Source organism: Bufo gargarizans, chromosome 1 (genome assembly GCF_014858855.1).
Source record: "Bufo gargarizans isolate SCDJY-AF-19 chromosome 1, ASM1485885v1, whole genome shotgun sequence".
NCBI lineage: Eukaryota > Metazoa > Chordata > Amphibia > Anura > Bufonidae > Bufo > Bufo gargarizans.
In genome coordinates this window covers 18,027,717-18,099,805 of record NC_058080.1, presented here as the reverse complement: position 1 = coordinate 18,099,805, position 72,089 = coordinate 18,027,717, and the positions used below count along the sequence as shown (strand labels likewise).

The window sequence follows — 72,089 nt, the reverse complement described above, 5'->3', positions numbered from 1 at the left end:
AAGTTGTATGACCGAGCAATAAACCGTGAAAGTAGTGTAGTGCAGAATTGTAAAAAGTGGTCTGGTCATTAAGGGGGTTTAAGCTAGGGGAGCTGAGGTGGTTAAAGGGGTGGTCACTGTGAAAGTCACTGTTAAAGGGGCGGCCACTTTGAAAGTCACTGTTAAAGGGGCGGTCACTGTTAAAGGGGGGGCCACTGTGAAAGTCAATGTTAAGAGGGCAATCACTGTGAAAGTCACTGTTAAAGGGGCAGTCAGCGTAAAAGTCATTGTTAAAGGGGCGGTCACTGTGAAAGTCACTGTTAAAGGGGCGGTCACTGTGGAAGTCACAGTTAAAGGGACGGTCACTGTGAAAGTCATTGCTAAAGGGGCGGGCACTGTGGAGGTCAATGTTAATGGGGCGGCCACTGTTGAGGTCAATGTTAAAGCTGTGTTCACTGTGGGGAACATTTTTAAGGGGCTGTTACTGTTATGGGATAAACTGTTGATATATTTTTACGCCACATGGATGAAATATACCCGTGTGAAGCCGGGGTCTTTCTGATAGTCTCTTATATATATAAAAATGAGTTTTTGTCTGTCTGTCTGTCTAGACTTTCTTTATGCGCCACCAAACGACTGGACTGATCTTCACCAAATTTGGCACACAGGTACATCAGGTGTCCGGGAAGGTAGGACGTATATAAACAGAGTGAGAGTGGTGATTCTTGTTAAAACTTAACTTTTAATTTATTCAATAGAATAGGGTCCCTAAATATTCGTATTTGATACCAAAAAAGAGTGCATGATAACACAAGGGATAGAAAATAAAGCGGAGCACGGTGGCCCCTTAAATAACCGGTAGCCCTATCGTTTAGCCGGGGTCCTCCGGTTTCCGTGGATATTCAGTTGATGTAATATTACTGTGAAAAAGAGCACTTAAGGCTGGACAGGGGTATTGATTGGTTAAAGGTACCTAGACAGTCCTAGATTTAGGTGCTATCTCAGCCCTAGTGTCCTATTCACGGAGCACCTGTTCTAATAAGAACAACCCCATCCGGAACCTTTTGCTACTTGGCCCTATTGTGCCCTAGTGTAGCTAATCCCTACACACACGTTTCGTATAAGAACTCATCAGGGGAATATTGAGCACACACACAAAGGGGCAATACAGTATAGTAACATATGGTGTTGGTATTCGTATTCAGTGAACAACACACATAGCTATAACAAAAAAGGAATAACACATTGATACCTTGCAGGTGGTAGCCTCTGTTCCAGGCTCCACACATGTATCAGGGCGCGGTACGTGCCTGGCGGTAATCAGGCAGTGTTGAAAGGGCAGCCTAATGATGATGGGATCCCTCTCTGTGAGTGCAGCGGTGTCTCCTGAGGCCATGATATAGCCTGCTTAAAGAGAGTCGCCCGCTCATATTTAAACAAATTTTAGCCTCAGAGGGAGGCTTGAAGCGCATGCGCTGTCCATGCTGAAGGTAAACAGCACTGGTTAGATGCATGATGACGCGGTCAGTTAGGAGCGCGTCATTGCAGATGGCCGAAGATTATGTCATCAGCCCGGGACACATTATATCCAGCGGCCGTTGTTTAATGTGTTGCCAAGTTACCGGGACGTTTTATGGCAACCTTCATTACAGCACCGTCTATAGCAAAAGTGGTGCATAATATAATGGCATTTTTTGCCGTAAAGTAAAAGTAACAGTATTCTGATCGGTTTGGTCCCTACATGGATACATAGGAAGTGACACATGATAGGTGAAATTCTCATATCAGTGTGGATGAGCCTGTCAGATATCAGAGACGGGGTTAACATCCATTATTGTCCTTTGTTATGGTTGTCAGGGGGGGCAACCAAGGCAGATTTGTTTATATGGATCCTAGGATCCTTATCTTATGCTATGGCAGTCAGATGAAACAACCAAAGCAGAGTTGTTCATTTAGACCCCGGGGAGCTGCAGTGCGCAAAGTGTGGATCCAGCGGGCTTCATGTTGTAAAAGTATGCGGTCCCAGTCACCTCCCCACAAAGGGGGGGGGGGGGCGACTGCCTCAATACCCATGACTTTGATACTCTGCGGGTCTCCATGATGGTGCTCCTGTACATTACGAGATACATCTGTATCTCTTCTATTAGTAATGTTCCCCAGGTGTTCGCCGATGCGTCTGTGCAATTCTCTCTTTGTTTTGCCTATATATTCCATAGGGTATTTGCAGGTAATTCTGTAGATAACACCCTTAGTACGGAAATTTACAAAGTCTTTAATTGTGAAAGATCTTTGAAGGTTGACACTGATAAATGATTTTCCTGTTTGGATAGTGCTACATGCAATGCATCCGCTGCACCTAAAACAGCCTAAAGGCCTTTGATCCAACCTTTAGCAGTTGGATTGTGGTGACTGTGCACCAACAAATGCTTGAGGCTGTTTCCCCTCCTAAAGGTGATCTGTGGGTAGTCCAAGATCCTATCCTTAATATCTGGATCCATCAGTAGGATGGACCAGTGCTTTTGTAGGATGTTTCTTACATCACTGGCAGCTTCATCGCAGGTACGGATTACCCGGATTTTCTGTTTAGTATCTGGGGGTTTGGTTCTGGGTACCAGTAATTCAGTTTGTATCGATGATAAAGCTAATTGGTATGCTGACCTTAATGTTGAGTCAGGGTATCCTCTGGAGAGAAATCTTTTCCTCAGGATTCCGGCCTGTTTCTCGAATTCAGATTTGTTGGAGCAATTGCGTCTTAAACGCAAATACTGGCCACGTGGTATTCCTCTCTTTAGAGGTAAAGGGTGGCTACTGCTCCAATGTAAGACGGAATTTGTTGATGTTGGTTTGCGGCATATTGTGGTGGCCAGTTCATTCGAACCATTTCACCACAATCCAACTGCTAAAGGCACCTGGTTGGATCAAAGGCCTTTAGGCTGTTTTAGGTGCAGCGGATGCATTGCATGTAGCACTATCCAAACAGGAAAATCATTTATCAGTGTCAACCTTCAAGGATCTTTCACAATTAAAGATTTTGTAAATTGCCGTTCTAAGAGTGTTATCTACAGAATTATCTGCAAATGCCCTATGGAAGATATAGGCAAAACGAAGAGAGAATTGCACAGACGCATCGGGGAACACCTGGGGAACATTACTAATAGAAGAGATACAGCTGTATCTCGTCATGTACAGGAGCACCGTCATGGAGACCCGCGGAGTATCAAGGTCATGGGTATTAAGGCAGTCGCCCCCCCTTTGCGGGGAGGTGACTGGGACCGCATACTTTTACAACATGAAGCCCGCTGGATCCACACTTTGCGCACTGCAGCTCCCCGGGGTCTAAATGAACAACTCTGCTTTGGTTGTTTCATCTGACTGCCATAGCGTAAGATAAGGATCCTAGGATCCATATAAACAAATCTGCCTTGGTTGCCCCCTGACAACCATAACAAAGGACAATAATGGATGTTAACCCCGTCTCTGATATCTGACAGGCTCATCCACACTGATATGAGAATTTCACCTATCACGTGTCACTTCCTATGTATCCATGTAGGGACCAAACCGACCAGAATACTGTTACTTTACTGCAAAAAATGCCATTATATTATGCACCGCTTTTGCTATAGACGGTGCCGTAATGAAGGTTGCCATAAAACGTCCCGGTTACTAGGCAACACATTAAACAACGGCCGCTGGATATAATGTGTCCCGGGCTGATGACATAATCCTTGGCCATCTGCAATGACGCTCTCCTAACTGACCGCGTCATCATGCATCTAACCAGTGCTGTTTATCTTCAGCATGGACAGCGCATGCGCGGTGACGCCGTCCGCCCCGATTACGTCACCGCGCTGCGCTTCAAGCCTCACTCTGAGGCTAAACTTTGTTTAAATATGAGCGTGCGACTCTCTTTAAGCAGGCTACATCACGGCCTGAGGAGACACCGCTGCGCTCACAGAGAGGGATCCCATCATCATTAGGCTGCCCTTTCAACACTGCCTGTTTACCGCCAGGCACGTACTGCGCCCTGATACATGTGTGGAGCCTGGAACAGAGGCTACCACCTGCAAGGTATCAATGTGTCATTCCTTTTTTTGTTATAACTATGTGTGTTGTTCACTGAATACTAATACCAACACCATATGTTACTATACTGTATTGCCCCTTTGTGTGTGCTCAATATTCCCATGATGAGTTCTTATACGAAACATGCGTGTAGGGATTAGCTACATTATGGCACAATAGGGCCAAGTAGCAAAAGGGCAAGGTTCCGGACGGGGTCGTTCTTATTAAAACAGGTGCTCCGTGAATAGGACACTAGGGCTGAGATAGCACCTATATCTAGGGCTGTCTAGGTACCTTAAACCTATCAATACCCCTGTCCAGCCTTAAGTGCTCTTTTTCACAGTAATATTTCATCAACTGAATATCCACGGAAACCGGAGGACCCCGGCTAAACGGTAGGACTACCGGTTATTTAAGGTGCCGCCGTGCACCAATTTATTTTCTATCCCTTGTGTTATCATGCACTCTTTTTTGTTATCAAATACAAATATTTAGGGACCTTATTCTATCGAATAAATTAAAAGTTAAGTTTTAATAAGAATCACCACTCTCACTCTGTTTATATAATTAAAAAATACAGGTGAATAAGTCATCAATTAACATATAGCTTCCCCTTAGTTGAAGGTAGGACGTACCGTTCCTGAGATATTCCAAAAAAATAACCCACATTAGCCAATACAAGCCTGCAAGTCTTCTCTTACTCGTTGGAAGAACGAGTGAAACGTTTTCAAGAAATCTACAGTACGTCCAGTTGCCTTGATTTATTCTTTACAGATATATACCGTGACCTGGATAAATGAGAACCTTCACAGACATTTCTCTTACTCTTTTATAAAAAAAAAATACCAAACTGTACAATTTGCAGAAATAAAACAATACATAAAACAATACATATAAAACAATACCCTCACTTGCCCGGCCACATACATACTCGCATTCATACCACACTAACATACTAAACTTAATCACTAATTTAAACTTATATGCCTATATACACCATGGGAAAAAAACTAAACCTTACCTGGCCGCCCGGCTTTAAAAACCCCAAACAAAAAGACTAACTTACAAACCGGATTCCCAAAAAGTTGGGACACTAAACAAATTGTGAATAAAAACTGAATGCAATGATGTGGAGATGGCAAATGTCAATATTTTATTTGTAATAGAACGTAGATGACAGATCAAATGTTTAATCCGAGTAAATGTATAATTTTAAAGGAAAAATACGTTGATAAAAATTTTCACAGTATCAGCAAATCCCCAAAAAGTTGGGACAAGTAGCAATAAGAGGCTGGAAAAAGTAAATTTGAGCATAACGAAGAGCTGGAAGACCAATTAACACTAATTAGGTCAATTGGCAACATGATTGGGTATAAAATGAGCTTCTCAGAGTGGCAGTGTCTCTCAGAAGCCAAGATGGGTAGAGGATCACCAATTCCCACAATGTTGCGCAGAAAGATAGTGGAGCAATATCAGAAAGGTGTTACCCAGCGAAAAATTGCAAAGACTTTGCATCTTTCATCATCAACTGTGCATAACATCATCCGAAGATTCAGAGAATCTGGAACAATCTCTGTGCGTAAGGGTCAAGGCCGTAAAACCATACTGGATGCCCGTGATCTCCGGGCCCTTAAACGACACTGCACCACAAACAGGAATGCTACTGTAAAGGAAATCACAGAATGGGCTCAGGAATACTTCCAGAAACCATTGTCAGTGAACACAATCCACCGTGCCATCCGCGGTTGCCAGCTGAAACTCGTGCAAAGAAGAAGCCATTTCTAAGCAAGATCCACAAGCTCAGGCGTTTTCACTGGGCCAGGGATCATTTAAAATGAAGTGTGGCAAAATGGAAGACTGTTCTGTGGTCAGACGAGTCACGATTCAAAGTTCTTTTTGGAAATCTGGGACGCCATGTCATCCGGACCAAAGAGGACAAGGACAACCCAAGTTGTTATCAACGCTCAGTTCAGAAGCCTGTATCTCTGATGGTATGGGGTTGAATGAGTGCGTGTGGCATGGGCAGCTGGCATGTCTGGAAAGGCACCATCAATGCAGAAAAATATATTCACGTTCTAGAACAACATATGCTCCCATCCAGACGTCATCTCTTTCAGGGAAGACCCTGCATTTTTCAACAAGATAATGCCAGACCACATTCTGCATCAATCACAACATCATGGCTGCGTAGGAGAAGGATCCGGGTACTGACATGGCCAGTCTGCAGTCCAGATCTTTCACCTATAGAGAACATTTGGCGCATCATAAAGAGGAACGTGCAACAAAGAAGGCCCAAGACGATTGAACAGTTAGAGGCCTGTATTAGACAAGAATGGGAGAGCATTCCTATTTCTAAACTTGAGAAACTAGTCTCCTCGGTCCCCAGACGTCTGTTGAGTGTTGTAAGAAGAAGGGGAGATACCACACAGTGGTGAAAATGGCCTTGTCCCAACTTTTTGGGGATTTGTTGACACCATGAAATTTTGATTTAACATATTTTTCATTTAAAATGGTACATTTTCTCAGTTTAAACTTTTGTTCCGTGATTTATGTTCTATTCTGAATAAAATATTAGAAGTTGGCACCTCCACATCATTGCATTCAGTTTTTATTAACGATTTGTATAGTGTCCCAACTTTTTTGGAATCTGGTTTGTATTATAAATGGAAAATAACAGAACATAAAAGAACATAAAATAATATAAACAAATAAACTAATATGAACAAAGAATAAAGTAAATAAAATAAATAAAAGGCGACCACTGTCAAGCAAAGCAAACAAATAGGAGACCTTGCCACTTTTATATTTATATATATATATATATATATATATATATATATATATTTATTTTTTCCGTCACCTTTTTATAGAATAAAAAACAAACACCAAAAGCTTAACCTATTCTAACTGTATACCACGCTACCTTACCCATCACCCAGGGCTGACCACCGCCTCATGTCTCTATCATGTCCGCATAGTCCAAGGCTAGCCCTTCCACCACCACCCACATCTAGCCCTTCGCCTCATTTCCTCCCATGTCTGCATAGTTCAGGGCTAGATGCAGGCCTCTCCACTCAAAGAACACATAAACACATAAACCCCCCTCACCCACCCAACCTAACTAATCCCAACTATCTCTCTTCTAACAATACATAACAACCTACATGACTACATAACTTTACACCCTCCCAAAGGCCCAAGTTCGGTCTTTGCAAGCCTTTTTCAAAACCACAACTTACTACAAAACAAAAATCTAGTGTGAAAGCAATTTTCAGCCCACCACCAGGTATAGTATGACTAGACTATGGTACGTCAAAAGCAAAGCCTCTCCAGAGGAGAGAGGCCCTACTGGTACCCAGTGGCTCATACTCAAGAGAACGCACCTTCACCAGGCCACTAAAGATGTTCCTACAAACCTCGTCCACCTTGAGGACTTTCTGCTGCGTAGAAACGAAACACCATGCATTCCATATGTAGAACCTAACCACTATGCTAACTAAAAAAACTTGTGCACGGGTCCCTCCTTCCCAGATCTCTGAACACTCCATAGGCCCACTCCGCATAGGAGAGGCTGGCTAGCCTGGGCCAGCCAATGGAAGCTCCTACCCGTTCATACACCTCTGTATTAAAAGGACAATGAATCAGGAAGTGCTCCATACTTTCCAGTATGGAGCCGCACTCCTCCCGGGGACAACCCCTTTCATCAGAGTTCCTGTACTTCAGGTGGACCCTTACACACAGCCTCCAGTGAAATCAGTGCCAAGTCCCAAAACTTCAAGGGGATCCTTGCAGAATTTAGCAACTGTAATCCCTTGTCTAGATCCCGGCTTGGGCAATCCTTGAGGGCCAGGGGCTTCTGAAAGTGGGTCAACAAGACCCTCTTGTCAAGGGATTTCCTTGACAGAGTCATACTCCCTCACCTCCAAACCCCACCAGCAAATCACCTTCAGAATCGGGGTGACATAAGCCGGAAGATAGCCGTGAGGCGTATGCCAGTCCTTCACTTGCCATCCTGTCTCCCATTCCTGGAGGAAAGGCCGAAACCACTTCCTACAGGAGACTATTCACGGAGTAGGCCTCTCCATCAAGAGGTTTGCCAAATTTATCTTGACAAAGGTGTTCAAAAGAAACACCACAGGGTTGACCATAGATAACCCCCCTAGTCTCCTCATGCGATAAGTCATCTCTCTATTGATCAGGTTCAGCCTATTCCTCCATAAAATCTGGAAGAACAGGCTATAAACCCGAGTCCAGAGAGGCACTAGAAAGATATACACACTACCCAAATAGATAAGCAAAGTGAGAAGGTAAGTAAAGAAGGTAAGTAGAGAGGTAAGCAAAGGGAGAAGGTTAAAGGGGTGGACATTGTTAAAGGTGTGGGCACTGTGAAGGTCACTGTTAAAAGGGTGGCCACTATGAAGGTCACTGTTAAAGGGGTTTTCAATGTTAAAGGGGCGGGCACTGTTGAGGTCACTGTTAAAGGGCGGGCACTGTTAAAGGGGTGGGCACTGAGGAGGTCACTGTTAAAGAAGCGGGCACTGTGGAGTTCACTGTAAAAGAAGTGGACACTGTGGGGGTCACTATTAAAGAAGCGGTCACTGTTAAAGAGGTGGGCACTGTGGAGGTCACTGTTAAAGGGGCAGGCACTGTGCAGATAATTGTTAAAGACGTGGTCCGTGGTCACTAGTAAAGGGTTGGGCACTGTGGTAGTTATTATCAAAGTAGCGGCCACTGTGGAGGTCACTGTTAAAGGGGAAGGCACTGTGGAGGTCAATGTTAAAGGAGCGGGTACTGTAGAGGTCACTGTTATGGAAGATACTTTTGATATCTTTTTACAACACACAGAGACATGAAACAAAATAGATTAAATATACCTGTGCGAAGCCGGGTCCTTCTGCTAGTACATATATAAAAATGAGCTTCAGTCTGTCTGTCTAGATGCTCTTTATGCGCGACCAAACGACTGGACTGATTGTCACCAAATTTGGCACACAGGTACATCAGGTGTCCGGGAAGGTTTTAGAGCAGGTCTCAGCTCTCTAGGACGTACTGTTCCTGAGATATACCCAAAAAATGACCTGCATTAGTCAATAGAAGCCAGCAAGCCTTTCACTTAAATCCAAACTGAAATTAACACGGTCACATGTCGCTTATTCGTCAATAAAACTCGCAGGTCCTACTCCAGGTTGCCATAACAACTGATTACAGGTTATAGCAGTTCACAGGTCCTTAAATATTCAGTCATATTATGTATGAGGGCACAACTACACTGCTACATGCATGGGGTAGGGGCCACTAATTGAGTTGAGCGGACACCGGGATGTTCGGGTTCGGCGGGTTCGGCCGAACTTCGGAAAAAAGTTCGAGTTCGGGACCTGAACTTGACATAAACTTGACCCCGAACCCCATTGAAGTCAATGGGGACCCGAACATTTGAGCACTAAAATGGCTGTAAAAATGTCATGGAACGAGCTAGAGGGCTGCAAATGTAGTCAAAATGTGGTTAAGAGCATGGCAAGTGCTCTGCAAACAAATGTGGATAGGGAAATGACTTTAAATAGCATAAAATATGTAAAAAAAAATATATATATAATCTTGATCTAGGAGGACCAGGTTCATATGGAGTAGGAGGTTGAGGAAGCGGTGGATGTAGCGGTGTAGGTGGAAGTGGTGGTGAAGGAGGAGGAGGTAGCCTACACTGCTTTTTGCTTTAAATTTTTTTTTTTTTAAATAAGGGTACACCCCAAAACATTGGGAAATATAACCCTCCAGTCGTGCTAAACACACATTCAGACAATACACCAGCTGCAGGGCAGGCCAGCACCTCCAAGGCGTAAAGGGCAAGCTCAAGCCGGGTGCCCAATTTGGAGACCCAGAAGTTGCAGGGGCTGACCCCTGTCAGTTAGTTTGTGTAGGCGTATGCATACTTACTGCCCCACCATGTTGCATGTCCCCGTGATGTTCACGATCAAATTTGATATCTGCTCTATCAACTTTCGTTGTTCTTTTATCAGGGTTCCAGGCCGGAGAGGGAGCGTGAGAAAAAGAGACCAAATTTAAGGGAGATAAATTTATTTTAAAATATTGGGATCGAGAAGAAATGTGGGAAAAGCTATTGAGGCACAAATGTTGTCCAAAAGAGTATAAAGGAAATGTAGGACAAAGTATTGAAGCTTAAATGTGGTACAACTTGTTTATGTTTAAGCATTGAATCAAAGGAGGTGGCACGCATCAATTAAAGAGGCATTTCAGAAAAATTATTCCCTGTCACCTATGCAGAGCCGGGGTTTATTCACGTCTAAAATTCTATAATGTCAACCCAAGAATGTAACAGAAAAATTATTGAAATTTATTAAGCTGTCAACTAGGTAGAGGAGGGTTATATTACACCCAAAAATTGGTGAATTTGACCCTAAAATGTAACTAACAATTTATTTATTTTTGTTAACCAGCCTACTGGGTATAGCAGTGGTATATTACACCCAAAAATGAGTGAATTTCACAATGAAATGTAACAGACAATTTTTTTTATTGTTTAACCTGTCTACTAGGTATAGCAGTGGTACATCACACCCAAAAATTGTTGAATTTCAACAAAAAAATGTAACTGACAAATATAATTTTTTTTTTGTTAACCGGCCTACTAGGTATAGCAGTGGTACTATACGCTTAAAAATTGATTCATTTCACCAGAAACTGTAAATGACAATTTTATTTTATTTTTTAACCGGCATACTAGGTATAGCAGTGGTACTATACACCCAAAAATTGGTGAATATCACCCAAAAATGTTAATTACAAATTTTTTATATATTTTTTTAACCGGCATACTAGGTATAGCAGTGGTACTATACACCCAAAGATTGGTTAATTTCACCAGAAAATGTTAATGACAATTTATTTTTATTGTTTTAACTGGCCTACTAGGTATAGCAGTGGCACTATACGCCCAAAAATTGGTGAATTTCACCCGAAAACGTGAATGACAAAGTAGTGAAATGATATAAAATAAAACACTTATAATAAAATAAAAGGATTTATGAGGTGGAGTTCCATATGGAGTAGGAGTTTGAGGAGCCGGTGGACGTAGCGGAGTAAGTGGAAGCGGCGGTGGAGGAGGACGAGATAGCCAACACTGGTTTTTGGTTTTAAGTTAATTTAGTAAAATTAAGGTACACTCCAAAAGAGTGTAAAATATCCAAAATACAAACATGGCTGCTTAGTGCAGGTGTACATGTCTATTCTGCACAAGGTACGGACAATTCCTGTGGGATCCATGCTTGGTTCATTTTAATGAACGTGAGCTTGTCCACATTGGTTGTGTACAGGCGTTCAGATAATACACTGGCTGCAAGGCAGGCCAGCACCTCCAAGACGTAAAGGGCAAGCTCCGGCCATGTGCCCAATTTGGAGACCCAGAAGTTGAAGGGGGCAGACCCGTCATTCAGTACGTGTAGGCTTGTGCACACATACTGCTCCACCATGTTGCTGAATTGCTGCCTCCTGCTAAGACGTTCCATATCAGCCGGTGGTGCTGGTTGTTGTGGCGTGCTGACAAAGCTTTTCCACATTTTGGCCATGCTAACCCTGCCTTCTGAGGTGCTGGCGGTGCCCCAGCTGCATTGGTGACCTCTTCCTCTGCCTTCACCTTGTGCTTCCACTGTGCCCCCGCTGTCAGGTGGGAATGCCACCAGCAGTGCGTCTACCAGCGTGTTCTTGTACTCGCGCAACTTACGATCACGCTCCAGTGACAGAATTAAGGACGGTACGTTGTCCTTGTAATGGGAAACCAGCAGCGTTGCCGCCCAGTAATCAGCACAAGTTATAATGTGGGCAACTCGGCGGTCGTTGCGGAGACACTGCAGCAAGTAATCGCTCATGTGTGCCAGGCTGCCCAGAGGCAACGAAAAGCTGTCCTCTGTGGGAGGTGTATCGACTGTGTCCTCTGTATCCCCCCATCCACACACCAGTGATGGCCATGAGCTGGTCTGGGTGCCACCCTTCTGTGAACATGGTTCCTCCATCTCCTCCTCCTCATCCTCCACCTCCTCATTCTCCAGAACTGTGCCATGGCTGGACAATTGTGTACCTTGGGTTTGTGGGTGCAGGAACCCACCCTCGGAACCGCTTGGTAATGACTGGCCTGAAACCCTACAAAATGATTCCTCTTCCTCCTCCTCCTGTGCCACATCCTCCTCCATCATCGCCAGGAGCGTTTTTTCAAGGAGGCATAGAAGTGGGATAGTTACGCTGAGAATGGCGTTATCGGCACTGGCCATGTTGGTGGAGTACTCAAAACAGCGCAAGAAGGAACACAGGTCTCACATGGAGGCCCAGTCATTGGTGGTGAAGTGGTGCTGTTCCGCCGAGCGACTCACCCGTGCGTGCTGCAGCTAAAACTCCACTACCACCTGCTGCTGCTCGCACAGTCTGACCAGCATGTGCAAGGTAGAGTTCCACCTTCTGGGCACGTGGCATATAAGGCGGTGAGCTGGAAGGCCGAAGTTACGCTGCAGCGCTGACAGGCGAGCAGCAGCAGGGTGAGAATGCCAAAAGTGCGCACAGACCCGCACTTTATGCAACAGCTCTTACATATCGGGGTAAGTTTTAAGAAACCTCTGCACCACCAAATTCAGCACATGCGCCAGTCAAGGGATGTGCGTCAAATCGGTTAGTCCGGAGCTGCCATGAGATTTCGCCCATTATCGCACACCACCAGGCTGGGCTTGAGGCTGACTGGCACAAACCACTCATCGGACTGTTGTTCAAGGCCTGTCCACAGCTCCTGCGCGGTGTGGGGTTTGTCCCCCAAAACAGATACATTTTAAAACTGCCTGCTGTCGTTTACCCCTGGCTGTGCTGTTGTTGGTGGTGAAGGTGTTACGCTGACCGGATGAGAAGCTGGTAAAGGATGAGGAAGCAGAGGAGGAAGCAACAGGAGGCAAATTGAAGCGCCCTACAATCCTCGGTGGTGGAAGGACATGCGCCAAACTGCTATCCGACTCAGGCCCAGCCGCTACTGCATTTACCCAGTGTGCTGTTATGGAGAAATAACAGACCTGACCGTGCTTACTGGTCCACTTATCCGTAGTCAGGTGCACCTTGCCACAGATGGTATTGCGCAGTCCACATCTGATTTTGTCCCCTACTTGGTTGTGAAGGGAAGGGATGGAGTGCCTTGAAAAGTAGTTAGGGATGGGCACGACATACGGTGGGACAGCCACCGCCATAAGGCCTTTAAAACTTGCCGTCTCCACCAGACGGAGTGACAGCATTTCTCGCAGCACCACGACCTAGGCCACGTCCCTTATTTGACGCTCTCCTCATATTTTTCAAATTTAGGATCTTGCCCTAAATGGGTGTTTAATTAATAGTAGAATAGAACGACAGTATGTAAAGGGTGTATCTCTGAACCAGACTAGGCCTTAATTAAATATTTCTTTGCACAAAATGGCTGTATTTCAAATGCCTGGTTCAAACCCCTGTATGTAGAGGGGGTATCTCACAGGACCTGAACCAGTGTAGGCCTGAAGCAAATATTTCTTTGCCCAAAATGGCTGTATTTCAAATGGCTGTATTTCAAATCCCTGAATCCAACCCCTGTATGTAGAGGGGGTATCTCACATGGTCTGAACCAGTGTAGGCCTAAATCAAATATTTATTTGCACAAAATGGCTGTATTTCAAATGGCTGTATTTCAGATGCCTGCAATAACTCCCTGTATGTAAAGGGGTTATCTCACAGGGCCTGAACCAGTGTAGGCCTGAAGTAAATATTTCTTTGCCCAAAATGGCTGTATTTCAAATGGCTGTATTTCAAATCCCTGAATAAAACCCCTGTATGTAGAGGGAGTATCTTACACGGTCTGAACCAGTGTAGGCCTGAACTTAATATTTATTTGCCCAAAATGGTTGTATTTCAAATCCCTGAATCAAGCACTTAGGGGGTTATGGAGGCACATGGGGGCTTATGGAGGCATATGGGGGCTTATGGACGCATATGGGGCTGATGGAGGCACATGGGGGCTGATGGAGGCACTTGGGGTCTCATGGAGGCATTTGGGGGGCTGATGGAGGCACTTGGGGGCCTATTTGAGGCACTTAAGGGGTTATGGAGGCACTTGGGGGCTATTTGAATGGAGGCTGATGGAGGCACTTGGGGGCTTATGGATGCACAGGGGGGCTTATGGAGGCACATGGGGACTTATGGAGGCATATGAGGGCTTATGGAGGCAAATGTAGCTTATGGAGGCATATGGGGGCTGATGGAGGCACTTGGGGGGCTATTTGAGGCACTTGGGGGGATATTGAGGCACTTGGGGGCTATTTGAATGGGGGCTTATGGAGGCACTTGGGGGCTATTTGAATGGGGGCTTATGGAGGCACTTGGGGGTCTATTTGAATGGGAGCTTATGGAGGCACTTGGGAAGCTATTTGAATGGGGGCTTATGGAGGCACTTGGGGCTGTTTAAGCCACATAGGGCTGTTTGAGGCAAATGGGTGCTGTGTTGTGAGGCACATGGGGGGCTGTTTGAGGCTGATGGGGGCTATTTGAGGCATATGGAGGCTGATGGTAGCTGGTGGAGGCATATAGGGGGGCTGTTTGAGGCATATGGGGGCTGATGGATGTAGCAGAGCTGAATATGCTTCTGTTCAGCCATAGTTCTAGTGGGGAAGGGAATAGACAGATGTAGCAGAGCTGTATATGTGTCAGGTCAGCATCAATGCTGGTGGAATAGAGAAACGGATGTAGTAGAGCTGTATATGTTGCGGGTCAGCATCAATGCTGGTGGAATAGAAAAACTGATGTAGCAGAGCTGTATATGTTGCGGGTCAGAATCAATGCTGGTGGAAGAGAGAAACTGATGTAGCAGAGCTGTATATGTGGCGGGTCAGTATCAATGTTGGTGGAAGAGAGAAACAGATGTAGCAGAGCTGAATATGTGGCTGTTCTGACACAGTGCTGGTTGAAGAGATAAACAGACAGATGTAGCAGAGCTGTATATGAAGCTTTTCAGACACAGTGCTAGTGGGGGAGTAGAATAAAAAGTTTACTGTTAAAGTGGCGGGCACTGTAGAGGTCAATATTAAATGGGCGGCCACTAAGAAGTTCACTGTTAAAGGGGTGGTCAATGTTATGGGGCATGTACTATGGAGGTCATTGGTAAAGAAGAAAGCACTGTGGAGATCACTGTTAACCCCTTAGGGACTGGGCTCATTTTCACCTTAAGGACAAAGAAATTTTTAGCAAATCTGACCAGTGTCACTTTAAGCGGTGATAACTTTAAAACACTTTGACTTATCCAGGCTATTCTGAGTTTGTTTTTTCGTCACATATTGTACTTCATGACACTGGTAAAATGAAGTCAACATTTTTTTTTTTATTTATAAAAAAATACCAAATTTACGATTTTTTTTTTTTTAAAATGCAAATTTCCAAGTTTCAATTTCTCTACTTCTATAATACATAGTAATACCTCCAAAATTAGTTATTACTTTGCATTTCCCATGTGTCTACTTCATGTTTGGATCATTTTGGGAAAGCTAGTTTATTTTTTAGGGATGTTACAAGGCTTTAGAAGTTTAGAATCAAATCTTGTAATGTTTCAGAAATTTTCAATTTTCCAATTTTTAGGGACCAGTTCAGGTCTGAAGTCACTTTGTGAGGCTTACATAATAGAAACCACCCAAAATGCTATAAACTACACCCCTCAAGGTATTCAAAACTGATTTTACAAACTTTGTTAACCCTTTAGGTGTTCCACAAGAATTAACGGAAAATAGAGAAACAATTTCAAAATTTCTCTTTTTATGGCAGATTTTCCATTTTAATAATTTTTTTCCAGTTCCAAAGCAAGGTTTAACAGCCAAACCAAACTCAATAATTATGGCCCTGATTCTGTAGTTTACAGAAACACCCCATATGCGGTCAAAAACTGCTGTACGGGCACACGGCAGAGCTTACGGGCACACGGCAGGGCGCAGAAGGAAAGTAATGCAATACGGTTTTTGGAAGGCAGATTTAGCTGGACTGTTTGTTTTTACACCATGTCCCATTTGAAGCCCTCCTGATGCAACCCTAGAGTAGAAACTCTATAAAAGTGACCCCATCTAAAAAACTACACCGCTCAAGGTATTCAAAACAGATTTTACAAACATCATTAACCCTTTAGGTGTCCCACAAGAGTTATTGGCAAATGGAGATGAAATTTCAGAATTTAAATTTTTTGGCAAATTTTCCATTTTAATTCATTTTTCCCAGTAACAAAGCAAGGGTTAACAGCCAAACAAAGCTCAATATTTATGGCCCTGATTCTGCAGTTTACAGAAACACCCAATATGTGGTTGTAAACTGCTGTACGGGCACAAGGCAGGGCGCAGAAGGAAAGGAATGCCATACGGTTTTTGGAAGGCAGATTTTGCTGGACAAATTTTTTTGACACCATGTCCCATTTGAAGAACCCCTAGAGTAGAAACTCCCAAAAAGTTACCCCATTTTAGAAACTACGGGATAGGGTGGCAGTATTGTTGGTACTAGTTTAGGGTACATATGATTTTTGGTTTCTCTATATTACACTTTTTGTGAGGCAAGGAAACAAGAAATAGCTGTTTTGGCACCGTTTTTATTTTTGTTCTTTACAACATTCCTCTGACAGGTTAGATCATGTGATATCTTTATAGACCAGGTTGTCACGGATGCGGCGATACCTAATATGTATACTTTTTTTTTATTTATGTAAGTTTTACACAATCATTTCTTTTTTTAAACAAAAAAAACATGTTTTAGTATTTCCATAGTCTGAGAGCCATCATTTTTTTCAGTTTTTGGGCGATTACCTTGGGTAGGGTATGATTTTTGCGGGATGAGATGATGGTTTTATTGGCACTATTTTGAGGTGCGTGTGACTTTTTGATCGCTTGCTATCAACCTAATGGCCTGAATATTAATTACAGGTATGGAGGCGTAATGTGAGATGAGACGTTTGCCCTCTCATATGTTGCTTGTGATGTGTTAAGTATTTCCTCCTCCTGAGGACATGTTCATTGACAAAAACATTTTATATATAAAAAATGCAAACCATATAAAAATAATAACAAAAAATAATAGAAACAAGTAAAACAAGGCTATTGCATTATAAAATTTTCTTTGGGTGTCACTTGCATCACTAATTTTGTGTATCATTACAGATTCACTGCAATTCCGGGGGAAGATACGAAAGAAAAATGATGAGCCTGGATGGTGGATGAGGAGCCCACTAAGTATTTATTTCCTTTTGTGTAAACTTTTGTTTTTTTTTCTCTCTCTGGGGTATGGTGTTATTGTCCCGATGGCATATCAAGAGGGTTAATTTGGATAACAGAAGTACAGTGCTGACCGCCTACAAAAACTTTTTTGTTCTGGTACATGTAACTGAGGAGAACCCTCTAGGTCACGAGCCGCAGCAAGAACGTAACCCGCGGTGCTGATGGCATTAGCGTGCTGTCAGCATCGGGGTGACACATTGAGTATGGTTTTCCATCTTGGAAAAGTGGGGACCCTCCTCTTGAATGTGACTAAATGGAATTTATCCACTGTGACCTGTTACTGAACTTATTAGGCTCTCAGCACGTTACACAGTATTAACATATATACTGGCTGGACTCCCTGTTACATTATGGTGACTTCGGGCATTAATGATCGGAGTTGGCATGTGCTTCCTCCCTCCACCATCGGTGCACATGACGTGGCAGGAGTAATGGATATGCGCCTGTTACGTCATTCAGGAGTGACATCACCAACCAGCGTGGTGCTGCTCGGACGCTGTCTGATGAAGTATATGCGACCGGGACATGCGCACTTACACCACTGAGACACGCTGAACAGCGCGATAGTATGTGTGGGCTGCATCACTTTCCCAGGTATTAATTCATCATTATACCCCCGTCACATATGTGCACAATTAATGTATTATGAATAATTATGGATGTATAATGAACAGCTGACAAGGTTTATGGACTTTATGTAATAATATAAGACAGTCAGCCTGATTATGCACTTGTTGTACTGTTAGCACTAGGCACATTACTAATGATCACTATGGTGACCTCTTAGAGATTGTATGTATATTTTTTATACTGTTTTTTATTAAGTATCAATCATGTTGATGTATTAATGATTTAATTGATTAACTGATATAATGTTTGCTCTGCACTTTTGTCAATGCTTGAGAAAGGCTCATGTAGAGCCGAAACGTCGCTTTTTTGCTGCCACCACATGGGTGATTAAATACTACCTGTTTTACTGAAGAAACCAATTGGAGTGCTGTCCGATTTTTTCTATTGTCTACAAGTGGGTAAGCTCCAGTTACCGTACTTGGACTTTGCACCCGCTTTAGTTTTTTTCAAAAGTGGTGCTGCCGGTAGTTTTATATATATATATATATATATATATATATATATATTAGCTAAAGGACCCGCCTTCGCTGGGGTATATTTTATCTATATCATTTAATGTTTGTGTGTGTCATTAAAAGATATCGACAGTATCCACTATAGCACTACAGCACACCACCCCCTTGACAGTGACCTCCACAGGGGCCCGCCCCTTAACAGTGGCCTTTACAGCACTCTGCCCCTTAACACTGACCTCCATAGCGGACCATCACCTTAACTGTGACCTCCACAGCAGCCTGCCCCTAGGGTGGCCAGAGGTCCAGTTTTAGGCCGGATAGTTTGTCTTTCAGACTCCCTGTCCTCCATCTGACATAGGGCCTGGAAGGACACAAGGATGTCCTTTTGAACAGCTCACTCTTATAAAGCAGCACTGTGCTGTCTGAGTGTGAGCTGCAGAGAGAAAGTCACCCTCCCGTCTCTGCAGCTGACTGAAGTTGATTTTCAACCTCATTTTCTCAATCCCTGTCGGTTGAGGAGTGGGAGGGGCGTGGCCTAACCAGATCGGCGCGTGGCTAAGCTAGACCTAGAAGTTGATTTTTAACTTCATTTTTTCAATTCCTGTTGCTAAGGAGTGGGGGGGGGCGTGGCCTAACTGGATCAGGGGCGTGTCCTTTTGAACAGCTCAGTCTAAGACAATCTGTTTGAATGTGAGCTGCAGGGAGAAAGTAACTGTCCCTCCCACCCCTGCAGCTGACAGAAGTTGATTTTTAACTTTATTTTTTCAATCCCTGTTGGCTAATAAGTGGGAGAGGGCGTGGCCTAGCCAGCTCAGGGGCGTGGCTTAGCGGGACCTGGGGGTGAGGGTTTAAGTTCGTCTTTTGAGGGTGGACACATTGTGGCAGGGGGTGTGTTTGGGCTCCTTCCTAAAAGAGTGACGCCCCTCTCAGCACCTTACTGTCTTATTTGCATACCAAATAAACTGGATTTTCAGAGGATAAAAACATCTATTGCTGGAACAAAGGCACATCTGGAAATAAGGTACTAAGTGCTATTAGGCCGTGGCTTTACTTCAATAGCAATTATCCTGGTGACAGATTTCCTTTAAAGTTCTCCTACAGCAGTGAAAATAAATGGCTGGGTTGTTATGGAAACCTGGAGTAAAACTGTATGTGGAGGTTGGAGGACCTGCGAGCTTCTATTGGCTGATAAGGGTCATGTGACCAAGCTTCTATTGGCTAATGCATTTTTATGGAATATCTCAGGAACGGTACGTCCTAGAGAGCTGAGACCTGGTCTAAAACCTTCCCGGATGGCTGATGTACCTGTGTGCCAAATTTTGTGATGGTAAATGCGACGGTTCAGATTCCTTTAGAAAAATAGTAAATAGTAAAATAGTAGATAGAAAAATGGCATAAAATGGCATGACATATACAAAAGTTTGAAGTGTCCCCTTTTAGCACATAGTGGGACACTGCAGATGGTCTTCTATGGAGGTCACTGTTAAGTGGTGGGGTGCTGTAGAGGTCACTGTTAAGGGGGTGGGGTGTTGTGGAGGTCACATTTTAAGGGAACAGAGCTCTGTGGAGGTCACTGTTAAGGGGACGGGTTATTGTGGAAATCACTGTTAAGGAGACGAGATACTGTGGAGGTCACTAATAAAGGGTTGGCTGCTGTGGAGGTCCCTGTTAAGGGGTTGGTGTAATGTGAAGGTGACTGTTAAAGAGGCGGTGCTGTGGAGGTCACTTTTAAGGGGGTAGTGCACTGTGGAGGTCACTGTTAAAGGGGTGGGGTGCTGTGGAGGACACTGTTAAAGGGGTGGTGGTGTGAGGGGTCATTGTTAAGGGGGTAGGCCACTGTGGAGGCCAGAGTTAAGAGGATGAGATGCTGTGGAGGTCACTGTTAAGGGGTAGATTGCTGTGGAGGTCACTGTTAAGGCAGCGGGCTGCTGTGAAGTTCAAAGTTAAGGGGGTGAGCTGCTGTGAAGTTCACACTTTAAGGAGACAGGGTGCTGTAGAGGTCACTTTTTATGGGGGATACTGTCAATATATTTTATCCCCACAGACAAACATTAAAGGGAGTTTGTCACCTCCATATGGCCATATCCAGTGCTTACATGGCTCTGTAGCACACCTATATAGGATTGTAACGGTGCCTTTGTCTTTAGACTTGCACCAGCAGGAAAAACTGAGTTTAATTCATATGCAAATGAGCACTCGCAAGTGCCCAGGGCGGCGTTCAGTGTGTAGGTGCCCAGGCTGCCCTGTCTTCTTTTCACTTTACTCCTCCCCAGCCTTTGCCTTTGCTCGCCCTCCAAGTCTCTTGCCTTATCGATAGGTCAGGACATGGAGGGGGGCAAAGGAAGAGGCTGGGGAGGAGTAAAGTGAAAAAAAGGCCGGCACCTACACACTCAACGCCGCCCCTGGGCACTTGCGAGTGCTCATTTGCATATTAATTAAACTTTGTTTTTCCTGCTTGGGCAAGTCAAAAGAAAAGAACACAGGTTCCGTTACAATCCTGTATAGGTGTTCTGCAGAGCCATGTAAGCGCTGTATATGGCCATATGGAGGTGACAGACTCCCTTTAAATGAAATAGATTAAATATACTTATGTGAAGCCGGGTCCTTCTGCTAGTCTCTTATATATAAAAATGTATTTCTGTCTGTCTGTCTGTTCTTTATACACTGCCAACTCGACAGCTGCAAGCAGCGTTTCAGTGTCCGCCTCAAAAGCGGAACGGAGACCAAACGCAGCCAAACTGATGCATTCTGAACGGATCCTTATCCATTCAGAATGCACTGGGGCCAAACTGATCCGTTTTGGGCCGCTTGTGAGAGCCCTGAAACGGATCTCACAAGCGGACCCCTAAACGCTAGTGTGAAAGTAGCCTAACTTTATTGCATACTATAACCATGGGCGTCCGCAGGGGGGGCAAGGGGGGGAAAATGCCCCCCCCTGGAATCTGTGAACTGAGTTTTGCCTCTGCTCTGCAGCATTGGCGGATCCAGGGGGGGCAATGGGGCAATTGACCCCCCCCGTGCTGCTCAGAAGTGCGTGGGGCGGCGGTGGGGCACAGGGAGATGAATGCTTCCATTGTGGAAGCGTTCATCTCCATAGTCATCTGTATCGCCGTCATCAGGACAGCGATACAGATGACTGTGCTGAGGCAGGGGAGGGAGAGGTGTGTCCCTTTCCCTTCCTTTGATAGGCTGCAGGCACTAGGCCAGCAGCCTATCAGAGGCCGGCGCAGGCGGCGCAATGACATTATCGCGCCGCCTGAGCCGTATAGCGCGTGACACAGGCCGGAAGAGGCCTGCATTGCTGCCAAGGAGGTAAGTATAAGTGTTTATTTTTTTTTTGTGTACAATACTGGTGGCTACTGTCACATAATGGTGGTCTCTGGCTACTGGCAAATAATGGGGGTCTCTGGCTACTGCCCCCCCCCCCCCCTTTTCCCAGGAAAAATTTCTGCGGACCCCATGACTATAACACTGCATCCATGTTGAATCTGTGTTACTGGACATAGTTAATGAGAAGGTCCTAATAGACAAAGGGATTTAGCCAAGTCATTGAGAAGCAACTAAATCCTAACACAGTTCAGTAACCAGATCAACGAGGCAGAAGGGGTCCCTACAAAAATAAAAATGGGAAATAGACAGCTCCTTTAGAGTCAGCTATTTCCTATCACTGGTAAGGACCAGGTCCTGATGGAGTATAGGATTTAACCAACTCCCTGTGAACCTGCTATACACTATGTCAGTTCAGGACCTGACCACTAGGGGCCAAAAAGGTATTTACCGGTGATAGGAAATAGACAGCTCACACTGAGTAGTCAATTTCCTATCACTGGTAAGGACCAGGTCCTTACAGAGTATAGTATTTAGTCACAACCCAATTGAATCTAAAGGCCTGCAAGAGCTTGTTGCTACTGAAGTCCCCCTTTAGTATGACCCTTATGATTACAAGCTTCAGAACCTGATGCTATAAAACTACAATTAAAGGTGTCCATGTTGTTTTTAGAAATATTATTATCATTATCACAAGTGTTTTTTTTTTTGTTTTTTTTGTTTGTTTTTTTTAGCTAACCCAGTACATCAAAAGACTCCATTCTGAAAATGAACTGGACCTGCATATACCTATCAATGAGAAAGGAGAATTGTTACCACCTCTGTTTATTAAAAACTGGATAAGCCTGGATGGTTCAGAAGATAGTTCATACAGACTTGTCGGAATATTTGATCCTTTATCTCCAGATCAGCTGAATATCACAGAGCAGATAACATGGAAACAGAATTCGGTAGGTAGGATATGAAATGAATGAAAAATGTATAAATTTATGTGTTAAAATCAAGTATCATCATATTGAATATCACTGGACATAAGGTGTCAGGATGTCCGATCTCCAGGAGATGATTGGTTTTGCATGCAGGCGAGACCTAAACAAGACCAAATGTGAATGTTTTCCAGTTTACAGAGGTGTTAATGAGGTGAATGTCCCGATGGCCTTTCTCCAGCCCAACCAACTTCTCTCTATGTCTGAAGGTCCCTATTAGGGTCTGTTTGTCACACAGTCATTTTCAGAACCATGGAGTCTATGGGGTTATTCAAGGCTGTATTTTTCATGGGTTTATTCATGACTATATTTTTTAACAGCCAGTTAATATAGGAAATCCAAAAATATGACACATCCTATTTTATCTGTAAAGAATAAATCAAGGCAACTGGACGTACTGTAGATTTCTTGAAAACGTTTCACTCGTTTTTCCAACGAGCTTCTCAATTCTGAGTGACTGTACAAGAATTCTCTGGGAATAAATATGTAACTGAATTATACCCAGCATGGGGTCAGAGGTCATTATACCCAGCATGGGGTCAGAGGTCATTATACCCAACATGGGGTCAAAGGTGTTGATTCCATTATCCTAATTGGAGTCAGTAGGTGATAATGACCTCCCAGAAAAAGGTGTCAAGACAGCATTGGTGTCAAAAAATTTGATTCTGAACGAATGTGAATCTCCTCACGCTTCGTGGTATTGAATCACAATTTTTCCTAACATGGCGGCCGGTGACAATGGCGGCTAAAATGGCGGCTACATGAATGAGGACATGGGGCAAGGAACACTGGGAAGGCGGAATGACTCATAATGCCACGCATGCAGCCAATCAGCAGCCAGCTAGCCTGGTGATGTCATAGTCCTATAAATACAGCAGCCATCTTAGGTTCTGCCATTCACAATCGTACTTTGTTCAGGGACAGACGTTTATGCTGCCGCTAGGGAGAGTGATTGAAAAACGGGAAAAATGGGAAAAAGCCATTTACTATTTCAGGGAAACAATAGTGCAGAATAATTTCATAGGCAGGGAGAGATGTGTGCAGATGCTAGGGAGAGTCATAGGAAAAACCTCATTGTGAAAAAGAGCGATATTACTGTACAAGCTCGCAACAGTGTCAGCTGTGAAAATTGTTACATTGTTTTGTGAAAGTTACCGTGGAGGAACCATTTTAAGCACGGACTGTTAACGTTGGTCTGCAACAACGTGTACGCATTGTGGACTGTCTTGTTGAAAATTGCTCTATTTGAAAATCAGTGAAAGTTGGAATAATACATGGAAATCGTTATTTGAGGGGAATACCATTCAGGGTGGCAGAAACGGGCGGCACCATTGTCTATTGAACATAACAGCTAGGACCATACAGGTCCAGAGATGTCTGGTGCCATCAGTTCCTGCACCATACTTTTTGATGTTTTAAGATTTTAACATATGATTTATTGCATTTATATTGTATTTTATTGAAAATTTATGTGACAGGTGACAATACCTTTAGTTTAATTATATCCAATAAACCATGTTTATATCCCATATATGAGTGCCAGTTCAATCCAATTTTCCAAGATCTTTTAAGGCCCAATAAACCTAGGACCCAACTTCCAGGAGGGAACATTCAGTTTAATATTCTTTGTAGACAACCACACCAGATCCCCCACATTCAGGTGCGAACCTGGCACACGCTTATATCTCTCACTCATCCACTTCAGATTACCCTGAATCTTTTGCCAAATAAATGACAAAGACTAAGAAAATCTCTCCTCATCAGGTAAACCAAAAGATCCCTCTCCAGACAATGTCTCAAACTGCGGATAAAACCCATAAGCACTAAAAAATTGTGACTTATCAGAGGATTCCTGGCGACGGTAATTTAAAGCAAACTCAGCAAGGGACAAAAAAGAACACCAATCCTCCTGATTCTCCACCACAAAACAGTGCAGATATGTCTCCAGATTCTGATTGACGTGTTTGGTCTGACCATTCGACTGTGGGTGAAAAGCAGAAGAGAACAACAACTGAACCCCCAAGCGAGAACAGAAGGCCTTCCAGAATCTGTAAACAAATTGCGTGCCCCTATCAGAAATGATGTCTGAAGGAATGCCATGCAATTTAACAATGTGATCAACAAACGCTTGTGCCAGCGTCTTAGCATTAGGTAACCCAGGAAAGGGAATGAAATGCGCCATTTTGCTGAAACGGTCCACTAATACTAGATTCACAGTCTTCCCCGAGGAACGAGGCAGGTATGTAATGAAGTCCATGAACAGATGCGTCCAAGGACGGGAAGGAATGGGTAACGGGAGGAGAGAACCCGATGGCCGTGAATGAGGGACCTTGGCACGAGCACAGGTCTCGCAGGCTGTCACAAAACCCTCAACCGTCTTATGAAGAGCCGGCCACCAGAATCTCCGAGCAATAAAATCCACTGTGGCTCTGCTCCCGGGTGCCCAGCAAGGACAGTATTGTGGTGCTCCTTAAAAACCTTGTGTCGTAAAGCAAGAGGCACAAACAACCTCCCAGGGGGACAAAGATCAGGAGCCTCTGACTATGCTGCCTGAACCTCTGCCTCCAAATCAGGATAAAGAGCAAAGACGACCACCCCTTCAGCCAAAATGGGACCCGGGTCTTCAAATTTCCCCCCTCCCGGAAAACAATGTGACAGGGCATCTGCCTTCATATTTTTAACCCCAGGGCGGAACGTAACAACAAAATTAAACCTAGAAAAGAACAAAGACCATATGACCTGTTTTGGATTCAGACACTTGGCCGTTTCCAAGTAGACCAGATTCTTATGGTCTGTTAACACGGTAATAGTGTGTCTGGCTCCCTCTAACCAATGGCGCCATTCCTAAAAAGCTAATTTGATGGCCAACAACTCCCTATCTCCCACATCGTAATTTCTCTCTGCGGAGGAGAGTTTTCTTGAGAAAAAGGCACACGGTCGCCATTTGGCAGGAGAGGAACGCTGAGATATGACCGCACCCACACCCACCTCAGAAGCGTCCACTCCAACAATAAAAGGTAGAGAGACATCAGATTGTACCAAAATGGGAGTGGAAGCAAAACTCTATTTGATACTAGAAAAAGCTTTAAGCGCATCTACCGACCACGAAGAAAAATCTACCCCCTTTTTAGTCATAACAGTGAGTGGCTTAACAACAGAGGAATAATTCAAAATGAACTTTCTGTAATAATTGGCAAAACCCCAAAACCGCATCAGCGCCTTATGATTCTCAGGAAGCTCCCAATCAAGCACAGCGCAGACCTTCTCAGGGTCCATGCGAAAACCAGAAGCGTTGAGAAGAAAACCAAGAAATTGAATCTCCGGAGCCGCAAACACACATTTTTCCAGTTAAACCTACAATTTATTATCCCACAGAATCAGCAAGACCTGAAGTATGTGGTCCCGATGAGTATTGAAATCAGGAGAAAAAATCTAAATGTCATCCAGATACACCAATACAAATTTCCCCATTAATTGATGAAAAATTATGTTCACAAAATGTTGGAAGACGGCCGGAGCATTAATCAAACCAAAGGGCATAACCAAATTCTCGAAATGACCCTCAGGGGTATTGAAGGCCGTCTTCCATTCGCCCCCTTCTCTGACCCTGACTAGGTTGTATGCCCCTATTAAATCCAACTTAGAAAAAACCTTAGACCCAACAATCTGGTTAAACAGGTCTGGCATCAGAGGAAGCGGATATGGGTGAGCCCTATAAAGAAGAAAAGGATGGTACAGAAGAAGAGGATGGTACAGAAGAACAGGATGCTACTAAAGAACAGGACATTACAGAAGAACAATACGTTACAGGAGAACAGGATGTTATACACAAACAGGATGTTACAGATGAACAGGACTTTACAAAAGAACAGGATGGTACAGAAGTACAGGATGTGACAGGAGAAAAAGATGTAGCAGAGGATGTTATAGGATATTAAAGAAGAAAATAATGGTACAGAAGAAGAGGATGGTACAGAAGAACAGGACATTACGTAAGAATAGGATGTTAAAGAAGGACAGGACGTTACAGAAGAACAGGATGTTACAGAAGAACAGGATGTTACAGAGAAACAGGACTTTACAGAAGAACAGGATGGTACAGAAGAACAGATAGTAAAGAAGAACAAGATGTTATAGAAGAACAGGATGTTAGAGAAGAACAGGATGTTACAGAGAACAGGATGTTACAGGAGAACAGAATGTTAATGAAGAACATAATGTTATAGAAGAACAGGATGGTAAAGAAGAACGGAATGATACAGAAGAACAAGGTGTTACAGAAGATCAGTACGTTACAGGAGAACAGAATGTTATAGGAGAAGAGGAATTTACGGACGAACAGGACTTTACAGATGAGCAGAATGGTTCAGAAGAACAGGATGGTACAGAAGTACAGGACGTTACAGAAGAACAGGATGTTACAGAAGAAAAGGACGTTGCAGAAGAACAGGATGTTACAGGAGAACAGGATGTTATAGGATAACAGGATGTTACAGAATAACAGGATGGTACAGAAGAACAGGACGGTACAGAAGAAAAGGATGTTACAGAGGAACAAGACATTAGAGGAGAACAGGACGTTACAAAAGAACAGGACGTTATAGGAGAACAGGATGTTATAGGATAACAGGATCTTACAAAGGAACATGATGTTACAGGGGATGTTACAAAAGAACAGGATGGTAAAGAAAAACGGGATGGTATAGAAGAAAAGGACGTTACAGAAGAACAGGATGTTACAGAGAAACAGGACTTTACAGAAGAACAGGAGGTACAGAAGAACAGGATGTTACAGAGGAACAGGATGGTAAAGAAAAACAGGATGGTAAAGAAAAACAGGATGGTACAGAAGAACAGGAAGTTACAGAAGTATCAGACTTTAAAGGAGAACAGCATATTACAGGATAACAGGGTGTTACAGAGAAACAGGATGTTACAGAAGAACATGATGTTACAGAAGAAAAGGATGATAAAGAAGAACAGGATGGTACAGAAGAACAGGAGGTAACATAAAAACCGGACTTTACAGGAGAACAGGATGTTACAGGATAACAGGATGTTATAGGAGAACATAACGTTACAGAAGAACAGGATAGTAAAGAAGAACAGGATGGTACAGAAGAACAGGATGTTATAGAAGATCAGGACATTACAGGAGAACAGGATGTTACAGGAGAACAGGATGTTACAGAGGAACAGGACTTTACAGAAGAACAGGATAGTACAGAGGAATAGATGGTGCAGAAGAACAGGATGTTACAGAAGAACAGGATGTTACAGGAGTGCAGGATTTTACAGAGGAACACGATGTTACAGGAGAACATGACGTTACACAAGAACAGGATGGTAAAGAAGAACAGGATGGTACAGAAAAACAGGATGTCACAGAAGAACAGGACGTTACACTAGAACAGGATGTTACAGGAGAACAGGATGTTACAGAGGAACAGAACGTTACAGAAGAAAATGATGGTACAGAAGAACAGGATGGCACAGAAGAACAGGACGTCATAGAAGAACAGGATGTTACAGAAAAACAGAATGGTATAGAAGAACAGGATGTTACAGAAGAAAGGATGGTAAGAATAACAGCATGGTACAGAAGACCAGGACGTTACAGAAGAACAGGACATTAAAAATGAACACGATGTTACAGAAGAACAGAATGCTACAGAAGTACAGGATGTTACAGAGGAACAGGACTTTACAGAAGAACAGGATGGTACAGAAGAACAGATAGTACAAAAGAACATGATGTTACAGAAGAACAGGATGTTATAGGAGAACAGGATGTTACCGAGGAACAGGATGTTACAGAAGAACATGACGCTACAGAAGAACAGGATGTTATAGGAGAACAGGATGTTACAGAGGAATAGGACTTTACAGAAGAACATGATGTTACAGAAGAACAGGATGTTACAGAGGAACAGGATGTTACAGGAGAACATGACGTTACAGAAAAACTGTATGTTACAGGAGAACAGGATGTTAAAGAGGAATAGGACTTTACAGAAGAACAGGATGGTACAGAAGAACAGGATGTTACAGGAGAATAGAATGTTACAGGAGAACAGGATGTTATAGGATAACAGGATGTTACAGGAGAACAGAATGTTAAAGAGGATAAGGACGTTACAGAAGAAAAGGATGGTACAGAAAAACTGGATGTTAAAGAAGAACAAGATGTTATAGGAGAACAGGATGTTACAGAAGAACATTTATTTATAGGATAACAGTATGGTACAGAATAACAGGATGTTACAGAAGAAGAGGATGTTACAAAAGAAGAGGATGTTACAGTGGAACAAGATGTTACAGGAGAGGCGTTACAATAACAGGACGTTACAAAAGAACAGGATGGTAAAGAAGAACAGGATGGTATAGAAGAACAGGATATTACAGAAGAATAGGACATTACGGGAGAACATGATGCTATTGGAGAACAGGACATTACGGGAGAACAGGATGTTATAGGAGAACAGGATTTTACAGAGTAACGGGACTTTACAGAAAAACAGGATGGTACAGAGGAACAGAAGGTACAGAAGAAAAGGATGTTATAGAAGAACAGGATGTTATAGGAGTACAGGATTTATACAGAGGAACAGGATGTTATAGGAGAACATGACGTTACAGAAGAACAGGATGGTACAGAAAAACAGGATGTTACAGAAGAACAGGACATTACAGGATAATAGTATGTTACAGGAGAACAGTATGTTACAGAGGAACAAGACTTTACAAAAGAACAGAATGGTACAGAAGAACAGGATGGTACAGAAGAACTGGATGTTAACTCCTTAGTGACCACCCATACGTGTTTTTACGGCAGTCACTAAGGGGCCTTAGGCTGGGCCGCCCCGTTTGTGCGGCGGCCTAGTCTAAGCGCTGAACGGCTCCCCCTTGCAACAGGGAGTGCGGACCCGGCTCTCACATGAGAGCCGGGGCCCTGCTCTAACAGCCTGACCGGCAGAAGTGCCGATCCGGGCTGTTTAATCCTTTTCATGCCGGGCGCAATGGTGCCCACTGCATGTAAAGTGTTTACAGAGGGAGCGGACTACCTCTGTCTCCCATCAGCACCCCGAAAATGCGATTGCGGGGTGCTGATGCTTTTGGAAGCTTACCTCGCTTCCGATCAGGGCCCCGAGCTTGTCTTCAGTTCTCTCCAGCAGGCTGTGCCTCTCTGGCGCAGCCTGCAGGTCAATCTTTGAATAGCATTTCTATTGAACTGTAATGTCTTATAACAGGCATCTCAAACTATGGCCCTCCAGCTGTTGCAAAACTAAAACTCCCACAATGCCCTGCTGTAGGCTGATACCTGTAGGCTGTCCGGGCATGCTGGGAGTTGTAGTTTTGCAACAGCTGGAGGGCCGCAGTTTGAGATGCCTGCCTTATAGAGATAATGCATAATATTTTAAAAGAAATCAAAATACTGTATATTATAGTCCCCTTGTGGGACTTTTAAGCAGTAAAAAATTGAAAAAAAGACACAATAATTAAATAAAAAAATTCCATAATATAAAGAATATGCTTTTTTTTCCCATTGAAAATGCGCTTTTCAATGAGAAAAATTGCAAAAAGAAAAAATCGACCATATGTTTGATATTGCCGCGTCCGTAACGACCTGGACTACATAAATATTACATAAATTATCCCCTATGGTGAACGCCGTAAAAAAAAAAAAAAAAAGAAAAAAAAAATATAAGTATTTAGAATCACTATAATCGTACTGACCCAGAGAAATAAGATATTATGCTATTTGTACCAAAAATGAATGCCGTCAATTTTATAATGTTAAAACGCAGTGGCAGAATTGCTATTGTTCCCCATCTCCCTCCCATAAAGAGTTAATAAAAGTTAATCAGAAAGTTATGTGTACCCCAAAATGGTGACATTACAAACTACAACTTGTCCCATAAAAAACAAGCCCACATAAACCTATATAGATGAAAAAATTCAAAAGTTATAAATCTTGGAACGAGACCATGAAAAAAGGAAGAATAATGCTTGGTCATAAAGGCCCAAACAGGCATGGTCACTAAGGGGTTAAAGAGGAACAGAACATTACAGAAGAAAATGATGGTACAGAAGAACAGGATGGTACAGAAGAACAGGACGTTACATAAAAACAGGATGTTAAAGAAGAACAGGATGTTACAGAGGAACAGGACTTTACAGAACAACAGGATGGTACATAAGAACAGAAAGGTACATAAGAACAGGACTTTACAGAAGAACAGGATGCTATCAGAGAACAGGATGTTACAGAGACACAGGACGTTACAGAAGAATAGGATGGCACAGAAAAACTGGATGGTACAGAAGAACTGGGCGTTACAGAAAAATAGGATGTTACAGAAGAACAGGATGTTACAAAAGAACAGGATGTTACAGAAGAATAGGACGTTACAGGAGAACATGATGTTACAGAAGAACATCATGTTATAGGAGAAACAGGATGTTAAAGAAGATCAGGTATTTATAGGATAACAGTATGTTACAGAATAATAGGATGTTACAGAAAATCAGGATGGTACAGAAGAAGAGGATGTTACAGAGGAACAAGACGTTATAGGAGAACAGGACGCTACAGAAGAACAGGATATTACAGAAGAATAGGATGTTATAAAAGAACAGGTTGTTACAGAAGAACAGGATGCTACAGGAGAACAGGATGCTAAAGAGGAACAGGATGTTATAGGAGAACATGATGTTACAGAAACACAGGATGAAAAAGAAGAATAGGATGGTACAGAAGAACAGGATGTTACAGAAGAACAGGATGTTAAAGGAGAACCTTATGTTATAGAAAAACAGGATGTTACAGAAGAACGGGATGTTATAGGATAACAGTATGCAACAAAAGAACAGGATGTTACAGAGTAAAAAGATGTTACAGTAGAACAGGCCGTTATAAAAGAACAGGACTTTGCAGAAGAACAGGACATTACAGGAAAACAGGATGTTACAGAGGAACAAAACTTTACAGAAGAACGGTATGGTACACAAGAACAGGATGTTATAGGAGAACAGGACATTACAGAGAAATAGGACGTTACAGATGAAAAGGATGGTACAGAAGAATATGACGTTACAGAAGAACATGACATTATAGAAGAACAGGAGGTAACAGAAGAACAGGATGTTATAGAAGAACAGCATGTTATAGGAGAATATGATGTTACAGAAGTACAGAATGTTATAGGATAACAAGATGTTACAGGAGAACAGTATGTTACAGAGGAACAGGACGTTACAGAAGAAAAGGATGTTACAAATTAACCGAATGGTACAGAATAACAGGACGTTGCAGAAGAACAGGATGTTACAGAAGAACAGGATGTTACAAAAGAACAGGACGTTATAGAAGAACAGGACCTTACAGAAGAACAGGATGTTATAGAAGAACAGCATGGTACAGAAGAAGAGGATGGTACAGAGGAACAAGACGTTAATGAAGAACAGGATGTTATAGGATAACAGGATGTTACAGGAAAACAGGTTGTTAGAGAGGAACAGGATGTTACAGTAGAACATGATGTTACAAAAGAATAGGATGTTACAAGAGAACAGGATGTTACAGAAGAACAGGATGTTAAAGGAGAACCGTATATTACAGAAGAACAGGATATTACAGAAGAACGTGATGTTATAGGATAACAGGATGTTACAGAAGAACAGGCTATTACAAAGGAAAAGGATGTTACAGGAGAACAGAATGTTATACAAGAACAGGATGTTATAGGAGAACAGGATGTTACAGGAAAACAGTGTGTTACAGAGTAACAGGATGTTATAGGAGAACGTGAGTTTACAGAAGAACAGAATGGTAAAGAAGAACAGAATAGTACAGAGGAACAGGATATTACAGAAGAACAGAACGTTACAGGAGAACAGGATGTTCCAGGAGACAAGGATGTTACACGAGAACAGGATGATACAGAGGAACAGGATGTTATAGAGTAAAAGGATGTTAAAGAGGAACAGGATGGTATAGAAGAACAGGAAGGTACATGAGAACAGGATGTTATAGGAGAACAGGATGTTACAGAGGAACATGAAATTATAGAAGAACAGGATGGTACAGGAGAATATTATGTTACAGAGGACCAGGATGTTACAGGAGAACAGGATGTTACAGAAGAAGAGTTGAGCGGACACCTGGATGTTCGGGTTCGAGAAGTTCGGCCGAACTTCCCGAAAATGTTCGGGTTCGGGATCCGAACCCGATCCGAACTTCGTCCCGAACCCGAACCCCATTGAAGTCAATGGGGACCCGAACTTTTCGGCACTAAAAAGGCTGTAAAACAGCCCAGGAAAGGGCTAGAGGGCTGCAAAAGGCAGCACCATGTAGGTAAATCCCCTGCAAACAAATGTGGATAGGGAAATGAATTAAAATAAAAATTAAATAAATACAAATTAACCAAAATCAATTGGAGAGAGGTCCCATAGCAGAGAATCTGGCTTCACGTCACCCACCACTGGAACAGTCCATTCTCAGATATTTAGGCCCCGGCACCCAGGCAGAGGAGAGAGGTCCCGTAACAGAGAATCTGGCTTCATGTCAGCGGAGAATCAGTCTTCATGTCATAGCAGAGAATCAGGCTTCACGTCACCCACCACTTTAAGAGTCCATTTTCATAAATTTAGGCCCAGCACCCAGGCAGAGGAGAGAGGTCCCGTAACAGACAATCTGGCTTCATGTCAGCAGAGAATCAGTCTTCATGTCATAGCAGAGAATCAGGCTTCACGTCACCCACCACTGCAACAGTCCATTTTCATAAATTTAGGCCCAGCACCCAGGCAGAGGAGAGAGGTCCCGTAACAGACAATCTGGCTTCATGTCAGCAGAGAATCAGTCTTCATATCATAGCAGAGAATCAGGCTTCACGTCAGCCACCAATGCAACAGTCCATTGTCAGATATTTAGGCCCAGCACTCAGGCAGAGGAGAGAGGTCCCGTAACAGACAATCTGGCTTCATGTCAGCAGAGAATCAGTCTTCATATCATAGCAGAGAATCAGGCTTCACGTCAGCCACCAATGCAACAGTCCATTTTCATAAATTTAGGCCCAGCACCCAGGCAGAGGAGAGAGGTCCCGTAACAGAGGATCTGGCTTCATGTCAGCAGAGAATTAGTCTGCATGTCATAGCAGAAAATCAGGCTTCACGTCAGCCACCACTGCAACAGTCCATTGTCAGATATTTAGGCCCAGCACCCAGGCAGAGGAGAGAGGTCCCGTAACAGAGGATCTGGCTTCATGTCAGCAGAGAATTAGTCTGCATGTCATAGCAGAGAATCAGGCTTCACGTCACCCAACATTGGAACAGTCCATTGGCATATATTTAGGCCCCGGCACCCAGACAGAGGAGAGGTTCATTCAACTTTGGGTAGCCTCGCAATATAATGGTAAAATGAAAATAAAAATAGGATTGAATGAGGAAGTGCCCTGGAGTACAATAATATATGGTTAAGGGGAGGTAGTTAATGTCTAATCTGGACAAGGGACGGACAGGTCATGTGGGATCCATGCCTGGTTCATTTTTATGAACGTCAGCTTGTCCACATTGGCTGTAGACAGGCGGCTGCGTTTGTCTGTAATGACGCCCACTGCCGTGCTGAATACACGTTCAGACAAAACGCTGGCCGCCGGGCAGGCCAGCACCTCCAAGGCATAAAAGGCTAGCTCTGGCCACGTGGACAATTTAGAGACCCAGAAGTTGAATGGGGCCGAACCATCAGTCAGTACGTGGAGGGGTGTGCACACGTACTGTTCCACCATGTTAGTGAAATGTTGCCTCCTGCTAACACGTTGCGTATCAGGTGGTGGTGCAGTTAGCTGTGGCGTGTTGACAAAACTTTTCCACATCTCTGCCATGCTAACCCTGCCCTCAGAGGAGCTGGCCGTGACACAGCTGCCTTGGCGACCTCTTGCTCCTCCTCTGCCTTGGCCTTGGGCTTCCACTTGTTCCCCTGTGACATTTGGGAATGCTCTCAGTAGCGCGTCTACCAACGTGCGCTTGTACTCGCGCATCTTCCTATCACGCTCCAGTGCAGGAAGTAAGGTGGGCACATTGTCTTTGTAGCGTGGATCCAGCAGGGTGGCAACCCAGTAGTCCGCACACGTTAAAATGTGGGCAACTCTGCTGTCGTTGCGCAGGCACTGCAGCATGTAGTCGCTCATGTGTGCCAGGCTGCCCAGGGGTAAGGACAAGCTGTCCTCTGTGGGAGGCGTATCGTCATCGTCCTGCCTTTCCCCCCAGCCACGCACCAGTGATGGGCCCGAGCTGCGTTGGGTGCCACCCCGCTGTGACCATGCTTCATCCTCATCCTCCTCCACCTCCTCCTCATCCTCGTCCTCCTCGTCCTCCAGTAGTGGGCCCTGGCTGGCCACATTTGTACCTGGCCTCTGCTGTTGCAAAAAACCTCCCTCTGAGTCACTTCGAAGAGACTGGCCTGAAAGTGCTAAAAATGACCCCTCTTCCTCCTCCTCCTCCTCCTGGGCCACCTCCTCTTCCATCATCGCCCTAAGTGTTTTCTCAAGGAGACATAGAAGTGGTATTGTAACGCTGATAACGGCATCATCGCCACTGGCCATGTTGGTGGAGTACTCGAAACAGCGCAACAGGGCACACAGGTCTCGCATGGAGGCCCAGTCATTGGTGGTGAAGTGGTGCTGTTCCGTAGTGCGACTGAACCGTGCGTGCTGCAGCTGAAACTCCACTATGGCCTGCTGCTGCTCGCACAGTCTGTCCAGCATGTGCAAGGTGGAGTTCCACCTGGTGGGCACGTCGCATATGAGGCGGCGAGCGGAAGGCCGAAGTTACGATGTAGAGCAGACAGGTGAGCAGCGGCAGGATGTGAACGCCGGAAGCGCGAACAGACGGCCCGCACTTTATGCAGCAGCTCTGACATGTCGGGGTACTTGTGAATGAACTTCTGCACCACCAAATTCAGCACATGCGCCAAGCAAGGGATGTGCGTCAAACCGGCTAGTCCCAGAGCTGCAACGAGATTTCGCCCATTATCACACACCACCAGGCCGGGCTTGAGGCTCACCGGCAGCAACCACTCGTCGGTCTGTTGTTCTATACCCCGCCACAACTCCTGTGCGGTGTGGGGCCTGTCCCCCAAACATATGAGTTTCAGAATGGCCTGCTGACGTTTACCCCGGGCTGTGCTGAAGTTGGTGGTGAAGGTGTGTGGCTGACTGGATGAGCAGGTGGAAGAAGAGGAGGAGGAAGCCGAGAAGGAGGAGGTGGCAACAGGAGGCAAAGAATGTTGCCCTGCGATCCTTGGTGGCGGAAGGACGTGCGCCAAACAGCTCTCCGCCTGGGGCCCAGCTGCCACTACATTTACCCAGTGTGCAGTTAGGGAGATATAGTGTCCCTGGCCGTGCTTACTGGTCCACGTATCTGTGGTTAGGTGGACCTTGCCACAGATGGCGTTGCGCAGTGCACACTTGATTTTATCGGATACTTGGTTGTGCAGGGAAGGCACGGCTATCTTGGAGAAGTAGTGGCGGCTGGGAACAACATACTGTGGGACAGCAAGCGACATGAGCAGTTTGAAGCTGTCTGTGTCCACCAGCCTAAATGACAGCATTTCATAGGCCAGTAGTTTAGAAATGCTGGCATTCAGGGCCAGGGATCGAGGGTGGCTAGGTGGGAATTTACGCTTTCTCTCAAATGTTTGTGAGATGGAGAGCTGAACGCTGCCGTGTGACATGGTTGAGACGCTTGGTGACGGAGGTGGTGGTGGTGGTGTTGGTGGTACATCCCCTGTTTGCTGGGCGGCAGGTGCCAACGTTCCTCCAGAGGCGGAGGAAGAGGCTGAGGCGGCAGCAGCAGAAGAGGCCGAGGCGGCAGCAGCAGAAGAGGGAGCAGGGGGAGCCTGAGTGACTTCCTTGGTTTTAAGGTGTTTACTCCACTGCAGTTCATGCTTTGCATGCAGGTGCCTGGACATGCAGGTTGTGCTCAGGTTCAGAACGTTAATGCCTCGCTTCAGGCTCTGATGGCACAGCGTGCAAACCACTCGGGTCTTGTCGTCAGCACATTGTTTGAAGAAGTGCCATGCCAGGGAACTCCTTGAAGCTGCCTTTGGGGTGCTCGGTCCCAGATGGCGGCGGTCAGTAGCAGGCGGAGTCTCTTGGCGGCGGGTGTTCTGCTTTTGCCCACTGCTCCCTCTTTTGCTACGCTGTTGGCTCGGTCTGACCACTGTCTCTTCCTCCGAACTGTGAAAGTCAGTGGCACGACCTTCATTCCATGTGGGGTCTAGGACCTCATCGTCCCCTGCATCGTCTTCCACCCAGTCTTGATCCCTGACCTCCTGTTCTGTCTGCACACTGCAGAAAGACGCAGCCGTTGGCACCTGTGTTTCGTCATCATCAGAGACATGCTTAGGTGGTATTCCCATGTCCTCATCATCAGGAAACATAAGTGGTTGTGCGTCAGTGCATTCTATGTCTTTCACCGCTGGGGAAGGGCTAGGTGGATGCCCTTGGGAAACCCTGCCAGCGGAGTCTTCAAACAGCATAAGAGACTGCTGCATAACTTGAGGCTGAGACAGTTTCCCTAGTATGCATGGGGGTGATGTGACAGACTGATGGGGTTGGTTTTCAGGCGCCATCTGTGCGCTTTCTGCAGAAGACTGGGTGGGAGATAATGTGAACGTGCTGGATCCACTGTCGGCCACCCAATAGACTAATGCCTGTACCTGCTCAGGCCTTATCATCCTTAGAACGGCATTGGGCCCCACCATATATCGCTGTAAATTCTGGCGGCTACTGGGACCTGAGGTAGTTGGTACACTAGGACGTGTGGATGTGGCAGAACGGCCACGTCCTCTCCCAGCACCAGAGGGTCCACTAACACAACCACGACCATGTCCACGTCCGCGTCCCTTACTAGATGTTTTCCTCATTGTTATCGTTCACCACAACAACAAAAATATTATTTGGTCCAATGTATTGTATTCAAATTCAGCTGAAAATAAATTTGAGGCCTAGTATTTAGGCGCTGGGTGACAGGTATAGATTTACTGACAGAATTAGACTTGGAAATGCACAGTAGCATGTGTGTGAAGTTATTCTGAATGACCCTATGTGCACCTTGAATATTATATACCCTTTTAGGGATAGATTTCAAATAGCTCTGATACAGCAGAAACCACTAAATTAGGAAATTGCTAAATTGGGAATTGTATTTCTACCCAGAACAAAAAATGTACTTTGACGGACACTAAATAACTTGCCCAGCCACAACAGTACAGCAGTAACGACAGATTTAGCGGGATATAAATTTGAGGCCTAGTATTTAGGCGCTGGGTGACAGGTATAGATTTACTGACGGAATTAGACTTGGAAATGCACAGTAGCGTGTGTGTGAAGTTATTCTGAATGACCCTATGTGCACCTTGAATATTATATACCCTTTTAGGGATAGATTTCAAATAGCTCTAAAACAGCAGAAACCACTAAATTAGGAAATTGCTAAATTGGGAATTGTATTTCAACCCAGAACAAAAAATGTGCTTTGACGGACACTAAATAACTTGCCTAGCCCCAACAGTACAGCAGTAACGACAGATTTAGCGGAATATAAATTTGAGGCCTAGTATTTAGGCGCTGGGTGACAGGTATAGATTTACTGACGGAATTAGACTTGGAAATGCACAGTAGCGTGTGTGTGAAGTTATTCTGAATGACCCTATGTGCACCTTGAATATTATATACCCTTTTAGGGATAGATTTCAAATAGCTCTGATACAGCAGAAACCACTAAATTAGGAAATTGCTAAATTGGGAATTGTATTTCAACCCAGAACAAAAAATGTGCTTTGACGGACAATAAATAACTTGCCCAGCCACAACAGTACAGCAGTAACGACAGATTTAGCGGGATATAAATTTGAGGCCTAGTATTTAGGCGCTGGGTGACAGGTATAGATTTACTGACGAAATTAGACTTGGAAATGCACAGTAGCGTGTGTGTGAAGTTATTCTGAATGACCCTATGTGCACCTTGAATATTATATACCCTTTTAGGGATAGATTTCAAATAGCTCTGATACAGCAGAAACCACTAAATTAGGAAATTGCTAAATTGGGAATTGTATTTCAACCCAGAACAAAAAATGTGCTTTGACGGACACTAAATAACTTGCCCAGCCACAACAGTACAGCAGTAACGACAGATTTAGCGGGATATAAATTTGAGGCCTAGTATTTAGGCGCTGGGTGACAGGTATAGATTTACTGACGAAATTAGACTTGGAAATGCACAGTAGCGTGTGTGTGAAGTTATTCTGAATGACCCTATGTGCACCTTGAATATTATATACCCTTTTAGGGATAGATTTCAAATAGCTCTGATACAGCAGAAACCACTAAATTAGGAAATTGCTAAATTGGGAATTGTATTATAACCCAGAACAAAAAATGTGCTTTGACGGACACTAAATAACTTGCCCAGCCACAACAGTACAGCAGTAACGACAGATTTAGGGGGATATAAATTTGAGGCCTAGTATTTAGGCGCTGGGTGACAGGTATAGATTTACTGACGGAATTAGACTTGGAAATGCACAGTAGCGTGTGTGTGAAGTTATTCTGAATGACCCTATGTGCACCTTGAATATTATATACCCTTTTAGGGATAGATTTCAAATAGCTCTGATACAGCAGAAACCACTAAATTAGGAAATTGCTAAATTGGGAATTGTATTTCAACCCAGAACAAAAAATGTGCTTTGACGGATACTAAAAAAAAATTGCCCAGCCACAACAGTACAGCAGTAACGACAGATTTAGCGGGATATAAATTTGAGGCCTAGTATTTAGGCGCTGGGTGACAGGTATAGATTTACTGACAGAATTAGACTTGGAAATGCACAGTAGCGTGTGTGTGAAGTTATTCTGAATGACCCAATGTGCACCTTGAATATTATATACCCTTTTAGGGATAGATTTCAAATAGCTCTGATACAGCAGAAACCACTAAATTAGGAAATTGCTAAATTGGGAATTGTATTTCAACCCAGAACAAAAAATGTGCTTTGACGGACAATAAATAACTTGCCCAGCCAGAACAGTACAGCAGTAACGACAGATTTAGCGGGATATAAATTTGAGGCCTAGTATTTAGGCGCTGGGTGACAGGTATAGATTTACTGACGAAATTAGACTTGGAAATGCACAGTAGCGTGTGTGTGAAGTTATTCTGAATGACCCTATGTGCACCTTGAATATTTTATACCCTTTTAGGGATAGATTTCAAATAGCTCTGATACAGCAGAAACCACTAAATTAGGAAATTGCTAAATTGGGAATTGTATTATAACCCAGAACAAAAAATGTGCTTTGACGGACACTAAATAACTTGCCCAGCCACAACAGTACAGCAGTAACGACAGATTTAGGGGGATATAAATTTGAGGCCTAGTATTTAGGCGCTGGGTGACAGGTATAGATTTACTGACGGAATTAGACTTGGAAATGCACAGTAGCGTGTGTGTGAAGTTATTCTGAATGACCCTATGTGCACCTTGAATATTATATACCCTTTTAGTGATAGATTTCAAATAGCTCTGATACAGCAGAAACCACTAAATTAGGAAATTGCTAAATTGGGAATTGTATTTCAACCCAGAACAAAAAATGTGCTTTGACGGACACTAAATAACTTGCCCAGCCATAACAGTACAGCAGTAACGACAGATTTAGCTGGATATAAATTTGAGGCCTAGTATTTAGGCGCTGGGTGACAGGTATAGATTTACTGACGGAATTAGACTTGGAAATGCACAGTAGCGTGTGTGTGAAGTTATTCTGAATGACCCTATGTGCACCTTGAATATTATATACCCTTTTAGGGATAGATTTCAAATAGCTCTGATACAGCAGAAACCACTAAATTAGGAAATTGCTAAATTGGGAATTGTATTTCAAACCAGAATAAAAAATGTGCTTTGACGGACAATAAATAACTTGCCCAGCCAGAACAGTACAGCAGTAACGACAGATTTAGCGGGATATAAATTTGAGGCCTAGTATTTAGGCGCTGGGTGACAGGTATAGATTTACTGACGAAATTAGACTTGGAAATGCACAGTAGCGTGTGTGTGAAGTTATTCTGAATGACCCTATGTGCACCTTGAATATTATATACCCTTTTAGGGATAGATTTCAAATAGCTCTGATACAGCAGAAACCACTAAATTAGGAAATTGCTAAATTGGGAATTGTATTATAACCCAGAACAAAAAATGTGCTTTGACGGACACTAAATAACTTGCCCAGCCACAACAGTACAGCAGTAACGACAGATTTAGCGGGATATAAATTTGAGGCCTAGTATTTAGGCGCTGGGTGACAGGTATAGATTTACTGACGGAATTAGACTTGGAAATGCACAGTAGCGTGTGTGTGAAGTTATTCTGAATGACCCTATGTGCACCTTGAATATTATATACCCTTTTAGGGATAGATTTCAAATAGCTCTGATACAGCAGAAACCACTAAATTAGGAAATTGCTAAATTGGGAATTGTATTTCAACCCAGAACAAAAAATGTGCTTTGACGGACACTAAATAACTTGCCCAGCCAGAACAGTACAGCAGTAATGACAGATTTAGCGGGATATAAATTTGAGGCCTAGTATTTAGGCGATGGGTGACAGGTATAGATTTACTGACAGAATTAGACTTGGAAATGCACAGTAGCGTGTGTGTGAAGTTATTCTGAATGACCCTATGTGCACCTTGAATATTATATACCCTTTTAGGAATAGATTTCAAATAGCTCTGATACAGCAGAAACCACTAAATTAGGAAATTGCTAAATTGGGAATTGTTTTTCAACCCAGAACAAAAAATGTGCTTTGACGGACACTAAATAACTTGCCCAGCCACAACAGTACAGCAGTAACGACAGATTTAGCGGGATATAAATTTGAGGCCTAGTATTTAGGCGCTGGGTGACAGGTATAGATTTACTGACAGAATTAGACTTGGAAATGCACAGTAGCGTGTGTGTGAAGTTATTCTAAATGACCCAATGTGCACCTTGAATATTATATACCCTTTTAGGGATAGATTTCAAATAGCTCTGATACAGCAGAAACCACTAAATTAGGAAATTGCTAAATTGGGAATTGTATTTCAACCCAGAACAAAAAATTTGCTTTGACGGACACTATATAACTTGCCCAGCCACAACAGTACAGCAGTAACGACAGATTTAGCGGGATATAAATTTGAGGCCTAGTATTTAGGCGCTGGGTGACAGGTATAGATTTACTGACGGAATTAGACTTGGAAATGCACAGTAGCGTGTGTGTGAAGTTATTTTGAATGACCCTATGTGAACCTTGAATATTATATACCCTTTTAGGGATAGATTTCAAATAGTTCTGATACAGCAGAAACCACTAAATTAGGAAATTGCTAAATTGGGAATTGTATTTTAACCCAGAACAAAAAATGTGCTTTGACGGACACTAAATAACTTGCCCAGCCTGAACAGTACAGCAGTAACGACAGATTTAGCGAGATATAAATTTGAGGCCTAGTATTTGGTCGTTGGGTGACAGGTATAGATTTACTGACAGAATTAGACTTGGAAATGCAAAGTAGCGTGTGTGTGAAGTTATTCTGAATGACCCTATGTGCACCTTGAATATTATATACCCTTTTAGCAATAGATTTCAAATAGCTCTGATACAGCAGAAACCACTAAATTAGGAAATTGCTAAATTGGGAATTGTATTTCAACCCAGAACAAAAAATGTGCTTTGACGGACACTAAATAACTTGCCCAGCCAGAACAGTACAGCAGTAACGACAGATTTAGCGGGATATAAATTTGAGGCCTAGTATTTAGGCGCTGGGTGACAGGTATAGATTTACTGACAGAATTAGAATTGGAAATGCACAGTAGCGTGTGTGTGAAGTTATTCTGAATGACCCTATGTGCACCTTGAATATTATATACCCTTTTAGGGATAGATTTCAAATAGCTCTGATACAGCAGAAACCACTAAATTAGGAAATTGCTAAATTGGGAATTGTATTTCAACCCAGAACAAAAAATGTGCTTTGACGGACACTAAATAACTTGCCCAGCCAGAACAGTACAGCAGTAACGACAGATTTAGCGGGATATAAATTTGAGGCCTAGTATTTAGGCGCTGGGTGACAGGTATAGATTTACTGACAGAATTAGACTTGGAAATGCACAGTAGCGTGTGTGTGAAGTTATTCTGAATGACCCTATGTGCACCTTGAATATTATATACCCTTTTAGGGATAGATTTCAAATAGCTCTGATACAGCAGAAACCACTAAATTAGGAAATTGCTAAATTGGGAATTGTATTTCAACCCAGAACAAAAAATTTGCTTTGACGGACACTAAATAACTTGCCCAGCCACAACAGTACAGCAGTAACGACAGATTTAGCGGGATATAAATTTGAGGCCTAGTATTTAGGCGCTGGGTGACAGGTATAGATTTACTGACGGAATTAGACTTGGAAATGCACAGTAGCGTGTGTGTGAAGTTATTTTGAATGACCCTATGTGAACCTTGAATATTATATACCCTTTTAGGGATAGATTTCAAATAGTTCTGATACAGCAGAAACCACTAAATTAGGAAATTGCTAAATTGGGAATTGTATTTTAACCCAGAACAAAAAATGTGCTTTGACGGACACTAAATAACTTGCCCAGCCTGAACAGTACAGCAGTAACGACAGATTTAGCGAGATATAAATTTGAGGCCTAGTATTTGGTCGCTGGGTGACAGGTATAGATTTACTGACAGAATTAGACTTGGAAATGCACAGTAGCGTGTGTGTGAAGTTATTCTGAATGACCCTATGTGCACCTTGAATATTATATACCCTTTTAGCAATAGATTTCAAATAGCTCTGATACAGCAGAAACCACTAAATTAGGAAATTGCTAAATTGGGAATTGTATTTCAACCCAGAACAAAAAATGTGCTTTGACGGACACTAAATAACTTGCCCAGCCAGAACAGTACAGCAGTAACGACAGATTTAGCGGGATATAAATTTGAGGCCTAGTATTTAGGCGCTGGGTGACAGGTATAGATTTACTGACAGAATTAGAATTGGAAATGCACAGTAGCGTGTGTGTGAAGTTATTCTGAATGACCCTATGTGCACCTTGAATATTATATACCCTTTTAGGGATAGATTTCAAATAGCTCTGATACAGCAGAAACCACTAAATTAGGAAATTGCTAAATTGGGAATTGTATTTCAACCCAGAACAAAAAATGTGCTTTGACGGACACTAAATAACTTGCCCAGCCAGAACAGTACAGCAGTAACGACAGATTTAGCGGGATATAAATTTGAGGCCTAGTATTTAGGCGCTGGGTGACAGGTATAGATTTACTGACAGAATTAGACTTGGAAATGCACAGTAGCGTGTGTGTGAAGTTATTCTGAATGACCCTATGTGCACCTTGAATATTATATACCCTTTTAGGGATAGATTTCAAATAGCTCTGATACAGCAGAAACCACTAAATTAGGAAATTGCTAAATTGGGAATTGTATTTCAACCCAGAACAAAAAATGTGCTTTGACGGACACTAAATAACTTGCCCAGCCAGAACAGTACAGCAGTAACGACAGATTTAGCGGGATATAAATTTGAGGCCTAGTATTTAGGCGATAGGTGACAGGTATAGATTTACTGACAGAATTAGACTTGGAAATGCACAGTAGCGTGTGTGTGAAGTTATTCTGAATGACCCTATGTGCACCTTGAATATTATATACCCTTTTAGGAATAGATTTCAAATAGCTCTGATACAGCAGAAACCACTAAATTAGGAAATTGCTAAATTGGGAATTGTATTTCAACCCAGAACAAAAAATGTGCTTTGACGGACACTAAATAACTTGCCCAGCCAGAACAGTACAGCAGTATTGACAGATTTAGCGGGATATAAATTTGAGGCCTAGTATTTAGGCGCTGGGTGACAGGTATAGATTTACTGACGGAATTAGACTTGGAAATGCACAGTAGCGTGTGTGTGAAGTTATTCTGAATGACCCTATGTGCACCTTGAATATTATATACCCTTTTAGGGATAGATTTCAAATAGCTCTGATACAGCAGAAACCACTAAATTAGGAAATTGCTAAATTGGGAATTGTATTTCAACCCAGAACAAAAAATGTGCTTTGACGGACACTAAATAACTTGCCCAGCCACAACAGTACAGCAGTAACGACAGATTTAGCGGGATATAAATTTGAGGCCTAGTATTTAGGCGCTGGTTGACAGGTATAGATTTACTGACAGAATTAGACTGGAATATGGCCAAAAAATAACCACACTATTGCTGGTTAAATGCACTTGGTGTGACAGCTTGACCAACCACACTACTGAGGGTTAAATACACTTGGTGACAGGCGCAGCCTGCCCCTGATGTAGTATATGGCCAGAAAATGAACAGACTATTGCTGGTTAAATGCACTTGGTGTGACAGCTTCACCCTGATGTAGGCTTTAGCCAAAAAACAACCACACCATTGAGGGTTAAATGCACTTGGTCGCAGCTTGTGCTGGCGCACCACAAGACACAAAATGGCCGCCGATCACCCCAGAAAAAAGTGACTGACAAACGGTCTGGGCAGCCTAAAAACAGTGAGCAATTGAGTATCAGCAGCACAATGACCCACAGCTGCAGATCGATCAATAATCAAGTCCTTTGGAGGAGTTAATCTGCCTAATCTCGCCCTACTGTCGCAGCCGCAACCTCTCCCTACGCTAATCAGAGCAGAGTGATGGGCGGCGCTATGTGACTCCAGCTTAAATAGAGGCTGGGTCACATGGTGCTCTGGCCAATCACAGCCATGCCAATAGTAGGCATGGCTGTGATGGCCTCTTGGGGGAAGTAGTATGACGCTTGTTGATTGGCTGCTTTGCAGCCTTTCAAAAAGCGCCAAGAAAGCGTCACAAAAGCGCCAAGAAAGCGACGAACACCGAACCCGGACTTTTACGAAAATGTCCGGGTTCGGGTATGTGTCACGGACACCCCAAAATTCGGTACGAACCCGAACTATACAGTTCGAGTTCACTCATCCCTATACAGAAGAACTGTATGGTAAAGAAGAACAGGATGGTACAGAAGGACAGGATGTAATAGGATAACAGGATGTTACAGGAGAACAGTATGTTACAGAGGAACAGGACGCTACAAAAGAAAAGGATGTTACAAAAGATCCGGATGGTACAGAATAATAAGACGTTACAGAAGAACAGGACGTTACAGAGGAACACAACGTTACAGAAGAACAGGATGTTATAGAAGAACAGGATGTTACAGAGTAATAGGACTTTACAGAAGAACAGGATGGTACATAAGAACAGGATGGTACATAGGAATAGGACTTTACAGAAGAACAGGATGTTATAGGAGAACAGAATGTTACAGAGGAACTGGACGTTACAGAAGAAAAGGATGGTACAGAAAAGCTGGATGGTACAGAAGAACTGGACGTTACAGAAGAATAGGATGTTGTAGAAGAATAGGATGTCACTAAAGAACAGGACGTTACAGAAGAACATAATGTTATAGAGGAACAGTATGTTATAGGAGAACAGGATGTTAAAGAAGATCAGGCATTTATAGGATAACAGTATGTTACAGAGGAACAAGCCGTTAAAGGAGAACAGGATGCTACAGAAGAACAGGATGTTATAGGAGAACAGGATGTTTCAGAGGAACAGGATGTTATAGGGGAACATGATGTTACAGAAGAACAGGATGTTACAGAGGAACAGGATGTTATAGGGGAACATGATGTTACAGAAGAACAGGATGGTAAAGAAGAACAGGATGGTACAGAAGAACAGGATGTTACAGGAGAACATGATGTTATAGGAAAACAGGATATTACAGGAGAACCTTATGTTAGAGAAGAACAGGATGTTACAGTAGAACGGGATGTTATAGGATAACAAGATGGATCAAAAGAACAGGATGTTACAGAGGAATAGGATGTTATAGACGAACAGGATGGAGCAGAAAAACAGGATGTTACAGAGGAAAAAGACGTTACAGTAGAACAGGCCGTTATAGAAGAACAGGATGTTACGGAGGAACCGGACTTTGCAGAAGAACAGGACATTAGAGGAGAATAGGATGTTACAGAGGAACAATACTTTACAGAAGAACAGTATGGTACACAAGAACAGGATGTCATGGGAGAACAGGACGTTATAAAGAAATAGGACGTTACAGAAGAAAAGGATGATACAGAAGAACATGACGTTACAAAAAACATGACGTAATAGAAGAACAGGACGTTATAGAAGAACAGGATGTTACAAAAGAACAGTATGTTATAGGAGAACATGATGTTACAGAAGAACAGACTGTTATAGGATAACAGGATGTTACAGGGGAACAGTATGTTACAGAGGAACAGGACGTTACAGAAGAAAGGGATGCTACAAAAGAACCGGATGGTACAGAATAACAGGACGCTACAGAAGAACAGGATGTTACAGAAGAACAGGATGTTACAAAAGAACAGGACGTTATAGAAGAATAAGACGTTACAGAAGAACAGGACGTTATAGAAGAACAGCATGGTATAGAAGAAGAGGATGGTACAGAGGAACAAGACGTTACAGAAGAACAGGACGTTACAGAAGAACAGGATGTTGTAGGATAACATGATGTTACAGGATAAGAGGTTGTCACAGTGGAACAGGATGTTATAGGAGAACATGATGTTACAGAAGAACAGGATATTAAAAAAGAACAGGATGGTACAGAAGAACAGGACGTTACAGAAGAATAGGATGTTACATGAGAACAGGATGTTACAGGAGAACAGGATGTTAAAGGAGAACCGTATATTACAGAAGAACAGGATGTTACAGTAGAACGTGATGTTACAGGATAACAGGATGTTACATAAAAACAGGATGTTACAGAGGAAAAGGATGTTACAGGAGAACAGAATGTTATGCAAGAACAGGATGTTACAGGAGAGCAGGATGTTACAGGAGAACAGGATGTTACAGGAAAACAGGATGTTATATAGAAACAGGATGTTACAGGAGAACAGGATGTTACAGACGAACAGGAAATTATAGGAGAACATGATGTTACAGAAGAACAGGATGGTAAAGAAGAATAGGATGGTACAGGAGAACAGGATGTTATAGGAGAACAGGATGTTAAAGGAGAACCTTATGTTATAGAAGAACAGGATGTTACAGAAGAACGGGATTTTATAGGATAACAGTATGCAACAAAAGAACACAATGTTACAGAGGAAAAAGACATTACAGTAGAACAGGCCGTTATAGAAGAACAGGATGTTGCGAAGGAACAGGACTTTGCAGAAGAACAGAACATTACAAGTAAACAGGATGTTCCAGAGGAACAAGACTTTACATAAGAACAGTATGGTACACAAGAACAGTATGTTATAGGAGAACAGGACGTTACAGAGAAATAGGATGTTACAGAAGAAAAGGATGGTACAGAAGAACATAACGTTACAGAAGAACATAACGTAATAGAAAAACGGGACAATACAGAAGAACAGGATGTTACAGAAGAACATCATGTTTCAGGAGAACATGATGTTACAGAAGAAGAGAATGTTATAGGATAACAGTATGTTACAGGAGAACAGTATGTTACAGAGGAACAGGACGTTACCGAAGAAAAGGATGTTTCAAAAGAACCGGATTGTACAGAATAACAGGACGCCACAGAAGAACAGGATGTTACAGAAGAACAGGATGTTACAAAAGAACAGGATGTTACAGGAGAACATGATGTTACAGAAAAACAGGATATTAAAAAAAGAACAGGATGGTACAGAAAAACAGGACGTTACAGAAGAATAGGATGTTACAGGAGAACAGGATGTTAACCACTTCAACCCCCCTAGCTGAAAGACCCTTAATGACCAGGCCACTTTTTACACTTCTGCACTACAATACTTTCACCGTTTATTGCTCGGTCATGCAACTTACCACCCAAATGAATTTTACCTCCTTTTCTTCTCACTAATATAATTTTTTATTTGGTGGTATTTCATTGCTGCTGACATTTTTACTTTTTTTTGTTATTAATCAAAATGTAATAAAATTTTTGCAAAAAAATGACATTTTTCACTTTCAGTTGTAAAATTAAAAGAAAAAAAACGACACCCATATATAAATTTTTCGCTAAATTTATTGTTCTACATGTCTTTGATAAAAAATAAAATGCTTGGGTAACAAAAAATGGTTTGGGTAAAAGTTATAGCATTTACAAACTATGGTACAAAAATTTGAATTTCCGCTTTTTGAAGCAGCTCTGACTTTCTGAGCACCTGTCTCCTAAGGTTCTACAATGCCCAGACAGTAGAAAACCCCCACAAATGACCCATTTCGGAAAGTAGACACCCTAAGGTATTCGCTGATGGGCATAGTGAGTTCATAGAACTTTTTATTTTTTGTCACAAGTTAGCGGAAAATGATGATTTTTTTTATTTATTTTTTTCCTTACAAAGTCTCATATTCCACTAACTTGTGACAAAAAATAAAAACTTCCACGAACTCACTATTCCCATCATGAAATACCTTGGGGTGTCTTCTTTCCAAAATGGGGTCACTTGTGGGGTAGTTATACTGCCCTGGCATTTTAGGTGCCAAAATGCGTGCAAAGTAGTTTGAAATCAAAATCTGTAAAAAATGGCCTGAGAAATCCAAAAGGTGCTCTTTGGAATGTGGGCCCCTTTGCCCACCTAGGCTGCAAAAAAGTGTCACACATCTGGTATCGCCGTACTCAGAAGAAGTAGGGCAATGTGTTTTGGGGTGTCTTTTTACATACACCCATGCTGGGTGAGAGAAATATTTCAGCAAAAGACAACTTTTCCCATTTGCATATACAAAGGTGGCATTTGACCAAGATATTTATATCACCCAGCATGGGTATATGTAAAATGACTCCCCAAAACACATTCCCCAACTTCTCCTGAGTACGGCGATACCAGATGTGTGACACTTTTTTGCAGCCTCGATGCGCAAAGGTGCCCAAATTCCTTTTAGGAGGGCATTTTTAGACATTTGGATCCCAGACTTCTTCTCACACTTTAGGGCCCCTAAAAAGCCAGGGCAGTAAAAATACCCCACATGTTACCCCATTTTGGAAAGAAGACACCCCAATGTATTCAATGAGGGGCCTGGCGAGTTCATAGAATTTTTTTTTTGGGCATAGGTTAGCGGAAATTGATATATATATATTTTTTTCTCACAAAGTCTCACTTTCCGCTAACTTGGGACAAAAATTTAAATCTTTCATGGACTCAATATGCCCCTCAACGAATACCTTGGGGTGTCTTCTTTCCAAAATGGGGTCATTTGTGGGGTGTTTGTTCTGCCCTGGCATTTGAGGGTCTTCGCAATCATTACATGTATGGCCAGCGTTAGGAGTTTCTGCTATTCTCCTTATATTGAGCATACAGGTAATGAGATTTTTTTTTATGTTCAGCCTCTGGGCTGAAAGAAAAAAATGAACGGCACAGATTTCTTCATTCACATCGATCAATGTGGATGAAAAAATCTCTGGCGTCTACCAGGACATAGGAGCTCCGCCCAACATACATACCCACTTAGCTCGTATGCCCTGGCAAATCCGATTTCTCCATTCACATCAATCGATGTAGATGAATAAATCATTGCCGGGATTTTATTTATTTTTTATATTCAAAGTGTTTGCCAAAGCATATGAACACCGCCACCTCCTCAGCTCATATGCCTCGGCAAACGTATCTTTTACTGCAGAGGAGAAATCTCGTCTTGCAGCGCCGCATACACCGACTTGTGTGTAATCTGACAGCAGCGCAATGCTTCTGTCAGAATGCACATCAGTGCTGCAGCTAGTCGATCGGTTGGTCCACCTGGAAGGTAAAAAAATCACTAAAAAAAAGAAAAAAACAGGCCGCAACGCAATTTTATCAACTTTATAATAACATTTGAACACAACATATAAACTTTATTTAACTTTTAGAAATGAACGTTAACTTTTTTGTTTACTAGTGTTTTTTTCTTTTGTTTTTTTTTTTTACCTTTTTAGGACAAACCTCTCCTTCCCCATTGGACAATGTGCAAAGCGCAAAGCACCCAAAGATGTGGTGAAGTGCATTATGCACTTTGTCCCAGGTGAAAGGAGAGGTTTGCAGCAGTGGTGTGAATGGGCACTAATAGCCCTATGTACCTGTCCTGTGAGATGCAATCCCTATGCTAAGTCTTCCTGTGTGAGGTACTTCCGGAAACACTCCACTAAGCATAGGGCAGTGTGGTCAGGGCAGTCAGGACAGAAATAACGGGTGTCACGCCTTATTCCACTCCTGCTACAGACACAACATCTTTTTCGGGGTGACGGTTGGGTTGAGGTACCAGCAACGACATTGGGGAAATGTCGCTCGTGTAGACGGCTAACTACACTGGTGGATGGGGCCACGGAACCTCCTGGATACAGGAGGTTCTCGATGATCTCTTCCTGAAATTTGAGGAAGGATCGTGTTCTCCCAGCCTTACTGTGGAGAACAAAACTATTATACACAGCCAATTGAATTAAATATACAGACACCTTCTTATACCAGCGTCTGGTGCGTCGGGAAACTAAATAGGGAGCCAACATCTGGTCATTGAAGTCCACCCCTCCCATGTGAAGGTTATAGTCGTGAACTGAGAGGGGCTTTTCAATGACACTGGTTGCTCGCTCAATTTGGATTGTCATGTCTGCGTGAATGGAGGAGAGCATGTAAACGTCACGCTTGTCTCTCCATTTCACCGCGAGCAGTTCTTCATTACACAAGGCAGCCCTCTCCCCCCTTGCAAGACGGGTGGTAACGAGCCGTTGGGGGAAGCCCGCGCGACTAGTTTGTGCGGTGTCACAGCAGCAAATCTGTTCTAGAAACAAATGCCTGAAGAGGACCACACTTGTGTAGAAATTGTCCACATAAAGATGGTACCCCTTGCCAAATAAGGGTGACACCAAGTCCCAGACTGTCTTCCCACTGCTCCCCAGGTAGTCAGGGCAACCGACCGGCTCCAGGGTCTGATCTTTTCCCTCATAGATCTGAAATTTGTGGGTATAGGCTGTGGCCCTTTCACAGAGCTTATACAATTTGACCCCATACCGGGCGCGCTTGCTTGGAATGTACTGTATTGTTTGAAGCCAAGGCTCCTGGTAAAATGTATTAGGGACTCGTCTACGCAGATGTTTTACTCAGGGGTATACAAATCTGCGAATTTCTGGTTGAAGTGGTCTATGAGGGGCCGAATTTTGTGGAGCCGGTCAAAAGCTGGGTGGCCTCTGGGACGGGAGGTGGTGTTGTGGCTAAAGTGCAGGAAACACAGGATGGCCTCAAATCGTGCCCTGGACATCGCAGCAGAGAACATGGGCATGTGATGAATTGGGTTCGTGGACCAATATGACCACAATTCATGCTTTTTGGTTAGACCCATGTTGAGGAGAAGGCACAGAAAAGTTTTAATTTCGGAAACTTGGACAGGTTTCCACCGGAAAGGCTGGGCATAATAGCTTCCCGGGTTGGCGGTTATAAATTGTGTGGCATACCAGTTTGTTTCTGCCACGACTATGTCCAAAAGCTCCGCAGTCAAGAACAGCTAAAAAAATCCCAGTGCCGAACCGATCTGAGCTGTCTCAACCCGAACTCCAGACTGGGCGGTGAAAGGGGGAACTACTGGTGCGGCTAAAGTTGGGGACTGCCAATCAGGATTTGCCAGCACCTCAGGGATTCTAGGGTGTCTACGGGCCTGTCTGTGCGGTGGCTACGACGGGGTAACTACTGCACGTGCCACCATACCAGCTTCAACTGCCCTTCTGGTGCTCGCCACTTCACCATGTTGTACGTTAGTGCTAGTACTAGGTCCAGAGAGGGCTGCGCTGCTGGTGTATGCCTCACCGCGTAATCCGACAGCGCCAGCCCCACTCTGCTGCCCTTGAAGCGGATCCTGCGCAACCTGTGGTCTAGCGACACGGGGCCGGGTACGCCTGGTGGTATCAGGGACCTCAACCTCCTCGTCCAAACTTTGTGTCAGACTGCCACTGCTTTCTACAGGTTCATATTCTGACCCGCTAGATTCATCAGATGAGGGTTCCTATTCCTCATCCGACTGGGTAAGAAGCCTGTAGGTTCTTCAGAAGAATACCCCCTGTTTGACATTTGGGCTACTAAATTTAGGGGTATTCCCTGAGACTACCCAAGAAAAAAAGCAAGCCTGTCTTACAAATGGGAGGCTAGCGAAGTACCGGAGGCCGCTGCAGTTGATAAAAATATCAAAACAGATTTTTTTATCGCCGCAGCGCTTGTAAAGTTATTGTGCAATGATCAAAAAAATTATATTTTGGTCACTGAGGCGGGGCGGGTGTGGGTGAACGCACGTGTGGGCGACCGATCAGGCCTGATCGGGCAAACACTGAGTTTTGGGTGGAGGGCGAACTAAGGTGACACTAATACTATTATAGATCTGACTGTGATCAGTTCTGATCACTTACAGATACTATAAAAGTACAAATGCTGATTAGCGATATGAATAAGTGACTGCGGTGCGTTGGGCTGGGCGCTAAACGATCACTAACTACCTAACCAAAAGGCCTAAAATATCCCTAAAACCTAACAGTCAATACCAGTGAAAAAAAAGTGAGAGTTTACACTGATCACTTTTTTCCTTTCACTTGGTGATTGACAGGGGTGATCAAGGGGTGATCAAGGGGCTAATTGGGGTGCAGGGGGGTGATCTAGTGCTAAGTGTGTGGTGTTTGGTGCTACTCACTGTGATGCCTGCTCCTCTGCTGAGACCAACCGACCAAAAGGACCAGCAGAGGAGCAGGGAAGCCATTTAACACATTATATTTACAAATATAATGTGTTAGATGGCTTGTGATTGTTTTTTTTTTAAATCATCAGCTTGCCAGCCACGATCATTGGCTGGCAAGCTGATGACGTGACCCCCCTCGAACAAATGTCGGCCCGCGATGCGCATGCGCGGGACGGCAAAGCACGTTATCTCGACCGCGATCCTGCGTTAGGTGGTCCGGAGGCGGTTAAAGGAGAACCGTATATTACAGAAGAACAGAATGTTACAGAAAAATGTTACAGGATAACAGGATGTTACAGAAAAACAGGATGTTACAGAGGAAAAGGATGTTACAGGAGAACAGAATGTTATACAAGAACAGGATGTTATAGGAGAACAGGATGTTACAGGAAAAAAGGATGTTACAGAGAAACAGGATGTTATAGGAGAACATGAGATTACAGAAGAACAGAATGGTAAAGAAGAACAGAATAGTACAAAAGAACAGGATATTACAGGAGAACAGGACATTACAGGAGAACAGGATGTTACAGAGGAAAAGGATGTTACAGAGGAACAGGATGGTATAGAAGAACAGGATGGTACAGGAGAACAGGATGTTATAGGAGAACAAGATGTTGCAAAGGAACAGGACTTTATAGAAGAACAGGATGGTACAGGAGAATAGGATGTTACGGAGGAACAGGATGTTACAGAAGAACAGGATGTTATAGATGAACTGTATGGTAAAGAAGAACAGGATGGTACAGAAGGACAGGATGTTATAGGATAACAGGATGTTACAGGAGAACAGTATGTTACAGAGGAACTGGACGCTACAAATGAAAAGGATGTTACAAAAGAACCGGATGGTACAGAATAACAAGATGTTACAGAAGAACAGGATGTTACAGAGGAACAGGCCTCTATAGAAGAACAGGATGATACAGGAGAATAGGATGTTACAGAAAAACTGTATGGTAAAGAAGAACAGGATTGTACAGAAGAACAGGATGTTACGGAGGAACAGAACTTTACAAAAGAATAGGATAGTACAAAAGAACAGATAGTACATAAGAACAGGATGTTACAGAAAAACAGGATGTTATAGGAGAACATGATGCTACAGAGGAACAGGATGTTACAGAAAAACCTGACGTTACAGAAGAACAGGATGATTTAGAGGAACAGTATGTTACAGAAGAACAGGACGATACAGAAGAACAGGATATTACAGTAGAACATGATGTTACAGAGGAACAGGACTTTACAGAAGACCAGGATGGTACAGAAGAACAGGATGGTACTGATACGGATGAGGATGGTGGAAAATCTCAATCGTGCAATGTCAATAGGATAAGGGTAGTTGCTAGGCCAGGACGACAGGATCAGGGAGCAGGTCACCTCCTAGCGCATCCCAAATTCTGACCCTGACTCCTAACCGTATGAGCCAACCCAGATGGTAGGAGGGCTCATACTCCGGAACCTAGGGTCCCTACTAGCCCTTAGGAAATCCCTGGACTAGGAGCAGGGTAAGACGACCTGTTCCTCCTAGACACAGACAAACGGGAGTCTCACTGGCCAAGGAGCAAAGAGAGGGGAAACATATACAGCATATGGATATGGTAGGTGAGATAAACCAATACTACACCTACCTGCTACAGACACACTGACAGGAACCCATGCACAAGTACTGATGTCCACACAAACATTAAGGACACAGCACACACACAAATCACACAGGTATCCAGGACACCCATAGCTTCAATAAATATAAAGAGCATAAAAACATCTTCTTAACATCATACATATATTTTTATGACCAAGATAGTACAGAAGGACAGGACGTTATAGTAGAACAGGACGTTACAGAAGAACACAATGTTAAAGAAGAACAGGATGCTACAAAAGGAACAGGATCTTACAGAAGAACAGGATGTTATAGGAGAACATGATGTTACAGGAGAGCAATATGTTACAAATATGTTACAGAAAAACAGGATGTTACAGAGGCACAGCACAGAAGAGCAGGATGGTATAGAAGAACAGGATGTTACAGGAGAATAGGATGTTACAAAAGAACAGGACTTTAAAGAAGAAAAGTATGGTACAGAAGAACAGTATGTTACAGAGGAACAGGCCTTTACAGAAGAACAGGATGATACAGGAGAACAGGATGTTACAGAAGAACTGCATGGTAAAGAAGAACAGGATAGTACAGAAGAACAGGACATTAAAGAAGAACATGATGTTATAGGAGAACAGGATGTTACAGGAGAACTGTATGTTATTGGAGAACAGGATGTTACAGAGGAACAGGATGTTTCAGTAGAAAAGGATAGTACAGAAGAACAGGACATTTCAGAAGAACAAGAAGTTACAGAAGAACAGGACTTTACAGAAGAACAGAATGTCACAGAAGAAGAGCATATAATTGGAGAACATGATGTTACATGATGTTACATGGGTGAGAGAAATTTCTCGGCAAAAGACAACTTTTCCCATTTTTTTATACAAAGTTGGCATTTGACCAAGATATTTATCTCACCTAGCATGGGTATATGTAAAATGACACACCAAAACACATTCCCCAACTTCTTCTGAGTACGGCGATACCACATGTGTGACACTTTTTTGCAGCCTAGGTGGGCAAAGGGGCCCACATTCCAAAGAGCACCTTTAGGATTTCACAGGCCATTTTTTACAGATTTTGATTTCAAACTACTTTGCACGCATTTGGGCCCCTAAAATGCCAGGGCAGTATAACTACCCCACAGGTCACCCCATTTTGGAAAGAAGACACCCCAAGGTATTTCGTGATGGGCATAATGAGTTCATGGAAGTTTTTATCTTTTGTCACAAGTTAGTGGAATATGAGACTTTGTAAGGAAAAAAAAATCATAATTTTCTGCTAACTTGTGACTAAAAATAAAAAGTTCTATGAACTCACTATGCTCATCAGCGAATTCCTTAGGGTGTCTACTTTCCGAAATGGGGTCATTTGTGGGGGTTTTCTACTGTCTGGGCATTGTAGAACCTCAGGAAACATGACAGGTGCTCAGAAAGTCAGAGCTGCTTCAAAATTCACATTTTTGTACCATAGTTTGTAATCGCTATAACTTACCCAAACCATTTGTTTTTTTACCCAAACATTTTTTTTTATCAAAGACATGTAGAACAATAAATTTAGCGAAAAATTTATATATGGATGTCGTTTTTTTTTTTTTAAATCACAACTGAAAGTGAAAAATTTCATTTTTTTGCAAAAAAATCTTTACATTTCGATTAATAACAAAAAAGTTAAAATGTTAGCAGCAATAAAATACCACCAAATGAAAGCTCTATTAGTGAGAAGAAAAGGAGGTAAAATTCATTTGGGTGGTAAGTTGCATGACCGAGCAATAAACGGTGAAAGTAGTGTAGTGCAGAATTGTAAAAAGTGGTCTGGTCATTATGGGTGTTTCAGCTAGGGGGGCTGAGGTGGTTAACAGGGTGTTACAGAGGAACAGGATGTTATATGAGAACATGACGTTACAGAAGAACAGGATGGTAAAGAAGAACAGGACATTACAAAATAACAGGACGTTACATGAGAACAGGATGTTAAAGTAGAACAGGATGTTACAGAAGAACAGGATGTTATAGGATAACAGTATGTTACAGAATAACAGGATGTTTCAGAAGAACAGTATAGTACAGAAGAACAGGATGTTACAGAGGAACAAGACGTTAGAAGAGAACAGGATGTTACAGAAGAAGAGGATGTTACATAAAAAAAAAGGTTTTTATAGAATAAAAGGATGTTACAAAGGAACAGGATGTTGCAGAGCAACAGGATTTCACAGGAGAACATTACATTACGTAAGAACAGGATGGTAAAGAAGAACAGGATGTTACAGAAGAACAGGACGCTACAGGAGAACAGGATGTCACTGTCACCACCAGACATCTGAGAAGCTCTGACAGACGTTCTTCAGAACCTCCTGCTTGAGGTTCCTTTTGTTTTGCTTTCGTTTTCTCATCTCATTAGCCTCTCTCAGCTGTCATGTAGTTGCACTGATCGCATCCCTTTAAATCCCTTCCCATACTGCATCACTTTGCGGTTTATACAACTTCCTGGAGTGTGTGCATGCTGGATGCTACTACTGAGTCTTCTACAGATAAGTTTGTTCATTCATTTGTGTTTTCCTGTTTGCTGGATCCTAGGTGACCCTGACTCCCTCCGTATTAAGTGTAGGGAGCCGGTGGTCGTGTCCCCTCACTATTATAGCGTGTTCAGGTGTCATACAGTCGAGGAACGAGGATATGCAATCATCTACCATAGAGATTTTTGCATAGGCTGAGCAGTAAGGGAGAGAGCCAGGTCTGTTACAGGGCTTACACTCTGGTTCCTTAGTTTTGGATCCAGTCAGTCGGATCTTCATTTTGTGTCTTCTAGTTTTCTGTACACCTTCTGTGACATTATAAACCGCCAAAACCGTCTCAAGCATGGATCCGGTTTCACTTTTGACTGAACACATGCAGGGTCTTTCATTGGAGGTAGCAGATCTCCGTAAAACTGTTTCTCAGTTTCAGGTGACCGGTTCAGCTTGCGTTCATGGAGTTTGTTCTGAGCCTAAGATCTCGCTCCCGGATACGTTCTCCGGGGTAGTGAGCATTTTGTTCGTTTTAGAGAGGCTTGCAAACTCCATTTTCACCTACTTCCCCATTCCTCTGGTGATAAGGAGCAGAGGGTGGGGATCATCATCTAACTGCTCAGGGATAACGCTCAGTCTTGGGCCTTTTCACTGCCGGTGGGGGCACGGCCCCTCTGTTCAGTGGATGAATTTTTTTTAGCCCTTGGTCAGATATATGATGATCCGGATCGTATTGCTCTGGCTGAGTCTAGACTACGTCTTTTATGCCAGGGTAAACAGTCCGCAGAGATATACTGTTCAGAATTTCGGAGATGGGCAGCTGATACTGGTTGGAATGATGCTGCACTCCAAAGTAAATTTTGCCATGGTCTTTCAGAGGGATTGAAAGATGCATTTGCCTTTCATGAGAGACCTACCTCCTTGGACTCTGCCATGTCTCGGGCCATTCATATTGACAGGCGTCTAAGAGCGAGAGGAGAGATCACTCCTTCCTGTCATACTCAGTTCAAGGACAGTGTGGCAGACTCATTCAGTGCACAGGGGTCTCAGTCGCTCTCAATCCCTTCTGGGCAGGAGCCCATGCAGCTGGGTTTGCTTGCCTCTGACAATAGAATATTCAGCTCTCATAGGAAGGTTTGTTTCTGTTGTGGAGGTATAAATCATTTGGCAAATGTTTGTCCCTCTAGGAGATCCAGGCAATTTTTTGAGAGTAATAAAGAAACAAAAAGAAAAAAATCCTCTAAAAACGTTCCATATGTTACTATTGGCAAGATTGATGCGGAAATTGAAGGTTTTCCGTTTGCTTGTAGTTCCCGTTTTGTCCTACCTGCCAGGGTGGCGCTAGAAAGCAAGAACACTTTTTGTGAGATTTTTGTAGATAGTGGAGCAGCTGTCAATCTCATTGATAATCAATTTGCTATAACTCATGGTTTCCAGGTATGCACTTTGGGAAAGGATATACAGTTGTGTTCAGAATTATTCAACCCCCACTGAAATTGAGTGTTTTGACCAGTTGGACATTGATTTTGATCATTTTAGTCATCTTGTTTACAATTAAATCAAAGAGGCACTTGTAAGTCAGACAAATATAACATAACATTTATAATGAAATAACCACAAATGTCTTTTCTGTGCTCACATCATTATCAGTTTTATTCAACCCCCAAGTGACATTCAATCTTAGTACTTAGCACAACATCCTTTTCCAGTTATAACAGCTTTTAAATGTGAAGCATAGCTTGACACAAGTGTCTTGCAGCGATCTACAGATATCTTTGCCCATTCTTCATGGGCAAAAGCCTCCAGTTCAGTCACATTCTTAGGCTTGCACGCTGCAACTGCTTTCTTTAAGTCCCACCAGAGGTTCTCAATCGGATTTAAGTCTGGTGACTGCGATGGCCACTTCAAAATGTTCCAGCCTTTAATCTGCAACCATGCTCTAGTGGACTTGGAGGTATGCTTGGTCCAACGTCTCCCAAGCCTCAGGTTTGTGATGGACTGCATCACATTTTCATCCAATATCTCCTGGTACTGAAGAGAATTCATGGTACCTTGCACACGCTGAAGCTTCCCTGTACCTGTAGAAGCAAAACAGCCCCAAAGCATGATTGACCCCCCACCATGCTTCACAGCAGGCAAGGTGTTCTTTTCTTCATAGGCCTTGTTCTTCCTCCTCCAAACATAGCGTTGATCCATGGGCCCAAACAGTTCTAATTTTGTTTCATCAGTCCACAGAAAACTTTTGTGGTTTGTCCACATGACTTTTGGCATACTGCAGTCGACTCTTCTTATTCTTTGGAGACAGCAAGGGGGTGCGCCTGGGAGTTCTGGCATGGAGGCCTTCATTACGCAGTGTGCGCCTTATTGTCTGAGCTGAAACTTCAGTACCCACATCTGACAAATCTTTTTTCAGTTTCTCAGCAGTCACACGGGGACTTTTCTCCACTTTGCGCTTCAGGTAGCGCACAGCAGTCAAAGTCAGCATCTTCTTTCTGCCACGACCAGGTAGCGTTTCAACAGTGCCCTTTGCCTTGAATTTGCGAATGATGCTTCCTATGGTGTCTCTTGGTATGTTTAACATCTTTGCAATCTTCTTATAGCCATTGCGATTCCTGTGAAGAGAAATCACCTCTTCTCTTGTCTTCCTGGACCATTCTCTTGACTTCACCATGTTTGTAAACACACCAGTAAATGTCTAGAAGGAGCTGAGTATCACAGTCCTTTTAAATCTGCCTAATTGGTGCTTATTATGCTTGATTGCTGCTCCTTGACATCCACAGGTGTTTTCAATACCTGATTGAAAACACTTGAATGAACCTCTGTTCTTAAGAGTGGTAGTCTTTAAGGGGTTGAATAATTGTGTCAATGAAGAAATCACAAAAAAATAACATTTAATACTGTATTACAAAAACAATTGATGTCATTTTAGTTGCATTTGGTTCTTTAAAAAGTGCTTGTAAGATTTCATTCTGAATACAATTACAAATGTACACGAAATTCCATAAAACCCTTTACAGCATTGGGGGTTGAATAATTTTGAACACAACTGTACCTGTTTTTGCTATTGATTCCGTTCCATTTTCTCAGAAATCGTTAAAGGGCATAGTTCACAATATCCGTTTGATTGTGAGTGATACTCATGTTGAGGATGTGTCATGTTTCATCCTAAGCGGGTTGCCTACTCCTCTAGTGTTGGGGCTACCCTGGCTCACTAAACATAACCCCACCATTGATTGGCAAGTGAGGCAAATAAATGGTTGGAGTGACTTCTGCAGAGAGAATTGCCTAACAACATCTGTTTCTGAGGTTTCTACTAAGACTGTACCATCTTTTCTCTCTGAATTTTCGGATGTGTTTTCTGAGAGTGGTGTTCAGGACTTGCCCCCTTTTCTAGTATCAAGGAGAGTTTTGCTTCCGCTCCCATCTTGGTACAACCTGATATTTCTCTGTCCTTCATAGTAGAGGTGGACGCTTTTGAGGTGGGTGTGGTCTTGTCTCAGGGTCGCTCTCCTGCCAAATGGCGACCGTGTGCCTTTTTCTTGAAAAAACTCTCCTCCGCAGAGAGAAATTACGATGTGGGAGATAGGGAGTTGTTGGCCATAAAGCTAGCTTTTGAGGAATTGCGCCATTGGCTAGAGGGAGCCAGACACCCTATTACCGTGTTTACTGACCATAAGAATCTGGCCTACTTGGAGTCAGCCAAGCGTCTGAACCCGAGACAGGCCAGATGGTCTTTGTTCTTTTCAAGGCTTAATTTTGTTGTCACGTTCCGCCCTGGGGTTAAGAATGTGAAGTCCTTATTAAAACCTTATGTCCAACCCATTGTACCCTCGTCTTTGCCTCCTCCTCCGATTGTGGTTGATGGTAATCTTGAATTTCAGGTCTCTAGGATTGTGGCTTCTTTAGTTGTCCGCGGTTCTCTCCAGTACCTCGTTCATTGGGAGGGTTATGGTCCTGAGGAGAGGATGTGGGTCCCAGTGACGGACATTAAGGCCACTCCTCTCATCAGGGCTTTCCATAGGTCCCATCCTGAGAAGGTGGGCTCTGAGTGTCCGGAGTCCACTCGTAAAAGGAGGGTTACTGTCACCACCAGACATCTGAGAAGCTCTGACAGACGTTCTTCAGAACCTCCTGCTTGAGGTTCCTTTTGTTTTGCTTTCATTTTCTCATCTCATTAACTTCTCTGAGCTGTCATGTAGTTGCATTGATTGCATCCCTTTAAATCCCTTCCCATACTTCATCACTTTGCGGTTTATACAACTTCCTGGAGTGTGTGCATGCTGGATGCTACTACTGAGTCTTCTACAGATAAGTTTGTTCATTCATTTGTGTTTTCCTGTTTGCTGGATCCTAGGTGACCCTGACTCCCTCCGTATTAAGTGTAGGGAGCCGGTGGTCGTGTCCCCTCACTATTATAGCGTGTTTAGGTGTCATACAGTCGAGGAACGAGGATATGCAATCATCTACCATAGAGATTTTTGCATAGGCTGAGCAGTAAGGGAGAGAGCCAGGTCTGTTACAGGGCTTACCCTCTGGTTCCTTAGTTTGGGATCCAGTCAGTCGGATCTTCATTTTGTGTCTTCTAGTTTTCTGTACACCTTCCGTGACAGTTACAGGAGAACAGGATGTTATAGAGGAACAGGACTTTAGAGACGAAAAGGATGGTACAGAAGAAGAGGATGTTACAGAGGAACAAGATGTTATAGGAGAACAGGATCATAAAAAGTGTAATAGCAAGCGATCAAAAAGTCACACGCACCCCAAAATAGTGCCAATAAAACCGTCATCTCATCCCGCAAAAATCATACCCTACCCAAGGTAATCGCCCAAAAACTGAAAAAATTATGGCTCTCAAACTATGAAAACACTACAACATGATTTTTGAAATCATTGAGTAAAACTTACATTAAAAAAGTATACATTTTAGGTATTGCCGCATCCGTGACAACCTGGTATATAAAAATATCACATTATCTAACCTGTCAGATGAATGTTGTAAATAACAAAAAATAAAAACGGTGCCAAAACAGCTATTTCTTGATATCTTGCCTCACAAAAAGTGTAATATAGAGCAACCAAAAATCATATGTACCCTAAACTAGTACCAACAATACTGCCACTCTATCTGTTTATGACCCCATATGGGGTGTTTCTGTAAACTACAGAATCAGGGCCATAAAAATTTAGTTTGGTATGGCTGTTAACCCTTGCTTTGTAACTGGAAAAAAAATATTTAAATTTAAAATCTGCCAAAAAAGTCACATTTTGAAATTGTATCTCTATTTTCCATTAATTCTTGTGGAAAACCTAAAGGGTTAACAACGTTTGTAAAATCATTTTTGAATACCTTGAGGGGTGTAGTTTCGTAGATGGGTCACTGTTATGGAGTTTCTACTCTAGGGGTGCATCAGGGGGGCTTTAAATGGGACATGGTGTAAAAAGAAATCTGTCCAGCAAAATCTGCCTTCCAAAAACCGTATGGCATTCCTTTCCTTCTGCGCCCTGCCGTGTGCCCGTACAGTAGTTTACAACCACATATGGGGTGTTTCTGTAAACTACAGAATCAGGGCCAAAAATATTGAGTTTGGTTCGGCTGCTAATTCTTGCTTTGTAACTGGAAAAAAAAATACAAAAATTGATAATCTGCCAAAAAAGAGAAATTTTGAAATTGTATCTCGATTTTCAATTATTCCTTGTGGAACATCTAAAGGGTAAGCAACGATTGTAAAATCAGTTTTGAATACCTTGAGGGGTGTAGTTTCTTAGATGGGGTCACTTTTATGGAGTTTCTACTCTAGGGGTGCATCAGGGGGGCTTCAAATGGGACATGGTGTAAAAAAAAAAAAAACTGTCCAGCAAAATCTGCCTTTCAAAAACCGTATTGCATTCCTTTCCTTGTGCGTTGTAATATTCCATTAATTCTTGTGGAACACCTAAAGGGTTAACAAAGTTTGCAAAATCAGTATTGAATACCTTGAGGGGGTAGTTTATAGAATGGGGTCATTTTTGGGTGGTTTAATGTAAGCCTCGCAAAGTGACTTCAGACCTGAACTGGTCCTTAAAAATTGGGTTTCTGAAAATTTGCTTCTAAATTTCTAAGGCTTGTAACATCCCAAAGAAATAAAATATAATTCCCAAAATGATCCAAACATGAAGTAGACATATGGGATATGTAAAGTAATAACTATTTTTAGAGGTATTACTATGTATTATAGAAGTAGAGAAATTGAAACTTGGAAATTTGCAATTTTTTACAAATTTTTGGTAAATTTGGTATTTTTTGATAAATAAAAATGATTTTTTTAACTTCATTTTACCAGTGTCATGAAGTACAAGATGTGACGAAAAAACATTCTCAGAATGGCCTGCATAAGTCAAAGCGTTTTAAAGTGATCAGCACTTAAAGTGACACTGGTCAGATTTGCAAAAATTGGCCAAGTCCGTAAGGTGAAATAGGGCCGAGTCTTTAAGGGGTTAAGGACTAGTGTGTGTGGTGGCAGCAATATAATATAGCCATAATTATAATTTTTTTCCATCATTATTAATACTTTTTCTATAGAGGGTGTCTCTAGTGACTTGTGACATCTGTCCAATACCTTCTGTGTGTCAGGGCTAGAGATAGGAAAAACATAAGTTAAATCTATTTTCCTTTTTCCATACTTTTAGGTACTTTTTCCATATACTGTGCTTGCTGTGAACTGTGACATCTGTGCCGCATCTTGTGTGTCAAGCATGCATGTAACATTTAAAATGAAGAAGGCGAGCAGTAAGGGATGGGGAACAGGCCGTGGTGCTGATGGTACACGCAGAGGCTGTGGCCCTGGGTGCATTGAAACTGTGCCTGCTGCCAGAGAACAATAAAAACAATCATCCACGATACCTAGCTTCATGTCCCAGTTTGTAAGGTGTCGCAGGACAAAACTCTTGAAGTCAGACCAGTGCGACCATGTGGTCGGTTGAATTACAGCAGATAATGCTTCCAGTCGGTTAAACACCACCCTGTCTTCCACAAAGTCTAGTCTCAGTAGTCAAAAGTCTGGTCAACAGAATCCTCTCCCTGATCCTCCTTCCTCCCACCATGAAGAGTCTGGCCAAACAACTGATCCCACACTCGGAAATTCCGAGGAGCTCTTTTCATCGCTATTACTTGATTTGGCCCTCTTGCCAAGCCCGCTTGAAGGGGGACATGAGATCTTGTGCCCTGATTCCTAACCTCTCGAGCATCCACAATCACAAGAACATAATGGTGAGGAATGGCAATTAGTGTTTTATGAGATGGATAATGATGAGACACAGTTGCCAATGAGCCAGTCACAATTAGGATGAGACACAGTTGTCAATCAATGAGGTTGTGGTTAGGTCAACAAATCAAGAGGATGAGCAGAGTGAGGAAGTGGAAGAGGAGGTGGTGGACGATGCGGTCAATGACCCAACCTGGGATGGTGGATAGCCGAGCGAGGAAAGCAGTACAAAGGGGGAAGGATCTGCAGCACCGCAACAGGCTGGAGGAGGCAGAGGGGTGGCAAAAGGGAGAAGGCGGGCCACACCAAACAGGTCTGCAACTGTTTCACAGAGCACCCCCTAGCGTAAATCTCCCTTGCCAAGGGGTAGGTGTTCCGCAGTATGGCTCTTTTTTGAGTAAAGTGCGGACGACAAAAGAATAGTAATTTTCAACTTGTGCCACACCAAAATGATCCGGGGTGTGAACACTAGCAACCTCACCACCACCAGCATGATCTGCCACATGGCACCCAAGCACCTTAATAAGTGGGACGAACGCCTGGGTCCACAATCTGTGTCTGCGGGTCATTCCACTGCCTCCTCTTCCCCTATTGTTTGTGTTTTCAATCGCCTGTCGAGGCGCAGGCGAGGATGCCTCTGGCCCTCCACCTGGACCTTCGCAAGCACCATTAGCGACCATCCAAATACCCAGCCACCCACCCAAAGGCCATAGCACTAAATGCCAGCTTTCCACATTACTGGCCCTGGAAATGTTGCCATTTAGGCTTGTGGACACTGAGGCCTTTCGCAGCCTGATGTTGGTGGCCGTGCCTCGTTACGCAATCCCCAGCTGCCGCTATTTCTCAAGGTGTGCCGTGCCAGCCTTAACATCACACATGCCCTGACCAACGCACTTACTGGGAAGGTCCACTTAACCACGGACACATGGACAAGTGCTTTCGTCTAGGGATGCTACATTTCCCTGACGGCACACTGGGTGAATGTTGTGGAGGCTGGGAGTGACTCGTACCCTGGGATGGCACAGGTGCTACTGACGCCAAGGATTGCGGACCCAAATTCCATCAGGGTTCCGCCAGCATCTACGTTAGTGGTTCCAACCCCCACTTCTCCTCCTCCGCCTCCTTCTCCACTTCCACCCCCGAATTTTCTGCGTGCAGCACCAGTCAACCCTCAGCCGGTAGCTGGAAGCAGTATAGCACTGCAGTAGGGAAGCATCAACAGGCCGTGCTGAAGCTGATATGCTTAGGGGACAAACAGCATACCGCCGCAGAGCTATTGCAGGGGATAAGAGACCAGACTGATCTGTGGCCCTCGCCACTCAACCTACGACCAGGCATGGTTATGTGTGATAATGGTCGTAACTTGGTGGCGGCTTTGGAGCTCAGCAAGCTCCCACACATCTCAAGCCTAGCCCACATCTTAAACTTAGTGGTTTAGGGGTTTCTCGAAACCTACCCCAATTTGCTTGAGCTACTAGTGAAGGTGCGCCGCTTGTGTGCACATTTCCGCAAGTCATCACCAGCTTTAGCCGGACTGTCAATGCTGCAGCAGCGCTTTAACTTGCCAGCTCACTGACTGTTGTGCGAAGTGAGCACGCCCTGGAACTCCACGTTCCACATGTTGGCCAGGCTTTGTGAGCAGCAAAGGGCAGTAGTGGAATACCAGCTGCAACATGGTCGTCATCACCTTTCCAGTCAGCCTTCCGCTAATCAGAAGTGAGAGGTGGACATGGATGATTGACCTCTGTGACGTTTGAAGAAACTTTGAGGAATGAACACAGATGGTGAGCGGTGATAACGTTAATATTAGTGTAACCATCCCACTTCTGTGTTTACTCAAACACTCGCTGCTCACAATTAAGGACAACGCTTTTCATGTGGAAGAAATGAAAATGGGGGAAGAAGACATTACACAGAGTGATAGCCAGACCTCCCTCCATCTGTCGTCTCAGCGCAAATTGGATGATGAAGAAGAGGAGGAGGGGCAAGAGATGGCTGCCTCCGCTACAGAGGGTAGTACCAATGGAAGTTTAATTCCATCTGTTCAGCGTGGGTGGGCATAAGAGGAGGAAGAGGTTGCGGAGATGGATAGTTATCCTCCTGATGACGACAGCAAAGTCTTGTCTGTTTGTACTCTGGCACACATGGCTGACTTCAGGTTAGGCTGCCTTTCCCGTGACCCACGCATTACATGCAATTTAGACAACACAGATTACTGGGTGTTCACCCTTCTCGATTCCCGCTTCAAAGATAATTTCTTATCTCTCATTCCTCAGGTGGAGAGGACGAGAAAAACGGTGCAATACCAGAAGGTCATTGTTGAAAAATTGCTCCAAAAATTTCCATCTGACAACGCGGGCAGCAGAGTCTGTACTTTCTTAGGCAACCGAGGAGGGGAGACAAAGGGAACACATACTAGTTCCAACAGAGGCAGGGCAACTCTCTCCAAGGCCTGGGATAGTTTCATGACACCCCATCAGCACCCTCACCCTGATGCGCGGCATAGTGTCACAAGGAGGGAAAAGTTTTGGAAGATGGTGAAGGAGTACTTAGCAGACCGTGTCAGCATCCTCAGTGATCCCTCAGTGCCTTAAAACTACTGAGTGTCCAATCTGGACATGTGACGCGAACTGGCGCTCTACGCCTTGGAGGTGCTGGCCTGCCCTGCCCTGCCTCTAGCGTTTTGTCTGAGCAGGTATTTAGTGTTGCTGGTGGCATTACAACAGATAAGCATATCCGCCTGTCAACTGAAAATGCTGACAGGTTGATTCTTATAAAAATTAACAAGGCCTGTATTGCCCCTGACTTCTCGACTTCACCAGAGGAAAGCGGATGAACAAAGACACTTTAAATGTGTTGTTTAATGTAGTCAATACACTGCATTCTCATGCACCCCTTCCACTACAAAAAGAGTATATGGTTAAATCTTCCTTTTTTCATCCTCCTCCTCCTCTTCCACCATATCAACATGTTTATTTGTTGCATATAATGCCCTCTCATATAATGTTTTACAGGGTCAGCTCAACTGTAGGCCCTCGCATATAATGTTTTACAGGGTCAGCTCACCTTCAAGCCCTTGCATATAATGTTTTACAGGGTCAGTTTACCTGCAGGCCCTCGCATATAATGTTTTACAGGGTCAGCTCACCTGCAGGCCCTCACCTACAATCTTTTATAGGGACAGCTCACCTTCTGATGATGACAGCGAAGTCTTGCCTGTTGGTACTCTGGCACACATGGCTGACTTCAAGTTAGGCTGCCTTTCCCACGACCCGCGCGATATAAGCATTTTAGACAACACTGATTACTTGTTGTTCACCCTTCTCGACCCACTCTACAAAGAGAATTTCTCATCTCTCATTCCTCTGGTGGAGAGGACAAGCAAAACTGGGCTATACCAGAAGGTCCTTGTTGAAAAATTGCTCCAAAGCTGATAGGGCAGACATCCAAATGGATTGTCGCCGTCATGGGGATGTGCGATCGCCTAGAAGTTATCTAGAGTCAACAAAGCGGCAGCAGGCCCTCAGCTACAAGTCCAGTCTCAGTAGCCAAGAGTTTGGTCAACACAATCCTCACCATGACGGAACACTGGGTGAACGATGTTGAGGCCGGGAGCAAGTTGGCTGCTGGTACCAGACTTGGCCTCCAATAGATCCTCGTTAACATAAAGTGTACTCATTCCAATAACAGGGCCTCTTAAGAGTGATATATTGTTATTTATCGTCACTACCTCCCCAAGTCGAGAGTGGGCAATTGCCGCGCACCTTCTGCCTTCCTTGGACGCTTGTGCTTAAATAACTTGTCCCACCCTCTCTGGGCGGTTCAAAATTAGGAAAAAAGGGCAAGGCAACAACAGCCAATCATATTTCAGCCATTGACCTTCTTTGGATGTGGTAGCCCTTTTTCAGGCTCCCTCTTCGGCATCACCTCTTATTCCCCGTTACCCATGATCACCATGGTAGGCGCAAAAAAGAACATCGAAAGTTGATAGGGCAAACATCCGAATTGATCGTCACCGTCACGGGGACGTGCAATTGCCCAGAGGTTATCTAGAGTCACCATTGCGGCAGCAGGCCCTCTCCCCTAATGTTTTAGATGGTCAGATCAGCAGGCCCCTGAGCTCCAAATGTTTTTGAGGGTCACCAGCAAGCCACCAATCATAATTTTTCTAGGGTGTGTATGATTCCCTCTATTATGTGTAACAAATGGTGTTTTGGAGTGCCGTAGGCTTTATGAGTGTAGGAGTCCGACTACCTGAACTATTGTACCACAATGTGAATGAGGTCCTCCATTATGTGATATACAGATTGTTTCGAAACACCTCTTCCTTGTAATTTTTGGCAGCACTTGCACTTTATATACAAGTAAATATACATTTTTCCTCTAAAATTATAAAAAAAAATTGGTTCTGTGCGTATTATTGTCAGTCTGTAAAAGTGTCGTACTACTCGGACAACATTGTTCCCAGCAGCAATCTGGGAGTCCAAGATGCATTGAGACATCCTCCCCATGCTGTTCCCGAACTATTTCAGTTGTGTTTCTATCAATTTCTGACCTTTTCCTATGAACCAGGCACCCTCCTCTCTTCAGAGCAGGGGGTGCCTGGTTTAATGCTCGGATTCTCCCATTGACTTCCATTATACTTGGGTGCTCCAGCCCCCGAGCACCCGAGCACTACGGTGCTCAATCAACACTAGTTATTTACTTAAAATTGAGAATAAAGGCCTAATATCATTTTTTATCTATTCAACAAGGTGGACACTCTAATAACATTTGAAGGAGACAGGTTATTTAAACCAGTTTGAGAATCAAGGAGCAATAGAATTGTTTATCTATTAAAGATAGTGGACATTGCAATAACAGTGTAATTAGATGAGTTATTAATATTCATTAGTAATTTCTTATCTGTTAAACCAGGTGGACATCCCAATAACAGTAGAACAAGACAAGTTATTATCCCCAATTTGGGAATCATGACCCAACAGTATTGTTTTTCTATTAATCACTGTGACAAACCAAACCTCACAGAACCGCCTGATGTCACTATTACGTCGGGATCACCTGGTACGGTGATTTCACTTTCACCAAGATGTAACAGCCTGGCACAGACACCCCCTGTCCTCAGGGGCACACAGAGGCACGGGAAGTGAGAGAGGGAGGCCTATGTGACCTCCCACATGGCACAACACTTGCTCACTTCCCTGACAGGTTTAGTGAACCCTTTCACTGCCCCAGTAAAACAGAGCCCTGCCAGCCCAGTAGACTGCATCCATTTCCTCGTTAGATATAAGACCGGTTCGTTAGTGGGATTATATTTGGCCAGAAACCAGCCCAGGTAGCATGTAACAATAAACATGTGGATTTGTGGATCGAGATAATAGAACAACCCAAGATTAAATTCTATATTTAATCGCCTTAAGTGCACACTAGTCAACAACACTATATACACATACAATGGTTAGAGATGCAAATACAGGTGGTAGTACAATCAGAATTAGCAGATAACACGAAAGTCAGTTCTGAAGAGATGAGTAGTCCTTGACATGGGAGTCAATGATGCCAGTGGGGGTTCCTGGTCTCTACCAACACGATAGATGCTGTAACCTCCCTTCAGAAAAAACACAATGGCTACTGCCTCGCACATGAAATTAAACCCTTGGTCGGTCAGTTCCCCCCACACCTTGGGTCCCACTCCCCCTCCATTTGGGTATGGTAGCTAAAACTCCAAAAACCCAATATGGATCATGACTCCTCACCAGAAGGTCATAGGGAGGCATTTCTGGTGCCAATCAATCCATCTGTGTCCTTAGCACATTTGGAGACCAAACACGGCATTGCTACTTGGCTTCTACTATGAGCTCTCCATATCTCTGCTTCCCTGGGTCCTACAATGTTTGGCTGATTCCCAGGATCTCAAAGATGTAACCAGTATGTGGCTCAGACATACAATAATTTCATAAATCCTTACTGTCTGGGTTCCAGACTGTCTGGGGTGTTTCAGTTCCAGCTTGGGCTCCCAAGCAGGGGGTTGTCCTGTCAGACACGTTTGCTTCCAGTCCAGCTTCTGGAGGTGTGTAATGTTATCACTTTGAGGCTTTGAGACTGGGCCACCTGTGGAGCCTATTTCATATGCAAGAATCTTATCACCCCTGACTGAAAATTGTCAGGCATCAATATTATATTTCTCCATATTCCTCACACTGTGGACACTGTTCAATTTCACAACTCTGTGCCCTACACCGCAATTGATTCAAACTGCACTGTTTCGTATGCATCCCTTCAGCTTCAGATTACATTCCTTGCACTGTCCCTTTCACACTAGTAATTAAGTATTCTCTTTTTCTACAGATTGTCAGCACTACTACTACAGCTTTTAAAGGGCTATGACACCATAGGGGATAATTATCTGTGGAGTGTGTGGCTGCATGGAATTATGAGTAGAGTTGAGCGGACACCTGGATGTTCGGGTTCGATGGGTTCGATGAGAAGAAAAGTTTGAGTTCGGGACCAAAACTTGACCCGAACTTGACCCCGAACCACAAACTCTATAGAAGTCAATGGGGACCCAAACTTTTGAGCACTAAAAAGGCTGTAAAAATGTCATGGAAAGGGCTAGAGGGCTGCAAATGGCATCAAAATGTTGTTAAGAGTATGGCAAGTGCTCTGCAAACAAATGTGTATAGGGAAATGACTTTAAATAACATAAAATAGGTTAAAAAAATAATAATAATAATCTTGATCTAGGAGGATGAGGTCCATATGGAGTAGGAGGTTGAGGAGGTGGTGGATATGGCGATGTAGGTGGAAGCGGCAGTAGAGGAGGAGGTAGCCTACACTGCTTTTTCATTTTAAATTTTATTTTAAAAATTAGGGTACACCCCAAAACATTGGGAAATATAACCTGTGATGACCCCCTCCAGTCATGCTAAACACACGTTCAGACAATACACTGGCTGCAGGGCAGGCCAGCACCTCCAAGGGGTAAAGGGCAAGCTCAGGCCATGTGCCCAATTTAAAGACCCAGAAGATGCAGCTGCTGACTTCTGTCAGTCAGTTCGTGTAGGTGTGCACACTTAAT

General features: G+C 43.3%; 1 protein-coding gene across 1 annotated transcript; it reads left to right on the top strand.

Annotated features, from left to right (window-relative positions):
• Positions 1-26,695: 26,695 nt before the first annotated feature.
• On the top strand, positions 26,696-56,091 carry LOC122921950 (glutamic acid-rich protein-like). The gene is made up of 9 exons (XM_044272333.1): positions 26,696-26,842; positions 26,927-27,128; positions 27,405-27,733; positions 28,035-28,325; positions 46,183-46,276; positions 46,445-46,618; positions 53,955-54,110; positions 54,728-54,937; positions 55,823-56,091. The coding sequence occupies exons 1-9, from the start codon at positions 26,696-26,698 to the stop codon at positions 56,089-56,091; spliced, it is 1,872 nt and encodes a 623-aa protein (XP_044128268.1).
• The last annotated feature ends 15,998 nt before the right edge of the window (positions 56,092-72,089 follow it).

Coding starts and splice junctions, on each gene's coding strand:
- LOC122921950 (XM_044272333.1), top strand. CDS start 26,696: ATGGTACAGAAGAAGAGGATGGTACAGAAGAACAGGACATTACGTAAG. Junction 26,843..26,926: donor CTTTACAGAAGAACAGGATG/GTACAGAAGAAC, acceptor TACAGAGAACAG/GATGTTACAGGAGAACAGAA. Junction 46,619..53,954: donor TGTTACAGAAGAACAGGATG/GTAAAGAAGAAC, acceptor AGGATGTTACAG/AAAAACAGGATGTTACAGAG.